The 72,089-nt window shown below is 42.2% G+C and overlaps 1 protein-coding gene across 2 annotated transcripts; it reads left to right on the plus strand.

The window, feature by feature from the left end:
* Positions 1-3,073: 3,073 nt before the first annotated feature.
* On the plus strand, positions 3,074-47,563 carry SETD7 (SET domain containing 7, histone lysine methyltransferase). 2 transcript variants are annotated; one of them, XM_004426482.3, is made up of 8 exons: positions 3,074-3,377; positions 11,485-11,614; positions 23,489-23,690; positions 27,457-27,646; positions 32,023-32,104; positions 34,397-34,514; positions 37,613-37,770; positions 41,788-47,563. In XM_004426482.3, exons 1-8 carry the CDS (start codon positions 3,338-3,340, stop codon positions 41,966-41,968), a joined length of 1,101 nt encoding a protein of 366 aa, XP_004426539.3. In that variant the 5' UTR covers positions 3,074-3,337; the 3' UTR covers positions 41,969-47,563. The 2 variants fall into 2 exon arrangements, with proteins under 2 accessions (XP_004426539.3, XP_087293722.1); XM_087437596.1 differs by lacking the exon at positions 41,788-47,563 and adding an exon at positions 41,029-41,781.
* The last annotated feature ends 24,526 nt before the right edge of the window (positions 47,564-72,089 follow it).

Here is a 72,089-nt window from a genome sequence, read left to right on the forward strand (position 1 = left end):
AGCCACTCCTTGGTGTGGGCATGGAAACAAGTCCCACCCCTGGCAGGGCCTGGCTGTTGGACGTCCTGTGCAGTCTCTTTCCTCTCTGTGAGGGCTGGTTCTGGCGCACTGAGATCTGCTGAGTTAGGAGCTGGCCATGCTGCTGCTGCTGCACATTGTGATTAAGAGCTTTATTGATTTTTCAAGCCCATGACCACATTGGTGGGGACAGAATACAACAGAGGAGGATGGCGGGAAGCCAAGTGGAAAGAGGGTTTATGAAATGAGCTCTCAATGAAGAAAACTGTGGGAAAGAATGCGATGGAAGCAGATTTGGGGCCAGTAGATGTGGGAAAGTAGAGCAACTCAAAAACGCTCTTCAGACTTTGCACTGAAGCAAAGCACTTTGCCAAAACGCAGGAAGAGGATCCCGTCTGTGAGAAAGACTCAGCACTGTTTATATAAAACAGAATATTCCTCTCTGCAAAAGCATCACTGACAAAGCTTATCCTTCATTCTGTACCAGGCACTGTGTTAGGTCCTGGGGCAATAAATAAGAATCAGCCAGTCTAGAGAAAGGGATGGGAAACATACACAACATGATTTGTAAAAATGCAAATGTATCTGAAGGGAGTCATAAAAACATTCTGCCTAAACTTTGGGCCCAGAGCCAGCAGGAATGAATGGTGGCAGAAGGGGGACAGGACTGTGTCCTGGCTGCTGCCTGCCTCATGTGCAAATCTGATGGAGGTTCTCAGGGAGCTTTCCCTCCTGTCACTGCCCATTCTGTCAGGAAGACCCTGGTCACTTCCCACTCCACTCCTTCAGGTCCAGAGGCCTGCTTCAGTGATGGGGGCTGTGTGCAGGGTTTTTTCTCATGGTAGCAAGTGCAAAGGCGGCACTTGACAGTTTGGGTGTACAGTACAGGCTGGGAAAACATCAGAGCACCAAGGGGATGGCTAGACATTCTCCTCTGATCCTAAAGATAGGGACAGGACACTTGTGACACAATTCCTCTTCCTGCCCCCAGGTACCCATTCACCATGAACTTGTGTCTCTGTGGTTCCAACTGTGTGTTTTGAGGGGAGATTTCTTCCAACCTCCCCTCCCCCTGCCTCAGCCCCCTTTGAATAAAGGAATAAATTCTTGTTGCTTCCTTTGGCTTTCAGCATCTTTTCTGCCCCAGAAAATAAACTGGAAACTGGGGAAGAAGATGGGTATCTGGTGTATTTGGTACGTCAGTGTAATGTGTAAGGGAAGAGATGATATGTTAAAAAAGAGAAAATAAGAAAAATTATCATATAACTCAAAACCAGTGAGTGATCATGCTCAGTACATGATGGCGTTTTCTTTTTTGTTTTGTTTTGTTTTTTTAACTCAGAGATAAAATCCTGTTTCTGTGGTTCACGTTTGAAAATGATGTTAACCTGAAGTGGCTCTTTGATCTTCCACTGCAGGAACACCTTCTCTGTGTAGCTTTGGAGGACTGCACTGGAGGACTTTAAAGAGGTTAAACTTAAGCCAGAAGACTTCAGAGGGGTGTAGCTGGGAGACCTCAGAGTGGTCTAGGCTAAGCTGGAGGGAACTTATGCCAATATAGCCTAAGCCTCTTATCTCCTGGAGGAGGAATTCGGGCTGGCAGGGGTGGCCTCCCAGGCCCCTCGGCAGGTGAGCAGCACCAGACCCGAAGTCTCCTACCTCCTGGTCCAGGGCCCTTCCCTGTCTTTCTAAAGCAGTCAAAAGGGGTTGAAATTCCTGGCAGTGTACGGGGCAAATGTCCTTAACATCATTCTCTTTTTCACAGAGGAAAACTGAATTTAAGAAGAAACTCAGAATACTCGGTGAAAAACACCTGGCATTTAAGCACAGAGCCAAAAGCAAGGCGTGGTCTCCCGGGGCTGGAAGCACTTTGAAATCCCCAAAGTCTCATTTCAGTTCAGAAAACAAAATGGAACAACTTTCTTTGCTCCCTCCTGCCCTCTCCCCCGTGCAGTAGCTGTTCTTGGCAGAGGCCCAGAGCAGCACCTGGTAATTCCACGGTACATTGTGTACATTTGCATCCATTTAACCAGCTATTTACGGCCGCCCTTTACCGTCACCTGTAAGAGGCAACGCCACAATGACACTAAGTGGCTAGGCTGGGAACCGGGTGCCTCGCGATTTCCTCCACTTGAAGAGCCCGATTCTGTGGAGTGGTTGGCACTCGGAGCAACAGGGAGACAGCTGGGGACATCACACGTACAGGGCGGGAGGCGCGAGGAGGCGCGCCAGACGGAGGGTCCTTCCTCGTTAGCTCCGCTCGGTGGCTCCTTTTCCGTTACCACCATAGCGAGCAGGAACCTGCCGGGCCTTCCGTGCCGCTTGTTTCCTGCCTGATAAAGAGCCCGCTGCCGTTTGGATTTGCTGAATTTCTGAATCACCCGAGACGCCCGGCGGTCCCGAGGAGGGTGGGGACGCGGCGCGCCAGGGTGGGAGCCGCACTCCGGCGGCATCGGGGCTGGAGGACACCCCCTTGAGTCTGGGAAACCTGCTCGCGGATGTGATGCGGCCCGGCGGGGACACCTGCGCTCCGGTGCGTGCCGCACTCGTGCAGCTCCGGGTGGCAAACGGGGTGAAGTGGGGGCGAGGGAGAGAGGAAGCTGAGGCGCCGGAGCGTCGGAGCCGCTTCCTGAGCTTCCCTTGCTCTTTGGAGGCTGTCCCGAGGGGGGCCGGCGGGCACCGCACGGCGGACTGCCAGGTTGCCCACGGCACAGTTGGAGGTCGGGAGTTCTGAGCCCCCCGAGCGCAGGTACCCCGCCACCCCAAGTGCCCGCGAGAAGCCCGCGGCGCCCAGGACCGCGTGGCGCGCTCGGAGCGCACCGAGCCGCGAAGCAGCAAAAGATAAACCCTGATGGGCCGGGGGCCGGGTGGCTGGCGCGCAGAGTCAGCGCGGACAGGGAGCGCCTTTCGTTTTAAGGAGCCTTACTTCTGGGAAGGGACAGGGAACTGTCAATCAGCGAGGGAGGGAGCGCACCGGCGCTGGGTGATGTCAGCGGATCAGCTGCTCCATAACAAAGAGGGGGTATTACAGGAGAAAGTTGCAGCGGCGGCGGCGGCCACGGCGGCACCCCGGAGCCTCGGAGGCGAGGGGCAAGTGGGCGAAAGGAGGGGGGACGGCTGCTGCCGCAGCAGCTGAAGGCCAAGGCATTGAAAGGGCTGTAGGGGGAGGCAGGGCGAGCCTGCCCCGACTGCTCCTCCTCTTCCTCCTCCTCCTCCAAACTCGCAGGGTTCAGCCCCAGCGCTCGCTCAGCCGCCAGGAGCACCCAGAGGGACGGGAGGCAGCCGCGCGGCCCCGAGCTGGGCAGGGTCCGCAGCCGCCATGGATAGCGACGACGAAATGGTGGAGGAGGCTGTGGAAGGTACAAGCATTTCTCTGGGGCCGGGGGAGGAGGCGCCGAGGGCTTGGAACGCGGAAGGAGTGGCGGGCTGCGACCCGCGCGGCGCCGGGCCCCGCGGTCGCCACTGTCCCCTGCGCGGGTGGCCCGTTGCCGGCTCGGCAGGGGCCAGTCTGCCACGGCCACGCCGCCGGGAGCGCGCACTGCGCGGCGAGGCGCAGGCCGGGAACGGGGCTCCGCCGGGCCGGAGCCCCCGGGAGGGCACGGCTGTTCCATCCCGCCTGGCCACCGCCTCCATTCGCCCTCGGAGTTGCGAAACCTGCCCCGCACTCTGGCCTTCCCCCTTTTGGGGATTGAAGGGGGGCGGTGCGCAGGAGGACAGCCCCCTGAGACCCGAGGTCTCTGCGGAGCAAACCCCCCGCCCGGTTTTGGCAACCCCGAGCCCCTGTCCGGCCGCCAGCCCTTTTCTTCCGCTCACCGCTGCGACCCGGGGTGACCGCGGCGGCGTTCGGGTCGGTTCCCCTGCGCAGTGCACAGGGCCGAACCTGGCACGTGGCAGCAGCGGCCCGAGCGGCCGCTCCTCCGAAAAGATGAAATCATTGCAGGGCACTGGACGAGACTCCCGACCCGGGGCTCGAACGCGCGCCGACCGGGAGGCGGGTGGCCCTCTCCTCTGCTGCCCCCGAGCGAACTCAGTCACACCGCCCCCTCCCCCTTCCTGCTTCCGAGCCCGGGCCGCCGCCACGCTGTGCAGGCGCGCCGCAAGCCCGGGCCGAAATTGCTGGGTGACACTTAACTTTCTGAATTCCATGCAGTTGGCTGCGGGTGATATCACCGCCTTGGTGTCGTGTTTCTCCGCCCCTTCTCTTCTAGCGCCCCTCCCCCGACTTTTCTCGCCACTTTGTTTTGCTGAGTTTCTCCACCTCTTTTTTTGCTAGTTCTAAAAAGCGAGGTGGGGACGTTATACAATCTCGTTGTTTGTGTCATGGGATGTTATGATTTTGTAACAGCGAATCCTGGAAGATACTCTTGAGCGTGTTTATTTATTTGATTCTACCTCAGACTACGTCGTGATGTTTTGCAGTGTTGTGTGGTATTATTCCAAAATATTTTAAACTAAGCATCTAAGTGAATAATTTTTAGCTTTTGGTTGAATCTGGTTTGTGTTTAATTGGTAGAAACAAATTCTCATAAATGGTAAAGGAAAACAAAGTGGCAACACTGTACAAATGCATAAGGATACATGGTCATTGCTACTGTGGGAGAAGAAATTAGTTGTTATGTTTTTATAAAACATAATTGACTCCTTTTGCAGTGCTCCTGGGGTCGGAGGATGAGATTAAGTGGAATAATATTTCTGAATTCTCTAAAAGGTATCCATTCTAATGTAACTATTAAAACATTTCTTTATCCAGCTTCAAAAAGTGTTTGTTGTTTTAATTTCACAATGTTGTGAACTCACAGAACTATTTATTTCTCTAATAAGTAAAGCCAATGTTGGGGTTTACTGGGGCCCAAAGACATTGTTTGAGTTGATCCATTGGAAGCCTTCTTATTATTTAAGTTATTGACTTCTTGTGCCTTCATGTTATGAAAGATAAATGAAAAATGCTCTTCTCAAATTGTTAGGGCTTGCTCTCATTCTTCAAAGTTTACTTTTACTTGTAAAAATGTCATGCAAACCTTTGATCATGGTCCCTGCTCCCCGCGTTAAACCACGTTCCCCTCTGAAGCTGTCTAGAAATATAAGCCCCAGTTGTCCATGGTCTCCAGGCTCGCTGCAGAATGTGAACAAGCAACTTGAGAAAATATATCAGTGTTGTTTTTGAGCTTGCCAATGGATAGAAACAGAGAAAGTTCTTTATATAAACAAGGAAAGTTCTGTTATATAGAGTGACCATATACGTTATTGCCCAAAATCAGAACATGCCTGAGAAGGAGAGGGGTCACTATGGATATTCATGCTGGGACAACTGGCATACGCCTTGAATGTTTGGGGCAATCCAGGACACGTGGTCACTCAGCTGTACCTACCAGTAAACGATTATAGTAACACAGACTTTTTAAGTCCTTAAAAGCTTCTAAGGCTCCAACTCACACAGTGTCTACAGTATGCATGAGTACTCACAGTAAACTGCACCAGTGGGCTTTTCTCCAGCCCTGCTTGGCCTTTTTAGTGCCGTCCGGAATAGTCTTTAGTTAACATCTAACACACGCATGGGGACTAGTTTAAAGCTAGTCTGAATATCCTGGTGTTTAAGTACCAACTAACCTACCTCTCTCCATAAACAAAGCCTCTGTTCTCAGTAATTTCATTGTCTGATCTATTGTTATCATTGCTGTAATTGTTTAGTTCTTATTTTGTACAGGCTCTGTGCTAAATGCCTCACACGCACATTACCCATTTAGTCTTAGGAGGTGGGTACTAATATTATCCTAATTTTGCAGAGGAGGGAACTGAGGCATGGAGAAGTTAAGAACTACTCCAGGGACACCCAGTGGGGAGTGGGAGACCGGTTTGGACCTCTAGAACCCCACCCCACTTTACCCAACTGTCTTCTTCCATTTTTCTTATTTTTTATTTTTAATGAGTCAGCCAAATATATGAAATACTTGGTAACTGAGTTTGGAAGCAGCAGTTAAGTATTATGTCAGTAGCACTCTTTATCAGTGGTAATTTTTTAGAGAGTTGGTTCTGATAGAGTTCAGTGACTTTCAGAAAAACACATCTAGGGAAAGAGAATTTAACTTACAGCCTCTGCAACAGACATCCTTTTTCTTCCTCTTTAGAAATTTACTCTAGGGAAGAAATTGGTCTCTTCAGGACTTGAGTTTAAGTGTCTTTTGTCACATCATATCCGTTTTGGTTCTCTGTCGGGGTGGAACTGTAGCTTGGGTGAAGTTGTAAACTCAGAGCGGATGAATCCCCGGCGGGGGCGGGGGCGGGGGCGGGGGAGGGGAGTGGCTGAGTACGTGTATTGGCTGTGCTCCTTAGGAAGGCAGCAAGCCCTGGGCCTCAGAGGGCCTGAAAATTCGGCCTGAGCTCCTGCCATAGATTTTTAAAAACACTTTGAGGCTCATTGGTTCAGTGGGGAGAGATGTTTAGCTTTGGGAACAGAAATATTTTATTACTGTATCTGTTTCTTTGTCTATCCATAGATACAAAGATGAATACAGTGTGTTTCCTAATATAATTTCAAATAAATCTATCATATCTAAACAGATGAATTACAGTAGTTGCGAGGAAATAAAAATTACTTCCAGCTTGGGGAAGGAGACAGGGAAAGTTTTCCCAGAAGAGGTGGCATGGAGTTGAGTTGAGAGGGGAACTTTGTGAGTAATGACATAGAGATACGGAATTATGCAGGCACATTCAGAGATGAATCATTCGGTTCTGCTGTAACACAGGACCCAGAAGGAGAAAAGTGGAGGGTAAGACAAGGAAAGGAGTCTGTGTCACAGGCTTCGTGCTGGAAGCCATGGGAAGCCGTGCGGCTCTTTAGAGCTGGGAATGGCAGCATTCGAGCTCTGCTCTGGGAAGATGAAGGCAGTAATGAGCAGGTGAGGCGATCACCTAGAAGGCTCTCTGCAATAGTTCAGATGTGTGGTTCTGAGGACAGGAAAAAAGAAAAGCCTGGAAACATATAGGAGATACTCAGGAAGAATCCTCAAAAAGGGAAACTATCAGAATCCCCAGAACTAAGGAGCCGGGATGAAAACAAGCATCTCAGTGTTCCACTGCCTCAACCCTCTCAAAATATCAAGAATATTTTTAACAGTCCCCCTAATATCTTATCCTGCCTGTCTCTAATAAGACTGCTCATGCTCTGTGCTTAGGAAAAATGCATGCTAAGTGTGCTGGTAGCACCCTGTCCGTGTGGATCACACATTAAAATTATGACCCTGACAATTGATAATTGAGCTCTTGCAAAGAATTACCCTCAAAAATCAAATTATGTTTTTAACAAGCAGTGTAAACGCATCATCACGAGGGCATGTTCTTTGCACTAAACAGAATAAGCTTGCCTTTTATTATTATTATTATTTTTAAGCAGTTCTATTCTACAAAACCAAGATCGTGTGTAAGGATCTCTTGTTCTGAGACACACACACACACACACACACACACACACACACCCCACTCTCAGATCTCCTGTGAGTAAGCCTGAGGCGGTAAGCAGCCTGGTGTCTGATCCAGAGGGAATTTCCTTTGCCGAGATGGACCATCACTGCCTGGAATACAGGCCTGGCTCTCATCAGGTTAAGGAAAAAGCTCAGAGGTAACTCAAGGGGAAAAATTTAACTGTCTATCTATTCAGTAGATAATGATTTTTAGAACAAAGTGAAAAAGTACACTTGTGAAACCTTTACACTTTTTTCCTTTTCTCTAACTTCTATAAATATTTAAAATCATGCTGTGGACAGATACACAGCACGTGAGCTGGGACAGCATTATCAACACAGAGCAGTCATTCAAGTGATTTGTCCTTGTTGTTGGGGCCTTGTGTCCAACCTCTGTTTAGTGGGAACTGGCCTGGAAGGCTGTTGGCTGAGTTGGCAGATTTTACAAATTGGCCTCAGTCAGAGCAAGGAGGACTAGTGTTTCTCTTTGAGTTAGGTAACACTTGGAAAGGATAGGAATTTGCAACCAGGATATGCTGTTGAAAATCCTGGTGGTTCTATGAGAATTATTTTAACTACAAAGGTTCTCCCGCTTCTCTCCCTGGGACCTGGGCACACCTGCCTCTTTAGAGGTACCTTCTTCCAGGGAAGAACGGGAGTTGCTTGTTTGCCCTTATCTAGAGAGAAAGGGAATTGGAAGACTTGGGGAAGGGGCTTTCAGCATTTGTTAGCACATTCAGAGTGGTTAATGTGTTTCTTGGGCAAGTCACAAAGTATTGGCTTCCTCGTCTATAACATTGGAACTTGGGAGATTGTTGTGAGGTTTAATTTAGATAAAAGGAAAGCACAGAACCCAGTGCCAGATGCATAGTAGGCACGCAAACTTTTTTCTTCTCTGTATATCAGTATCCCTCTCCAGTAAATTCACTATTCCTGACAAGACAAATATTATATAATCTTATTGTCCAAATGGCATTTGAACGAGAGTTGTACCAGAAGCTCTTCCAGCACGAATGTTGAAAAGAGATGTGAGGACATAGCAACCCAGTCTCTTCTCTTCCCTACAGTTCTTTCTTCGGAAAGTCTCTGTGTTATTGTTATTGTTTTGGTTGTGGCTGCTGTTTTAAAGTTCTACTGCTGGGACAACCACGCCAGGCTATTAAATATTCAGGGTGGAAATCTTGAATGATCACAACCCTCAATATCTAGCTCCAGTTAATGGGGCCTGTTAATTGATCACATCCTGTTAATTGATCACATTGTCCTCCTTTTGGAAGAAAACAAAACGAACAAGCCAACAAGGGGGCCCTGCTGTGCTCTGAGAGAAGGAGATTTTAGGATTTTCTCACAACAAGCAACCTAAGACCTTTGAAATGGAAAGGCAGTGTTGAGCAGCTCCTTCTACAAACACGACGTCACCAATGTCACCAGAGAAGCGGCCATCATTCAGCACCTCTTCTACATACACGACGTCACCAATGTCACCAGAGAAGCGGCCATCATTCAGCACCTCTTCTCTGTTCCTCTCTCTCTCTGGAGACTAAGAAGGTGGTGGAACCCGTCTTCACTGGCCTGTTGAAAGAGGCATTGAAACAAGTGTCCTTCCTGGAGCGGGGTTCATATTTTTGCTTTCATCTCAATTGGGATCAGTACTGTCCCTCAAGTGCTTTTAGTGTGCATTAGACACTTCCCGTTTTCCGTAATATCTAAATTCCGTTGCTGAGGGTGCACTTGCAGTGTTTTATTCAGACATAGGAGAGAACACTGTGACTGAGGGAAGGTGGAAATGAATTTACATCAGGTTTTTTTTTTCCCTTAGTGTTCATGTTAATCATAATATTTCTCTTGATCTAAAGTAGAATAAAAAATTTTATCAAACATTAACTTTTTGAAGTCTGAAATATGTGAACTGTCTCCCATGGGGAGAGCATTTTCAACAAATTAGTAAATACTTCAATATAAGGCTAAAATGATTATTCTGATATTTATACCTAAATCAAAAGTAGAATGCTAAATTCATAGGAATGTTAATAGCCAAATTTGATTTGGTCTCAACAACATTTCATAAAAGCTTTTAGCTATACACTGAGTGTCTTTTTTTTTTCATGAAAAGAAAAAAAGTAGATTTAACTTATTGCAATGAGAGAAACGTCAACATTAGATATTTGGAAAATAATTGTCCAAATTATTACATATGACTCAAGTGTCATTGAATTATGTCATGTACAGTTGATTTTTGAGCAAGAAGAAAGCAATTATGGCCTAGTTCCCTCCTAACCCCTAATTTCCTGGCCCTTGATAGAAAAAATTTGTGTTAAGAGGAAAGGAACCTTACCAATTGTGATTTATTTAAGTAGCCATGTTTTATTGTAATATAGTCTAGGTAACTCATTCTATACAGAGTCAGATGTAGCAATGAAACAGTGTATTTGTTCGTTGTTGTTTCATGTTTATGTAATCAAGGATATGAATAAAGAGCTTTTTTTGTTGTTCCTTATAGGAATGCTTCCTTTCCATCTCTTCTAAGGGATGATATTCTCTTATCACTTTAGAAAAAACCATTTTAGGAGATTAAAGCATTCATTGTGGTGATGTGGTTTGTGTTTTCTTTTATATCTGTGAGCCATCTGGAAGCCACATTTAAGTGTTTAATGTCCCTGCATTGCTCACAGTGTTTAATGCTTTTATACCTTTTCATCTGTGACCCAGGTCATTAACCCAGGAAAAAGCCAGTAGATTACCTACTGCCTTCCTTTTCACCCACCTCTGCAGAATCAGCTCACCAGAATGATTGGGGAGACACCAGTGAGGTGATTTCTGGGTTTTGTGAAATATGGAGACAGTAATAAAAAACCTAAACATTGACTGTAAACATAAATATTAGAAGATACCAATCTGTGATCCAGGAAGAACCAGCACTTTAAAGATCACAGTAGGGGCCGGCCCTGTGGCTTAGCGGTTAAGTGCAAGCACTCCGCTATTGGCGGCCGGGGTTCGGATCCCGGGCACGCACCGACGCGCTGCTTCTCCGGCCATGCTGAGGCCGTGTCCCACGTACAGCGACTAGAAGGATGTGCAGCTATGACATACAACTATCTACTGGGGCTTTGGGGGAAAAATAAATAAATAAAATTATTAATAAAAAATAAATAAATAAAGATCACAGTATAATACCTGCTGCTGTTGTTCAAAATCACTGCTTAAATGGCCACGTGGATACTTCTAGCTACTTTTAAAACACAAACCCTCTGAACACAGTGGTAGAGGGTATATGACAAAGTTATGACTAAACATTCAAAGCTGAAAGATTTTGTAAAATAAAGCAGTACATTCAAGTTTAAGCTTAAGTTCAAGCTTAGGACTCTTGAGGCCAGGTGTTAGTACGATGAGGCGCATAAATATTAGGGCAGTTTTAGAGACTGGCTATGTCCCTTGTTGTTTGAGTGACAAATAGCATTGAGTGTGGGGTTTTCAGAAGTTGCCTTGCTAGCAGTCTTCCACATCATACTGCAGAATGATATATAAAATCATGTTGTATACTTAGTTCTAGAATTAGATAAGTTATTGCAAAGACAATGTATCTGGCAATAGACTATGAAACGGTGCTATGTCGACCACATTTCTGTTAAGCATGAGAGTTTGGGGGCCTTAATTCCAAATATGACAGGTACTATGAGGGAAAGTACTTGGTAAATTGAAACATGCACTACAGATGTTATTACTGTAATAACTCTCAGTCCCCAGTAAAATGCATGCTTATCTTTGGTTCATATTCTGAAATGTGTCTAAGTCCCTCTATTGTGGACCCGTCCTTTCACAAAGTGTACATAACAGTCGGGTTGATAGTGCTGATGCAGGCGAGGTGAGAAGCCTTTGCGTTCACTCTCCCCTCGGGCAGGGAAGGGTGCTTTGGCTGCTCAGGGGACTTACTGGCAGCGCCTGAACGCTGACGCATCGGTGGGGGAGCGTTGAAGGTGTTAAGATTTGCCTTGTGGTTCCCTTTCTCCAGGGCACCTGGATGATGATGGATTACCGCATGGGTTCTGCACAGTCACCTACTCCTCCACCGACAGATTTGAGGGGAACTTTGTTCACGGAGAAAAGAATGGACGAGGGAAGTTCTTCTTCTTTGACGGCAGGTAGCACTCACAGTTTTGTTTTGTTTTGTTTGGTGTTGGGGGGAGGTTACCAAATTACTTTATTTGAAGGAATGATACAAAGGAAAGAATTTAAGTGGATGTTTTGGTACAACTTATAGACAAGGTAAAAGTAACCCCAACATGCATGCACTGCTTTGGGGACCAGGGAAGTCACCCCCGTGGTTATGGGGAAGGCTTAGGCTTAGCTAAAGGCTTAGCTCCATCATCACTGCCTCGTAAAGTGTTCTTGTCAAAGAGATGCTCTGCCATGCCAGATTCGGGGACCCCCATCTGGTACACCTGATCCTTTGATGGATTTCACTTGCTCATTCAGGTCATGAGTCTCAATGAAATCTTGCCACTGGGGACATTTTTGTCAGGGGCCAGTTTATGCAGTTCCAGTAGTGACTGATTCACGCTTTTTTCCAAGTGTCATGCACACTCCATTGCATTTAGCCCGCTCTCCCAGTCGTCACACTCTGGTTTCTTGATACCCTAAAGAAAGATTCGGCCGCTTCGTTGGTTCTGCAGCTTCATAATTTTCTCAGCATGTTGCTCTTTCCTCATGAGATGGGGTCAAGAAAATATTTAGCAAAGTTGTTCAAAGCCACAGCATCACAGTGCAAGCAGTAAGACACGGACAGGCAGATGGAAGAGGTGTACAGCTCCAGGCTCACGGCGTTCTCAATGCTTGTCTTTGGGATAACTGTGAGATACCTTAATGCTGATGTCAAAACTAGTATTTTCTATGTTCTACCTTTAGTTAAAATATTTTTCACAGCAGGGTTCTTTTTACTTTGCTTTTACCTCTTGTATGAGGAAGGTATGAGTCAGAAGCTTCTTACTCTCTTGAGATAGCTGGAAATGACTGTACAACTTCTCTCTTTCAAGAAAAGATGGAGTTGCACGAGCCCAGCTTTCCAACAATGACTTTTAAACCATGTCAACTTCAGAAATAGTGACCATGTGAATTTCTCAAGCATTTAGAGGAATTCAGAGCCATGGAAGGACCAGCTCTTTTCAGACCGCTTGATTGGGTAGTACAGAAATGGATTTAGCTAAAGCAGGTTATAGGATTCTGTGGGACATAGCACCACTTACTAAGCTCCCGACATTGGTAATAAGCCGAAGCTTCCTAAATCTTGGAATTCCTTTGGGAAAGGAAATGTCTAAGCTGGCAGTTGAAGGCTGATCACAGGGACTGGCTTGTGACCCAGCATCCTGTTTCTGTAGGTGGAGTGAGTTGTTTTTAAAGATATTAACAGTTCCTCAGGCTCTCAATGATCTGACATAAGGAGGGGTGAGGAAAGCAGTAAAAACCCATCACAGAACTTTTGTAAAATTTCCTTTTAGTTGTTAATTCCAACCTTCTCTTTCCCATTGCCTGCAATCCCATATCCCACCTTTTTTTTAGCAGAGCTTTGCTTATAAAATGTACATTTTAAATGGTCAGCTATGTTACTTCCTTTCTTTCGCTCTCCTGGGAATGCCTGGTGGGTCCCTGAGTCACGTAGAGTCCTCCTTCAAGATTTGGTGTCAGTGCTTTCTCCTCTCCTGATCCCTTTAGCCTGCCCAGAGGGACACTTCCTGCCTCATTGCTATAGCAGTTAGAGCTCTTTTCTGGAAGGTGTTACTTTTTACCGCATGCTGCAATTATTATTTTAATCATTCAACAAGTGTGTGTATACACACACACATACACACACTCGTAAATGTCTTGTTTCCCCTATAGGGCAAAGGTTTCCTTGAGGGCAGAGTCTGTGTGTGTTTCATCTATTATGCTTCATAGCACTTTCTCTTAATTTGATACTAAAAAAAAAACACTCTTGCTGAAAGAGAGAGTAGAATTCACCCAGAACACCCACTCATACACACACACACACACACACACTCATGCTTTAAATCTAGTAGTTTGATGATCATACCCAGTAATTGATTGACTCTGGGAAAACAGTCCGGCAGGTTTGGTTGAATTTCATGTTGGTTACTTGCTTACTTCACAACCTGAGACACAGAGTATTGATGGGCTAGAGTTAGCTTCTGAACCAGCGTGCCAAGAATAGCTGCATGTTAGCTCCGTCCGAGATACTGATCCCCTCAGCCCTCGGGTGCTGAGTGGGGCCTGACACTCCACGAGCACCTCCCTCCTTCTGTCAAGCTAGTCACTTCTGGCTCCAAGCAGCTTCATCCAGTTACCCCAGGGTATCATACAAATGCAGTCATTTCCATGTGTTCATGACATGAAAAAGCTTGAAGCTCTAGGTCAGGCTGAAGCACTAAGCCAATAACTGTCTATGGGATAGAAATAAATTGATATAATTTTTTTATCTTTTTGAGGCACCAATTCACTAGGTTTTATACCTACCACTCAAACATCTGTAGAGACTTAGGTCAAATAGTAGACTCAAAAAATGATGGTATTAGTGAGCACCTTGAGACGTTAACTTTGTTCACCTTCTTCAGATGGATGGGGACTAATACCTTGAGAGGAGAAGGTCAGTATCCTTGCAAAATGACATGTGATGAAGCCATGTGGTGACAGGTTCTCGTCACCTTTTTTCTTAAGCCCAGTGCTGATCATGTTATGAGACATCTGCTAAAAGGATTGCTGTAAAAATTAGTGAGATATTCTTAGGACTGAAAAAAAGGCCATGGCATCTTTAAGGTCTTTCTAAGGGGGATGCAAGATTTGGTCATGAAGAAGTCAGTTGTTTCTACATGAAGAATACACCTTAATTTACATGTAAATAAATTAGTTTAAATGACTAATTTACATGTAAATTACACTTAAATTAAGAATGCATGTTAATGTACATTTGTCTATTAATTTTTCTCTCTATTACCACTCCCAGTTTTTAAGGTCTGATATGTTTAGGTAAAATAAAGTGGGAACTCTATGCCTTTATTGCCAGTCAAGAGGCGTTGGTCTGGAAAAATTTCCCCAAGAAAGGCTGAGATCAAGGTTTTGAAATAGGTGAGGAAACAAAAAGTTTCTGTTAGAGTTTAAGAAAGTTGTTCAAACCTGTAGTGCTGGCTTATCTTCCCAGCAAAGGGTGTGTTTGCAATTGCGGGAAGCTGTGTTTGGAAAATCATAAAGTATGTTGACATAAGATTTGGCCTGATGCATACTAATCTTATATAAAACCTGAACCCAAGTATGTGATTTTTTTTTTTAAACCACTTTATTGAGGTATGATTCACATACAAAAAGCTGTACATATTTAGTGTATACAACCCGATGAGTTTGGAGTTAAGGATACGTCCATCACCACAATCTATGCCATTAATTAGGTGTGTGATGTATGAGAAGGTTTCAAACAAATATGAATTTGTATCAAGAAAATTCTAGAATCAGTTTTTCCCTTATCGCAGAATATGATAAACCTGAATACTAATTTTAAATATTCAGATCACCAGGAAAAATGGCCCTGTTAAATTTTTTAACCAAGTCCCTCTATAGAAGCAGAATATTTTATTTTTAAATTACATTATGTGGCAAATGCTTGGTAGAATTAAAAAACTTCAAGAAATACAGAAATGTAAAAAGTGAATGTGCTCCCAGTTTTTTGCCCTCGCCCTCATGTCACAGAGGTAACCACTGTTGGCTGAGAATTTAAGTATGTTAATTAGATATATTCAAGGTAAAATTAGGAAATAGCTATCTATTTCTAAATCTCTAAATTAAGTTTCAATAGCCAAAATGTACGTGGTTTACCTTTTTACTATTGTCTCAACTTCAGAATGTTTGCTAGCTTTTAGATTTTAATCAACAGTTTTTCCTTCGCTATATGACAAAATGTAGAATAGAAGAGCTAAGTTACTACAACCAGCTTATTAAGTCCGAAACCTAAAGTCAGACCACTCATTCTTTACCAGATAGTTTATGCCACAAATGAGGAATGAATGTGAAAATCGACCTTGTTTTGAAAATTGTCTTTTCAAGCAGCTGTTTTCCATTCTTCCCCTTTTTTATTTTTATTTTTATTTTTATTTTTATTTTTTTGGTGAGGAAGATTGGCCTTGAGTTAACACCTCTTGCCAATCTTCCTCTTTTTGCTTGAGAAAGATTGTCCCTGAGCTAACATCTGTGCCCATCTTCCTCTATTTTGTATGTGGGACACCACCACAGCATGGCTCAATGAGCAGTGTGTAGGTTCGTGCTCAGGATCCAAACCCACGAACCTGGGCTGCCAAAGCGGAGCCCGTGAACTTAACCACTATGCCACCGGGTTGGCCCTTCCCTTTTTTTTAAAAAAAAGAAGAAAATTGTCTTAAGAGTAGGGAATTGGGACTTCTTAACACCTGCTCTAGTCTGAGATAAAAGTGTCTATGTATCCAGGAGAAAGGAATCTTGAGGCTTTGTTGGTGTGGCTCTGGAGTCAATCTGGCATCAGTGGATTCACTGGAATACTGTGGGGTATTATGAAAATGTTTATTAGGCAAAATACTTTGATATACATGTCTCTAATTTTTATACTAATCCCCGATTCTGGATGTTATTTTTAATGTATTTTGTTCCTTAATTAGTCTCATTTCAACCAAGATTTATAGATGTAAAGACAATTTAGCAGGACTTCTCGAAATCCTAGAACGGTAACAAGAAAGAAGTATTTCAATACAGATTGGCTTTGGGCTGTGTAATATTAGGGAATCACGTGGTTTTTAGCCTGATTATTAGACAGAGATGAGTTACTTCATTCAGTTTTTTTTTTTTATATTGTTGTTGCTTCTCCTTGACATGCCAATTAGATTTCAAAGTATTATTTCCTACTCCATGACTTCATTCTCCTGTGCCCAGTTCATTTTCTGAGGTTGATTTGCTGTATTAATATGTCCAGCTAAGAGAGCTCCTTACAAGTTATCATTGGCCAAATAACCTAAGTGAGGCTGCCTATCTGATTAGCCACTGAGAAAGGCTGACATTTTCCAGGTGACAAGTCCATGCAGAATCCCTTGTGTTTGGTTTTTAGAAAGTGCTTGGTCACATTTCAGAGAAATTGGAATTGGAATGGACTCCTGAAGTCATATATTCTAACCTCCCACACAAGGCAAAAGTCCCTTCTATGTTCCTGACAGTCATCCAGGTTTTGTTGGAACCAGGCTCAACAAATACATTCATTTGTATTCTAATGAACACTTCTGATTAAGGTAAAAATTTTGTGACGTACAAGAAGAGTATCCTTTCCTTTCCACAGGGAGAGGAAAAGAGAAGGATAACTTTGAGTACCTATCATTTGTTCAACACTGGACACGTTGCCTTCATAACAATCTGTGAAGTAGTTTTATAATTCTGTTTTACATATGAAGAAACTAAGGCACAAAGTAGTTAAAGAACTTGCCCAAAGTCACCTAGTTACTAAGGGGTAGAGCTGAGATTCAACCCAAGGTGAGTTCAATTCCAGAGCCTCCCATCTTTTCATTACATCTACTACCCACCTCTAACTAGAAACAAAGAAATACCTATGATATTGACTGCCTTTATTCTATGCTTTAATTTTACTTGAAGTCACTCATTAGCTGTAATTGTGAAAAGTTTAGAGGAGTCCTAGGGTGAATTCAGTTACTTTCTCGTAGGAGCTTGAACAACTTAGTAGGAGCTTGGCAGATTGATGGAAGGTTTTCCTGAGGAATTAACTGAGAGGAGCCCTGTTCTAGAGAGTTGCCCTCTTTGTCTTTTGTAAAATGGAGATAATTGTATCTACTTCTCCGAGTTGTGGAGACTGTCGGGGGAAGAGAGAGAATCTCCCTCTGCCCTTTCCCTTAAGGTTCTTCTGGCTGGCCAAATAATCAACAAGACAGGTTAGCAGGAGAAAATAATACCAAGTTTAATAACATGTATACATGAGAGAAAGCAGGGACACTGCGTTTCTCAACACAATAGCACAAATTCTCGTCTTAAATACCATGTTCAGCCAATGACAAAGGAGGATTTTGGGGGTGGGGGGAGTCAGTTACAGGAGATTACCATTAAAGCACAATAAACAAGAGTAAGGTTATTATGCAGCCCAAAGCCTCACCTTCCACATTGATAAGTCTCTAGAAATGAGCTCATCCCCCCTCTTCCCAATACAGAGAGGGAGATACCTTTACAAATGGAGATTTCCCTTATAAACGTAAATGATTGTCTGGCAGCTCTTCGCAGGGTCATCCAGAGAATGTGGCCAGAGAGACAGAACTTCTGATAAGAGGGGCTTGTTGGTGCCTTTCCTATTGTAACATTTACCCTACATTATCTTTACAGCCATCATGATAGATCTGTTCCAGGAAGGAGCTAGCATGTCAAATTCTTTAGGCAGTTAGTGGGGGAGGTCAAATGTCCCTAGAGAAAACAACCAAGGTAAAGAGAGAGATTTCAGGGTGGCCAAATCTTGATCTCCCACAAGACTGAATGAGAAAACCTGTAAAGACGTTGTAGGGTGGAGGGGACCTGGTCGGCGCTCACAGGGAAGCATGGATTTTTTTTTCTGTTGCTCTGTATCTACACTTGTTTCCAGTTTTATTAAGATGTTATTGACATAACATATGTAAGTTTAAGGTGTACAATGTGATGATTTGATATACGTATATACTGAGAAATGATTACCACAATAAGGTTAGTTAACACCTCCATCCCCTCACATAATTACCATTTTTGTGTGTGTGGTGGTAATATTTAAGATCTACTCTCTTAACAACTTTCAAGTATATAATACAGTATTGTTAATTATAATTACCATGCTGTACATTGGATGCCCAGAACTTATTTATCTTATAGCTGGAAGTTTGTATGCTTTGACCAATATCTCCCCATTTCCCCCATTCCCCAATCCCTGGCAACCACTCTGCTCTCTATCCTACTCTCTGTTTCTCTGAGTTAGGCTTCTTTAGATTCCACGTATAAGTGAGGACATACAATATTTGTCTTTCTCTCCGACTTATTTCACTTAGCGTAATGCCCTCAAGGTCAACAATGGATGATGATGATGATGATCTTTTATCATTATTGTTGTTATTATTATTAGTTGATAACAATGGCTAGCAGAGTTTTCTTAGGGTTTGTTTTTAGAGAGCAAAACTAAATTTCACTAATTGTTCCTCAACTATTTTACTGTTGTCTTGAGCCTTTGTAATAATCAGATCCTACAGACTCATACTCCTTCTATTAAAGGATAAAAGACTTTGAAAATAGCGCAGTATGTTACATGGAAGCATTATAGTGCTCCTTCCAGCTTGCTTATCGCACCTTGGAAGAAGTGGAAGCTTCTGGTTGGATACAGCCTTTGCAGATGGTTTGGGTTTGTTGTTGATGTTCTTCTTTTCTTAGTTTTCAATATTTTAAGAGATAATGTATATTGTCATATAAAGGAATTTCTAAAACAATGTTTTAATACTAAGAGTCACAATTTAATTTGGTTAGAGATGGGAATTTAAAGTAGAATTATGAATTATTTTAAATTTCCCTCTTGGTTCTTATTTTACTATACCTGACGAAAGGAAAGGAACAGAGTTTATGCCTCGTGAGGTGGAAAGCCCCAAACCTTGTAGACCCCAAAACTATGAAGGAAAAGCCAAAGATGTCAAGTCTCCTAAGAACACTTTTGTGTATTCAAATAGTAAAGAGAATTTTTAAATGAAAATACAGTAATATTTGAATACAATGCAGATGTATCAGTCCAGCTAAACAGTTATAAAAATTCTCTCTTTCTTTGTAAGTTAGATTTCCTAATTTAATTTATTACTGGAGGTTTAAGTACAAGAGCTTTGATAAAACAGGTGAAAATGGGTCCATGTGTATATGCAGAGAAAGAAATTTAATTAAAATTGATGTTTTAATTTCCTCTACATTTTCCAGTTATTTGATTCAGCTGCTGTTGCCAGAAAAATCAAACAATTGAAAGACTATTTTTTTAGTTTCTTAACATACTGAAGAATCTGCCAAGACATTGAAAGGGACTTTAAAAAAAATGAGTCAAGAACAGTGTGTATAGTGTGATCCTATTTTTGTTAAAACAACAAAAGGTGGGAAAATGCATAATATATAAATGGAAAAAAGTCTTAAATGATATATGCCAAATTGTGTAAGAGTACTGGGAATTTCTACTTTCTACGTCTTCATGGTGCTTGATTTCTTTTTTGTTTGTTTGTTTGTTTTACAATGAATACATATTAGCTTTTTCTCTTAAAGAAGCATTTATTCTATCCTTCCCCCATTCGGTGGGTCACTTGTAAATTATTCCAGACAGAGAGGAATCTTTCTTGCTTGTTTTTTCAGATTTAAAACAGTTTTGTAAATTTCTTTAACTATCTATTCCAGTGTCTCATAACTCTTTCTTTGATGTTGTTGTTTTAAGCCCAGTTTCTCAGTAGAAAGCTCACCATCATATGCATGAATACGCATTTTAATAATAATAGCTATTATTTATCAAGCAATCACTGTATGTCAGACCATCTTCTAAGCATTTGATGTATATTAACCCATTTAATCCTTGTAGCAACCCTATTGGTAGCTCCACTTTACAAGTGAAGAAAGAAAGCATAGAGAGTTTAAGAAATTTTCCTAACTTGCAGACTGTATGCACATATATTTCATATGAAGAAAACTCCCTGCACTTGAATAACATTGTTGACATTGTTACATTCCCTCTCAATCTTCTCAAAGCAAAATTATCCCAGTTCCCATTTCCGTTCTTTCGTTTAGAAAATACCACTTGAAGATATGCTATGTTTATATGTGAGGGCAGGGATACATAGATGAATAATACCTAATTTGTTCCTATAAAGGGCTTATAATCCAGTTAAAGAAATAGGACACATAAGTTGATCATCGATAAAGACATGGAAAGTCCTGTAATAGTCCATAACTAGGCTCCGATGAGGGTGGGGTAAACTTTGTGGGAAGTAGGGCTCCGTGTGGAGGATGGGTAGGCTCTGGTTAGGCCAGTGATGAGCAGACTTCCTCTAAAACACAACTCTCAATCCAGTTTCAGCAGGAAAGATTAGACAGCCACTTCGTTGTAGCAACTTCTCAAATATGACCAGATATTAACACTTTAGTGGCTACAAAATAGTGCCATCTTCTCATATTTTATTTCTTTTCTGAATAGAAAAATACCAGAGGTTTGAGAATATTCATTATTATCCCAAAGTTATTTTTGTTTTGATGAAAAAAAAAGAAAATGTGACCCATAACTTTTTTTCCTGAATGTGTCCTCAGGGTTTAAAAGTTTGGTTCTATATGCTTTAAGGGAAGAAGCAAGGAACATATAGCCTGGAAGCTAAGATATGTAGAGGTGTGCTTGGGGCCAATGAATAAACCAATGTGAACAGAGGATTCTGGAGTAGAAGTCAACAGACTTTTTCTGTATAGAGTGAGGTAGTAAATATTTTAGGCTTTGGGGGCCACATACCGTCTCTGTTGCAACTGTTCAACTCTGCTGTTGTAATTTGAAAGCAGCCATAGAGGATATGGAAAGGAATGTGCATGGCTGTCTTCCAGTAAAACTGTATTTACAAAAACAGGCAGCAGGCCACGGTTTGCCAACCTCCTCTAGAAGAGGAAACAGAAAGAAAGGTAACGCCTTTAACACCAGACCGAGAAGCTTTTATTTTATTTCCTCAGTGACAGAGGATTTCAAAACCTGTCATTTCTATTGCCCTGGAGAACCCAGTTCATGTGATAACATGCCCCTTTTGTCATCAGATTCCAAGCTACCATAAAAATTTGCCGAGAAAGCTAAGCTGTTTCCTCAGGCAGGTGCTGAAAAATAATGCAGTAAGTTTTGCTCTCCAGTGCCCTAAGAATTTGCTTTTGTGTATCTGACGTCACTTGGGCTAAGAGGAAATAGTTTGTTCTTAGTATTATGATGCTAATAAGGATGGGCTCCATTGTAAGGGAGTGTGGGACAACCTACTGGGTATGGTTAGAGGGGAACATGTGCAAGTCCATATTACTGTTTAACTGAATCACAAGACCCCTGCCTTGTAGATTTGATCATAAACCTGAGAAATATTGGCAGATTAGACTGTCAGGGGATAATTCTACCCAAACACGCACAGTAACCCTTTGAAAGCTGCTGAGAATCCAAAGTCATTATGTCTCCAGATTTAGCAAATAAAAATCCAGGGCACCCGGTTAAAATGGTATTTCAGATAAACAACAAACAATATTTTAGTATAACTATCTCCCATTCAATATTTGGGACATACGTATACTAAAAATATGTTGTTTATCTGAAATTCAAACTTAACCAAGCATCCTGTATTTTATCTGGCAATCTAAAAATGAAGATAGAAGATTAAGTAGTTTTTTGCAGTATATATTGCATCATTATCTCAGTTGATTAGTTATCCTCCATCAAGGTTGTTCTCTTTTTTTTTCATTGTGGGTCTAATATGAGTCTAATGACAGTCGAATCTCATTAATTCCGACCTCAGAGATTTAGAATTTTGATTATTTATGCAAGGGCTATGCTAAAATACACTTTATTCTCTTCATGAATTTACTAAACCTATTTGTCACTGATGGTACAAACAAAACTGAGAGAACTATTTATCTCCTTGGGAAACTAGGAATACTGTAATTACAGTGTAATCAGAGGCTGTCGTTATTTAGACCGTGCTTTTCATCTAATAGTTACAGATCATTCTGTCATTCATTAAAGAAAGACAGGACTTGACCAGGAAGTGTCATGTGCAGCCACCTCGGTCCTCTTGGCCCCCTTTGCGTCTCACCTGTCCCCAGTATGCAGTGTGAGCTTGCCACTCTCTCCTGTTTGAATGTGTTTGTTTTGTTCATGATGCTTTCTAGAACTTCACACAGTGCTTGCTCCTTGGAAGGCACCCGATACACGTTTGTTAGTTGAATTAATGAATGAATATTATCTGCACATGTTAAAATAATAAAACTGTCTGTGTTGCTAAACATCTTACATCTTAAATTTAAAAAATAATTTGAGGTGGTCTCCCCAAATTTCAGTATATAAATGGAATTTTTGGTAAAGTTAGTTTCATTGCATAATAACCTTTGCGAGGCAGACACTGAAATCATGTTATTGAAATTCCAAAAGTGTTTTATGAGGAGAGAGAGATAGAGAGATATTTGTAAAGTCACCATGAGCACTGCTGTGAGCTTCCTTCTGTTCTAGGATTATGGGTTGCAAACTTTATCAGGCTGCTAATGATATTAGCAAGGTGTCGCCTGCAGTCTTCCTTACTTGCCCCTTTGCCATGATCATGTACACACACACACACACACACACACACACACACTTAAATAAATCCCCACATATCTTCCAAAGAGATAGAAGGGGATTCTTTTGATAGGATATCAATTATGGCTGTCACCGATAAATAATACGTTAATGACTTAAAACAAATCTCTAGACATTTACACATTCTATACCACATTTGTATTATTAGAAACCACTGTATTATTAGAAACCACTATATACAAGCCATCTGAAAGACCCTTGAGAACTACTAGTGAATTCTGGACCACTCTTGGGGGAAATTAAGCGTGAGTGGTTTATATATGGAAAGGGTAACACCAGCATTTCTGTTGCCCTGTATTGTTTGGCATCTAGCCTTGGAAACATACTCAGATGAGGCTTGTTCTCAGTTTCCACTTGTGGCTTCTTCCATCTCTATCTCCTCCAGCAGAGAAAAAGGATTAATGGGAACCAGGAGATGAGGAATTAAATCTCCCTCCCTATTTCTAATTCTACCCATACCTCAGGAGTATTTTCCCTAGCAATCTAGGAGAATTCAGGAAGATGCACTGAATGCAGGTGAGCGTTGAAACAGAGTTGAGTATGCAGTTCCTCGGATATGATCCTTTCCAGTAAGAGACTTGAGTCGTGGTCTGACTGTGCCCTTTTTTTCCTACTTCTCTCATAGCACCCTGGAGGGATATTACGTGGACGATGCCCTGCAGGGCCAGGGAGTTTACACGTATGAGGACGGGGGCGTTCTCCAGGGCACGTATGTGGACGGAGAGCTGAATGGGCCAGCCCAGGAATACGACACAGATGGGAGACTGATCTTCAAGGGGCAATATAAGGACAACATTCGGCATGGAGTGTGCTGGATATATTACCCAGTAAGCCTTGTGACTTCATTGTGCTGGAAAGGAACATGTTTTAAGACAATGCTTTGACTCGTCACAATAAAGAGCAAAATGGATTCTCTGTGTTAGAAAATGTGAAGCTATGAAACTTGAGGGTCATGGTAGCTGAAAGCAATAGTTTATGAGCTGTGCCCTCTCACTGCTCTTCCTTATTGACTTAGATTGTTGGTCCTTCCATCTACTATGAATTCCTTTTCAATGTTTTGGAAAGGAATGATTAATCATGAATAAAACAAATTGGGACAAATTGGTTTTACAGTGCCCCTCATAAAGACAAAAATCTATTGCTTTTTTAAAATATTCCTTTGGTATATAGAAAGAGATGGTGGAATATTTCATTGTTGCAATTAATTTTATTCTGTTTCTCATACATAGGAACTACTCCAACAATTTCCTTTTTTTAGACTTACTACACTGTTGTTACTTATTTTTACAATCCTACTCCCTACTTTATAGGGTGCTTCATGGTTTATATTCCTTAAATTAGGGTGATTAAAATTAACTTGCCTTTGAGTATTTGATAACATTTTATGATATTTCTGTAGCTTATTAGAGCAAAAAGATGTGGCAAAACCCGTGGTTGGGAGTTAATGCTCTAATTTTTGTTTGCGTTTCAAATAGCCCATCTGTTGTTAGTGAATTTCCAGAAAATGTTTCAGAAAATAGACCCAAGGAAATATTTTATTTTGTCCAGAGCTTAAGTCAAAATACATTTTTTCTTACTCTGAACCCTATCTTCTTATGATTAAAAAGTATTAACAAAAACAAAGCATCTGTTACATGTATAACAAGAAAAGTAGTCCCAGCTAAATCTACTTACACATTATTGTTCTTAAAAAATTAGTTATTCTCTAGGAATAGGGCATAAGAAAAAAACATTGTAAAAGTTTTTTAAATAATTACTAAAACATTTACACATCCTCTTGGTAGGCTCTGCAATAGATCAGAAGTCCTTGCAGTTGCTGCCCATAAGGCAAGCGGGAAGAGGGGAGTGGTGGAGGTCCTTGCCAGTTAGGAAGACTGAAGCTTTCGTTGCTTCATGAGTAGGCACCTTGAGCATCTTGATGCCCAGTGAGGGGGAGCTGCCGATATGACAGTGAATCTTGAAGTCAGGCAAAGTGGAACTCTCTGCATGAGGATGGGTGTAGGAAAGAGGCAAAATACGGATTACCAGATTCTCCCACTACCTGTCATTTTACTTGTGACTATAATCAAAGTCCCTAGAGGAGACCAAAGATGCACTGAGGTGAGTGGATCCACATCACTCAATATAGTTGCATTTTGAAACCTAAAAGTGCAGCTACATTTTAGCCATTAGCCTTAATTATTATCTTATTAAATACCAAGAGAAGACCCTGCCTTAGGAGGGAAGCACTGGGGAGTTATAAGCTTTCAAAATTAACTTGGTTGATAACACTTGCTCTTATATATGGTATCTGTTGGTAGTTGAGGGGGTCATCATACCCCTCTGCTCTCTGGATTCAAAATCAACGAAGAAATAGACATAGGTGTCAGAGGTCAAGATGTCAGTTTTATTATGGCAGTGTTGGATTGGAGATGTGGTGTGGGCTTCTACTCTGTCCCCTCTGAACTGAACAGATGGACCAGCTGCAAACAGAGCAGCTAGAAAGAGGCAGGTTTCCTCTGGGGGAGTAAGGCCTGCCTGGGGCACTTCCCCAAGGAGAGAACAGGAATGGAGAGGGCAACAGGTGCAGCCTGCGGCACTGCCAGTTCCCAGGACCCAGAAGAGGGTGAGCAAAAATTTGGCAGGACACGTGAGGGCAGCAGGCTTTCCCCTGTTATCCCCCACCCAGGAGAGAGATGAGAGTCGGTGGGTGTCAGACCCTGCTTCTCACTAATCACATGAATGATTCCTGCTCTCACCAGGAGGAGCCACTGAGCAGAGGAAAGAAAGCATCAGTTTCTTCCCTAAACTCCCTGACACAGCAGACAAGGAAGTTTTAGTGACATGGGGTCAAAACAGGAACAAAGAGAGGAAAAAATAATGATTCTCCCTACAGTACGTCTAAGCTCATTCTAAGGACAGTTTCTTTCTTTCAGAATTTTACCTTGGAACAGTGATGTAAAGTTTTTAATTAAAAATACATAACTCCTTTTGGAAATAAAGAAGAATCTCTGCTTTATCATTCTAACAAATAAATTCACTTGCCCCCAAAACCAGAATTTTAAAGTATTTAAGGGGAAAAATATGAGACCCTAGAAAGACAGAATAAATAGCAATGTTGATGGCTTATATTAGTTACGGCATGTAAGAAGCACAAATGCTCTCACCCCCTTCAGTTCAATAATCGCGGAAAGCCTGAAGGCAGATCTTGCAGAAAGTATCATCCCCATTTGTGCTGGGTTATTAAGAATTAACTCGGGGAGGAGAAAGAGCAATAATACATCCCTAATGCACTTTCTATCCGTGAAAAATGCTTCCAAGAATTTTTCTTTCTGTGGAAGTGCTGTGATTCGTTTTTTAATTTATAACCTTTTTTCTTCAAAGAGCATTAAGACTACGATGAACTGTAGAAATCACGTACCTGATGTTATTTATTCCTGCTGTCTCTCAGTAAGCAGCTTTTGGGATCACTCAGAAGTCATCCTACTTCACTGACTTGGAGTAGCTGCTCCTAGAACCTTTGAGTTGGGGGATAACCAAGCTTTTAGAAGGTGTCATGGCATTACTATTGTTACATCAAACCCACAAATGTCTTAGATTTTCAAAGTTATACCATAAGCATCTTCTGGATGGGAAAAAAAAAAAAAAAAGAAACATCTCTTGCACCCTACATTAGATTATTTCTTATTTATTAGATTGTTTTTTGGTATCCCAATTGAATTCAAAAAGTATTTCTGGATTACCTACTGTGTCCCTAGCACTTACCAGGATACTGAATTCTATGAGAGCCTCTGCCCTAAAGCATTTAATGACCCTTAGGAATGAAGTAAATGACAGAGTTAATAAATGACAGAGTTAAACAGGAAGCACAGCTGGCTCCTCTCCTGGAAGGAGGCAAGTGGGAGCAGTAAATAAAGACGAATGAGAAGAAAGAAGGGATGGAAAAGGGAGTAGAATTTAGTTGATCTTTTTTCACTTTTCCTTCTGACTCCAAAAAAAGTGATGGTATAGGATTCTCAGAAAGACAGTGTCCAGAAGTCCTTTTGTTTATCTCTTAGAAAATGCAGACAACTCTCTTTACTCGTGTACGCTAAATTAATTCTTAAGTACATTTGAACTGAAGATTTTCTTAATAGACTAGAAATCCAAAATTCAACGTTGAGAAGTGAGATGGTATGAATAGTAGACTGTCTTGTTACAGATCTTCATCACATTTATAGTGGCCCAAAGTAACACTTAGTTACATTTCCTTTAAATGTAAATTTTTACATTTTTAAATTTGTAACTAATATTACAAATATAACATATTTGTTTCCTAGATAGCAAACCAAGTTACTTGTCCGGGGTTATAAAGTGCACCTCAGTCTCTGACTCTCTAAGTCAGGCTTATATGCACCCTATGCTTATAACTTGTAGCAGTTTATCTGTATGGGGCTGGATGGGGAGATGGGCATCATATTTTTCTCACTCGTGTGAAAAGCTCTGAGTTCTTAAACTGTTATGATCCATAATAGTTCTTTAACAATGGGAGTGCATAAGAGAAATCTCTTGAACTCATGCCGTACAGATAAATACTATATATAATATTTTCTGGGTTTTGGCTTCTCCCATCAGGATGGAGGCAGCCTTGTAGGAGAAGTAAATGAAGATGGGGAGATGACTGGAGAGAAGATAGCCTATGTGTACCCTGATGAGAGGACTGCTCTTTATGGAAAATTCATTGATGGAGAGATGATTGAAGGAAAACTGGCTACCCTTATATCTACTGAAGAAGGAAGGCCTCACTTTGAACTGATGCCTGGAAGTAAGTTGAATCTGCTTCAGCTGAGTTGCTTTATTCCCAAAGCAGGTTGTCAGGGCTTATTTGAGAGACGTTAATTTCTTTGTCTGGTCTACTTTAATGGTGTATTAATCAGCTTTGCTGCATAACAGACGTCTCAACACCTCAATGGATTACAACAGCAAAGATGGATCTGCTGACCAGATGTACTCCAGCTGGTCTAGGCTGGGCTAGGCTGGACTTGAGGCTTCTAGTCAGGTTTGAGTCTGCTCTATATGTCTTAATTCTGGAGTCCAGTTTGAAGGGACAGTAGCAACCTGGGTCAAGATTTTGTCAAGTGGCACAGGAGGCCAGAGCATGGGCAGACACCTATGATGTCTCTTAAAGCCTCAGCTTGAAAGTGACACAATGTCACTTTTGCCCACTTTTCATTGGTCAAAGCAAGTCACATGGCCAAGCCAAACATCAGTGAGACAGGGAAATATACACCATGCACTTTAGTGGCAGATGCTGAGAAGCCACATGACAAGGGCATAGCTATATAATTCTAAAACAGGGAAGGAATAAAACAATGACAGTGGTAATTCAATCAATTTCAAACATTATATCTCACAAAAAACTGAAGTACAATTTCATGATATTCAAGAATCAAATTAGGTGTATCTCCAAGTTGGTATGAATTGTAAAGCTGATTCAGCATGAGCTCTGATTGGGAAAGGTAAATGCATATTGGCATGCCTGGCCTCTTGAGAACCTAGCATCTTCATGGAGTACGCACTCGATACATGGCTGAGCCCATTGGAATCCATATTAGAAAAATGTCCTTGGGCCGGCCCCGTGGCTTAGGGGTTAAGTGCGCGTGCTCCACTGCTGGCGGCCCGGGTTCGGATCCCGGGCGCGCACCGATGTACCGCTTCTCCGGCCATGCTGAGGCCGTGTCCCACATACAGCAACTAGAAGGATGTGCAGCTATGACATACAACTATCTACTGGGGCTTTGGGGTGAAAAAAATAAATAAATAAAATCTTTAAAAAAAAAAAAAAGAAAAATGTCCTATTTCCTTTTAGAAGTACAGTATAGCACACTAAACATTTTTTTCTTATTATTAAATTATTTATTGTAGAAAATATGGAAAACATACAAGGAAAAAAGTCAAGATTTTATATTTTGTGTGGCACAGGATGAGAAAGCTATTTGAATTGGCTGAGTCCTTGAAAACAATATATGCAGGTATTTCCAATCCAAGTTAAGATATAAGGAGAAGAGTAGAAAAGATAATAAATCTAGGCATTAATAGACCTAAATAATATTTAGCTATTTGTGATCTGAAGGAGACTTTCCAAAGGATGGTTGTCCAAAAACAGGAAATCGAGCACTTTACATTTAGGTCCAACTTGGGTTTTAAATGTCTCAGTTTTTGTTTTTTTAAGTTAAAAATTGAGGCAGTCTAAATGCAATGTGGGATTCTAGATTGGATCCTGGAACAGAAAAAGGACATTAGCGGAAAAACTGGTGAAATCTGAATAAAGTCTGTAGTTTAGTTAAAAGCAATGTAGCTATGAGAAACGTAGGAAGCTAACATTAGGAGAAACAGTGAGGGGTATTGGGAACTCTCTGTACTATCTTTGCAACTTTTCTGTAAATTTAAAATCATTCCAAAATGAAAAGTTTTTTGTTTTCTTTTTAAGTGAAACAGTAATCTTTGAACTTCAGACTCTAATATCTGTGCCCTTCACTCATGTTCTGAGAGGAGACAGTGTTATAATGTTTAGAAAGGAGGAGACTAGGCCAGGGGAAGATCCTAATTGGTGATGCAAATTTTAAAACTTCAGAAGTGGCAGCGTTTTTAGTGGCAAGAGCCTTGAACTTAAGAGTCACCTAATTTGAGTCTCAACTCCAACATTGACTGTATTATGGTCTTGGGCAAGTTATTTATCCTTTCAGAACCTGTTTCTTTGTTATAAATTACGGATATTGGCATCTACCGTAAAACATAATGAAAGTCATTGTTGCTATTACATTCTTCATGGTGTAAGTAAGAAACACATTTTGGGAAGTGAGAGTGAGCATTCTCAGGGGAATGATTGTTTTCCTTAGAATTCCTGGTTGCAAATAACAAACACCCTTTTCAAACTAATTTAAGGCAAAAAAAAAGGGGAGGAGGATTTATTGGCAAGCGTCTGGCAGGCCTGTTATTTTAAGGATACGTTGAACAATTTGGGTCTCAAAAGGGTCAGGAACCATGACTGCTTTGGGGGACTCGGAAGAAACCATGCACAGATCTTTACTGTTCTACTGCTTTCGTTTCTCTTCCCCGCTGCCTCTTCAGTTATAATTATTGAACTGCCGACTAGCCGATAGATCAGGTCTCACCGGGTCGTTTGGCCATCGTGTCCAGTGGTTGGGGGAGGAGGAGGAGAACAGAATGCCAATATCTCACATAAACTGCTCCAGACCTGCCCTCCCTGACCTCTCCCACCACACTCTTTCTCTCTCTGCTTCTGTAACCACAAACTGCTTCTAGTTCTCCACTGACTTCATGCTGATTTTCTCATTATGTCTCCGGCTGGGATTTCTCCTCATCTCTTCACCTCTCCACACGGGAATTCCTTTCCCTGGCTAATTCCTATTCCATCTTAAAGGCTTGGCTCACCTCTTAGAATTAATGTTTGTCGAGTGAATGAATGAATTCTAGTCAAATGTCATAGTATAAACTATAGAGGAGAGGAGGAAAAGTAAAGGAGGCCTTCTCTTTGCCTGAAGCATGAGCCTGTTCAGGGAGTGGAGGAAGAGGACAGCATGCACTGGAAGAGGCGGCATCAACTCCCTGAGAGCAGGAAGAGATGTTACTCCTGTATCTGCAAAGTCCCTAACACAGTGCCTTACGTGTAGTTGGCACTGAGCACACTTGTGAGGAAAGTTTTGGCCTCAGGAAAGGACATGGAAGTTCATAGGAGAATTTCTGCACAGGAGAACATGTATTCCACAGAAAAGTTTTGTTAAAAAGTGTGGGGTTTTTTTCTTTTTCAAACTAACTTCTTTAATGGATTGTGTTGGTCCGTTACCAGTGTGCTCTCAGATGTGTTCCTCAGCCTCTCCCTGCCCTGCTTTTACTGCAGGGGGCTTCTGCCCCTTGCAGGCTGCATTTTCCAGGCTCTGTGCATCTGGCTTCTGTCTGGGTTTGGCCACAGGAAAGCGGTAGCCCAGGACACGAAGAGGAAGGGAGCACGGAGAAGCCCTGCCTCTCTGTCCAGCAGCGTCTCCAGCAGCAACCTGTCTCCTGATTCCATCTCCCACCAGGAAGGTCCCCCATGGTTCTGCTTCCCTGAGCTGCCTAGCTCTGGAGCTCCAGAAACGCCACCTCTGCCTTTGTCCCTCTGGCTTAGAGTTGTGGCTTACTGCTTTTGCCAGTTTCTAGGCTCCTTGCTGCCCTGTTTGGTTTCTCACCTCTTCCATCATCTGTGTAACCAATTCCCTGAATTAAATTCTCTTTCTTTGAAATACTCAAACGCTCTGTTTCCTGGTTAGACACTGACTGATCTGGATTGTTGTCTCACTTTTAGTCTGAGACATTAATTTGGGTTTTGATTGTATAAAAAAAAACAGAAAGAGGACCTGGTAACCATTGGTAACTGCTAAGGAATTACTTAATGGAATTATTTGTGATGCCTTAGTGCCTAAAATAATTTACTTTGCAGGAGTAAACCCTCCAGTTCCAAAACTTATTTCTTGACTTATTAGCCTTTGGAGCATCACATGTCTTCCTTGTGCTCTGGGAGGATTCTCTAAGGCTAATCCTTTGCAGAGAACCAATGTTAATTCTAGGACAGTTGTATACCTTAGTTTCTGGAATAAATTACTAATTGGCTTCTGAACCACCTTAATAGGAATAAGATGACTTTATTAATGCTTTATCAAAAGCAGTTCTGTTCTCCTTAATTCTCGTGAGGCTGAATGTTTATTTTTAGTGAAGGAGACAATTGCCAGGGCTGAGTGGTTGGATTCTACAGACTGTGTCTAGTATGAAGAAAACCACAAGAAAATTTTAAAACCGTTATCCAATCTGATCTGACCAGAGAGATCTCAAAATTTCATGACAAAGCATTTCTTGATTAAAAATTTTAATTACACAAGCATCTTTTAAACCGTTTGAAAAAATAAAATTCAAAAGCAAAGATGGACTTTTAAGGGATACTTCTGATGACTATTCATTAAAATAAAACTCAAGAGGAAAGCCAAAAGCTATCCATTTCTATTGAAGAATTTCATTCTAGTTGGTATAACTTGAAGAACTTTTTTTTTGTTTGTTAATTCTTTCTGGTCCCATGGGTAGAGAGAAATGTTTTAAATGCCCTTCCCTAACTTTGTACCTGGACTGAGGTTTTCATTTTCTTTTTAGGTTCGGTGTACCACTTTGATAAGTCGACTTCATCTTGCATTTCTACCAATGCTCTTCTTCCAGATCCTTATGAATCCGAGAGGTAATTTTTTCCTTGTGGTTTCAATGGCACTGTTTATGTGAGGTTGAATAACCCTAGTGGTGGGAACTAATGCTCCTCTGTGGCTCTCTGCTCAAGCTGAGTTCCTGAGCAGAAAAAAATACTCATATATTCTGAGGAAAAGTGTTTTCATTCTCATATAGAATCTGTCCCTGTAAGAGAGTTTCTCCACCCATAAAGCACAGAACAGTCCATGTGTCAGTCCTAGAATGAGGCCTCCGTATAGAGAGAGCAGTCAGGCCAGGCAGTCAGCTATGCCCTGTCCAAGTGTCCCCTTTCTTGGGGCTCTGGTGCCATAGTTTCTGCTGCAGTCACATACTGGCCCCTGGGGGAGCATTTGACACTCCTTGAAGCTCTAGACTCAGCAGGGACCAGGATGCCTCCTTTTCTACTTAGCCCAGCTGAGGGGGTCTGGAACACAAGGTAATTTCTTTATTCACTAAAGGGGGACAGGAAGGAAACAAAGAAAATATAAGAAGCATAACAACATGTCAGCTTATAAATCACAAGTTTCTGATTCTATAAGCTCACTCCCAGAGTGTCAAGTCCTGTTCCCTTTCATCTAAACTCTTGCTCTTGACGCTCCGTTTGGTTTTCTCTGGTACCCTGTCTGGGATTCGCATTCCCTAGTAACTGGCCTGTTGATGAGCAAGAGCGCCATCTGCAGCTGGTTTTCTCTCTGCCTCACTCTTTGTAAGCATAACTTCCATTCAGTTTCTGTTCTGTTCCCCTCTGAGAAAAGGCCTCTTCCCTGGTTTAACTAACAGGGCTGACACCACAATGTCACAACGAATGAATGGCCTCTTTCTTGATGTGAAGCTGTGGTCCATTTACAACGGGAAGGGTTTGGCCTTTTGTTAGCCCCAAAACACAACAGTACCATGACCGTATGTATCAGTCTTCTTTTGTGACTGTCCTTGTGATGATGCTGCATTACGATATCCTCAAAACTATCAGTGATTTATGAAAGCAAACATTTTATTTTATGCTCGTGGTTCTGTAGGTTGGCTGAGGTTCAGCCACTTTTGACTGGACTCAACTCGGCTCAGCTGCACTAGGCTGGACTCCAGGTTTCAAGTTGGGTTCAGGTCTGTTGCACATGTCTTCATTCCAAGACTCAGGCTAAAGGAGCAACAGCCCCCTGGGGCATCTTCTTGTGGAGATGAATGGAAACTCAAGGAAGCTGGCAGAAACTTGCCATGCTTCTTTACACCTGAGATCTAGCATTCAGTCACTTCTGCCAACATTCTAGTAGTAACGCAGATCATAGGGCCAAGCCCAAAGTCAGCCAGGCAGGGCTATATTCTCTCCATAATCTGAAGAAACCACCAGAAGCTCACATGGCCGAGTGGCAAGATGTGTAATTCTATCACAGGGAGAGAGTAAAGAGTTGGAAGCAGTAATTCAGTCTTCCAGTCCATAAAATAAGCATAAGATCTATGTAACAAAAGTTACAGATGACCAGTTACACCAGAGTCATTACGTCACAGTGCCCGGAGAACTGAAGTAGTTGTTGATGGAGCAGGTTCTCTCGTCTTAAATTCAGTTTCGTAATCATGAGGGCTGCTTTTTTATAAACCAATGGTTGGCAAATGTTTTCTGTAAAGGGCCACATAGTAAATATTTTAGGGTTTATGGGTCTCTATTGCAACTACTCAACTCTGCCTTTGTAACATAGCAATAGACAATACTAAACAAATAGGTGTGGCTGTGTTCCAATAGAACTTTATTTACAAGAATGAGCAGCAGCCCTATTTGGCCCTCGGGCCCTAGTTAGCTGACCCATTATAAACTCCTTTGTTGGGAAGTGCTTATTGGATATATTTTATTAACTATTTGTCACTCTTTCATGTAAAGATTAATCTTGGGGCTTAATTTAAACAGTCTTTCTCTCCTATTTGGCATTGATAAACTTGGGTATAGCTTTAGCTCTGGAAAATGGTTTACTTGTCCAGGAAAACAGAAATTGTCATTAACTAAAAACATAAAATTTTTTTAAAAACCTTATCTCAAGCACTGAGTTACTTTATGAATATATAACAATAATCTCCTTATTAGAGAGCAATTTTAAACCCCACTCTTAAAGGAGACATTAAGTACCAGTTCTTCAATTTCCAATGCCAAAATATTGTAGTTTAACTTTTTCTTCCTTCCTCATTAGATTATTATGTACTGATATTTTGGATTCAGTAGCCATAATGATATTTTGGTGGTTGATAGATGGAGTGACATATCGAACTAAAAAAAAATTATTTGACCCTTTTTTCTACTTAGAGTTTATGTTGCTGAATCTCTCATCTCCAGTGCTGGAGAAGGACTGTTTGCAAAGGTAGCAGTGGGACCTAATACTGTTATGTCTTTTTATAATGGAGTCCGAATTACACACCAAGAGGTGAGTGGAGTTGAAGTGGAAAATCAACTGGATTGCTTAAAGGGCTTTGTTTCAAACTCCCTTAATTTTCTCATTTGTCCCTTTACTTTAATACTCACTAGAAACGTAAAGGATCAAACAGCTTGGCTTTTGGTAAAATTGCTTGGACATTGTCTTATAGCAGGCTTCGGACTGCTGTAGCAAAAATATCGTAGACAGGGTGGCTTGTAAACAACAGAAATTTATTCCTCACAGTTCTGCAGGCTGGGAAGACCATGATCAAGGTGTCAGCAGACTCGGTATCTGGTGAGGCCCACTTCCTGGGTCATAGACAACCCTCTTTGTGCTCTAACCTCACATGGCAGGAAGGGTGAGAGAGCTCTCTGGAGCCTCTTTTAGCAGGGCACTAATCCCATTCATGAGGGCTCTGCCTGCCCTCATGACCAAGCACCTCCCAGAGGCCTCACCTCCACATACCATAACACTGGGGATGTTTCAACATATGAATTTGGGGGAACACATTCAGTCTATAGCAGATATTTTCCTCCTTATTTTGAGCTGTAGTATGATTTTTTTTAAGTTCCACAGCTTTTTTATAGAAGGTGAGATGGTGCTGGTAATGACAGAGTAACTGCTTTGTAATAGACTATACCCAGTGTCTGAAAAACTGAGGTCCAATCGGGCTGTCAGTAATTAATTTATGATCTCGGGCAGGGTGCTTTATAGGAAGGCGCCTTACTTCTGTTCATGCAAAAGCCGTACAGTAGTCAACATCTTGCCAGGAAATGTTCTATTGCCAAAAAAATTAAAAATAAAAAGTTAAAGAGTTGAATCACCTCTTGTCTTTAAGACACAATCTTTGGTATATTTGCCAGATTTCATATGTTTTTTGTTTTTGTTTCTTCACTTCACACTTAACTTCCTTAAGCGTCTGCTTAAGGGCAAAAAGTTTGATGCTCTTAGCGCGGCTGGTGTTCTCCGTCCTGGTCTCACTGTATCAGATGTATGGGACTGAAGCTTATCGCTCATATTCCACATTCATGTCTTCACTTTTTCACTTATTCCTGTAGAATATAAAGGGGCAAATGCCATGAAATAATCAAGTTATTGCACCTTCAGAGCAGTCGCACAGGCAAAGATGTCAGGGCACTCAAACTGAGCTGTGGTCCGGCACACAGTGTCCCCTTGTGATGGCCAGACCTCGATATCGACAATCCAGAAAGTCCAAGAAACTCAGCATATGAAAGGTGTCTCGGGATATTGATATATAGTTTATCTATTCAAACATTTTACAGATAAGGAAACTGAAGCCCAGAGAGGTTAAGCCATTTGCCCAAGGTCACAAATACAGTAACTAGCAGAGTCCAGACAGGGTTCCAAATAGCAGAATCTGGCTCTGTACTGAAACTCACTATGCCGTACTGTGTAAATGAATGAGGAACCTTCCTTGCCCTCATGAAATTTAGATTCTGTTGGGGAGATAAGAAAAATACACAAGTAGTGACCACATAAATTAGATGGTACCAAGTGCCATATATCTGTGTCCCATGACAGGTCTGGGATATTAAGATCCATAAGGATTTCTTTCACTTATGTCACTGCTGTATCCCCTGCACCTAGAACAGAGCCTGACAGTGAATATCTGTTGAATGAATATCAGATACAAATAAAAGCATAATTGTAATTTATTTATTTATTGGTGAGGAAGATTAGTGCTGAGCTAACATCTGTCACCAATCCTCCTCCTTTTGCTGAGCAAGATTGGCCCTGGACTAACATCCGTGCCCATCTTCCTCTGCTGTATATGTGGGATGCCACCACAGCACAGCTTGATGAGTGGTGCGTAGGTCTGCGCCCGGGATCCAAACCGGCAAACCCCGGGCCACCAAAGGGGAGCATGCAAACTTAACCGCTATGCCACCAGGCCAGCCCCATATAAGTGTAATTTAGAGATGGGAGAGATATTATACCTCTGAGAGTCAACAGTTTTGTATGAAAATTTGATCCTGTTTGCTCCAAAAGGCTCTTCTGGCGTCGACAGATCCTGGGGTGTGTTGGCTGGGAGTGGGTTGGAGAGGGGAAGTCTGTTGGTTGCACTGCAGATAGTGAGTCCTGTTGTAGATAAGAAAGCACACAGGTAATCGGTGACGCTGTCTGCTGGTCAGGTTGGTTGCCCCCCTATAGCAAAGGTGGAGGACTTTCCTGGAGTGTGGTTTTTCATTCCTTTATTTCTGGTTCCATTTGATGTTCTTACTTTCATTTTTCTTTTGCCTCATCTTTCTCACTATAGGGGTTCAAGATCAAAGAAAAAGATATGACCACAAGAGGCAGCAGCTCACAACAAGCTTTATAGATACTGGGTGGTGCTTGGACAGGGTTGCATGAGAGGGGATGTCCTCCCAGCATGAGACTATTCAGAGGCTTATGGCCCGGGGGCCACCATCCAGAGGGGAGGAGGGCAGGGAACTCGTGGGAAAGAGAGGGATCAGAGAGGGGGCTGACATGTCTAGGTGACGTGTAGCATGGTGAGGAGTCTCTGGGACGGAGAGCTCCAGACAACGGCTACAGTCTGAGGTCTCTATGGTCCTGGGTTTATCTTATCTATTGTTAGCAGATGTGGTGTGAGGTTTCATGAGGTATGCCATGACAGCAGACCCTAAATGGCTAAAACTCTGCTTTGTTTGCTATTTACAAAACAATTGGATGTGTAAAAATTTGAGTTCGGTGCTGGTGGGCTTTTGAGGTAACAGGTCTCAGCCTACAGTGAAGAAATAAACAACCTAGGAACCAATACATAGAGGCCATCTTTGGCTCATTTATATAACACTTGCCTACTTTTAATTCAAGATATCTGGGTATATTTTTGTGTGTTTTTGTAAGGGATTTTAAATCCTTTTTTTCATATAAGATAGAAGAAAATCAAGAAATAGTCAGTTGAGCTGCCTGGTGCTGCCCATATATGCCTTTTACGCCATCAATGTGCAGAGGGATGTGTTAGGCTCTTTTCATGTATATGGCACTCAAACTGTGAAGTTTAAGAACTGAGTTAATATCCCTGATGGCCTTTGAACTCTTGGGAGAAAAGTCCTCTTTAATGTTCACTTTCTTGTTTTCTGCAGGTCGATAGCAGGGACTGGGCCCTGAACGGGAACACCCTCTCCCTCGATGAAGAAACGGTCATTGACGTGCCTGAGCCCTACAACCATGTAACCAAGTACTGTGCCTCCTTGGGACACAAGGCAAATCACTCCTTCACTCCAAACTGCGTCTACGATATGTAAGTATGACACCGAGCCACCAGGCGGATCTACGCCTCAGGGCCCTGAGACTGAGGAGGGCATGTCCAGGGTGTTATCCTCCCCAGATGGAGGCCCCTCCCGCAGAATAGCCGAGGTCCTCTCCCTGGGGCCTTGCTGTTATGACTTGAAATTCAGAATCTAAACAGCCTCACTCTTTGGCCTTGGCAGGCTAGGAAATGGAAAAGTGCTTCGAAGAGTAGAAATGCTGTGGAAATACTATACTTAGTGGTCGCTGTTTTATTGCAGCTTTTTGACCTTCATTTGCCTCATTCTGGAAAATTAAGGATAGCTATTTGAAGTAATAGTGAAAATTGAAATTACTCTGCACAGTGGAGATTAGGGAACCCTTTTATGATGTGAAAGGAAGGAGGAAAATAAAATCCTAAGTCTAGAGCATGAGGTCTCAGTATTGGAAAAGACCCTAAAATCAAAGAGTCCCTATTACTTGACAATAAAGAGGAAGAAAATACTGACACGTGCTACCACATGGATGAGCCTTGAAAACCTTATGCTAAGTGCAAGAAGCCAGTCACAAAAGACCACACAGTGTATGATTCCATTTATATAACTTGTCCACTATAGACAAATCCATACAGACAGAACATAGATCAGTGGTTGCCTAGAGCTGGGGGGAGTGGGGTAAATGAGGGTTGATGGCTAATGAATATGAGGCTTCTTCTGAGGGTGATGAAAGGTTCTAAAATTTGATAGTGGTGATGGTTGCACAACTAAAACCACTAATTGTACACTTTAAGTGGATGAATTTTATGATATGTGGATTATATCTAAACAAAGCTATTATTTTTAAAAAATCAAATAATCTTATCACCCTCTCGGGCTTTGAGCCTCTCCTTCCAACTGCTCATTGAACCTCTTCTTGGAAACTTCCATTGATGAGGAGCTTACTATTATCCACAAAGGTGGCTCTCTGGACAAACTGAAATAGATATTATGGAATTAGCTTTTGGGCTCTGATGTTTAGAAAGTTCTTTCTGTTGAGCCCGAATGGGTTTCACTGTAACATCCAGCCCTTGGCCCTAATTATCTCCCTTTATTTCTTGTGCACTGTGTCAATCTCTCTTCCACATAGTAGCCTTACAAAAATATTTTAGTAGTTTTCAAGTGCCCCCTGAATGTTCTCTTCCCAAAGTCAAGCATCTCTGACTATTCCTTAAAGGATACAGTTGGGATTCTTTGTACTATCGTCACTGCTCTCTTTAGCTCAGCCTGAGAATGCCAGTTCTTCCTGGGAGCCTGGGAGCTGTGTGCAGCCTTCTCTGCTCAGCTATAGCTTGCAGTCCCTCAGTCCTCTAGGTTGGTAACATAAGCAGGATTAGGTCATGTGCATTTAGTCTGTAGGAAAATTGCCAGGATTTGAATGTCCCTTCTTGCATCCCTGAGATGGCTTAAAAATTGTTCTGGCAGTGACTTGCTCTCCTTGGCAGCCAGTAACAATTACTGAAGCTACAACTTCTGTTTAAAGGGCGGGTAGAAATGGCAAAGGACATGTGTCATGTGAAATGAAACTGACACTATTATTAATTCCAAGGCTTTCATGGCCAATGTGAATGAGGCCAAAGCATCATTCCAAGCTTCACACAGCTTAACAACAACCCTTTAAAGCAGTGGTAACTAACAATAATAAATGCTACTTAGACAACTCTTTTTAAAACAAAGGAGTTCTGTGATTTCATTGCAAGGGTGTGATTTTTCTCACCAAAAAGAAGAGAGCACAGGAGACAAGAGAAGGAACCAATTGTGCAAAATCAAGTCCTTGTGCTCTTCAGGGGTTTTTCCAAGCCCAGTGTGACCAATTAATTATTTGGGGTAGTGGGAAGACTACCTGAATAATAATCAAATATAAAATTTAGATACTAGTTCATGGTATTCATTTGTTCCTAAAATCGTTAGTATTGTTATGCACACTTTCACATAAACAAAACAACCCTTCTGTAAGCTGTTTGAACTGTAGTACAAAATGCCAAATGGACAAATAGACAAGAATTACTTTCCCAGCTGGAAATATAGGTAACATGTCGACAAGGGACCAAACCATTTGTTGCAGAGGTTTGGTTTGACAGCTGATCATGCAGTTAACATTTACTGAGCTCTTGCTCTAGGTCAGTGCTGTGCTAAAGACTTCTCAAGCATTATCTCATTTACTTCTCCCGGTATCTCTGGGCAACTAGTATGGCTATCCCAGATCATAGGCAGGAAGCACAGGTCTCTCAGTCAAAGTAGTTAAATGCTCCTAACCGTTGTACCTTAGTGCCAGCTTGAAGATCAACACTGAAATGGAGTTCTTTCTTTTCAGTCTGTCCATTTTCTACTCTCTGAAAATAACGACAATAAGGAAAATGAAAATGCGAGAGGCTTATAAGAGAAGTCTTAGGCTTCTCACGGGATGTTTTCAGTGTACCAGAAAATTAACTAGAGCTCCATTTCAGGAGTATTATTTTTTAATGAAATATTTTAATTTAGAGACAAAGAGTTGTGATTTTAATAAGCAATTCCTAAATGCCTGGTCCAGGGATCCTCTCTGTGATGGAGGACAGTCTGAGAATTCTGTGCACATGCACACTCCCATACACACACACACGCATGCACACACACGCACGCACACGTCATAACTAATATTAGTCGTCCTCACTTTGTGCCAGGCACTGTGTGAGGTGCTTTATATATGTGACTCTATTTTGTCACTGCAAAGACTCTTGTAGGATAAAGTTTACTAGTAGTATCATGATTTTGCAGATGAGGAAAGTGAGATTCAGACATACTGAGGTAAGTTTTCCAAGAGGAGGCAGTAAGAATGTGTGGACCCGGGACTCACACCAAAGTCTTCTGACCCCAAGTCAAGTGTACTTTCCAGGAAACATGAGACCCAGTAAGGTGGACATTGAGGCCCCCTTGGAATGAGGGTGAAGTTGTTTCTTTTTACCCCACATAAAAGATGTACCTAAACCTCAGACACACTCCTTTCCCACCACCAATGGAGGGAACTGGCTACGTGCTCACTCTCATACCCCACATGCCAATCTAACTTAGGGCCTGGAAGATTCTCCTTGGTGTCTCAAGCCCTTTGTTCAAAATGTGACTATAAATGACTGAGATTGATTTGACCAGATGCATTAAAAATAAAGCTAAGTTCTTTCTGGCCATGCCTTACATCTTGGGTTTCTGCAGCTGTTAGGTGAACTAAGTCTATTACTTATTTATCTCCTGTTCTCCTGCAGGGAGCCGTGCAGGTGAACTGGGTTGGGAGCCTTTGGCAGAGGAACGTAGTCATAGCGTTAGCCCAGCCCCTCGTTCCAAGAGGAGTCGTTACATGATGAGTTGCTGCTTACTTCACAGAAGGCTTCACAGGGAAATATTAAAGAAACAGGTTGGCAGAGAGGTCCAAACTTCTATCTTGGAAAGAAACCTTCATCTACTTTTATGCTAGAAAATAATACTTCCTCTATATGTATAGGGTGGAATACAGAAGTTTTTTGCTTTTGCGAATCCACAGGGCTCTTTCTTACAACTCCAAAAGTGTTCTGGAAAAGCCTTTCCCCCGAGGTCTAGCCAGGTAATCTGATGCTACAGACCAGATGAGCTGAAATGCTGACAGGCTGCACTGGATCTGATTTCTCATTAAGGACAGATTGTTGTTGTTGACCATGATCGTTGGTCTATAAATACAGAGTGCCAAATATGCTCAAAAAGGAAGATAGAGCAGTGCTTTTAAAACTTTAATGTGCGTATGAATCACCTGGGGGTGTTGTTAAAATGCAGATTCCAATTCAGCAGGTCTGGGGTGGGGCTGAGATTCTCCACAGCACTAGCACGCTCCCTGGTGGAGCGGATGCTGTCTGAGCTGTGGACCCCACCATGAGGACCTCGGTGGGGTCCAGGGAAGAGCGCAGGGGTGATTCCTGCATCAGCCCCTCCTAGCCTTTGCTTCTAACCTCCTGGTCTGGACCAGGAATGACTGTGCGCATCTTGATATCTAGGTTTGTCCACCCCCGTTTTGGGCCCATCAAATGCATCCGCACCCTCCGAGCTGTGGAGGTCGATGAGGAGCTCACTGTTGCCTACGGCTATGACCACAGCCCCCCGGGGAAGAGTGGGCCTGAAGCTCCCGAGTGGTACCAGGTGGAGCTGAAGGCCTTCCAGGCCACCCAGCAGAAGTGAAAGGCCTGGCTCTCGGCTTCAGACACCTGGAATAGAAACTTGGATCTATGCACTACGTTTATCCGACAACGGGACAACCAGGGACTGCTCATGCTGTGACATCACATCCTCTCACTCTGCAACGACTTTCTCGCATACTAACTAGGTTTGACTGTATTACTCATACCAGATTTAAAATTAGCTAGCCTTGCAACAACGTCCTACTGAGAGGTATTGTCGAGCACTTGACATAAGACAGCGTGATGTTCTTGGGTGGTTCAAGTCTAAATCTGTACCACGTTCAGAGATGCCAAATGATTAGGCTGAAAAAGGGAAAGGGGATTTTTCAGTCATTTTTAGTCAGTGGTTTTTCCATGATGTTTTTTCCTACGGCCAATGCAAACTGTTCTCACACTTGCATACGTGCCGTATGGAGGCTGGAGAATTACTACATTTTTATTCTCTAAATGTAGTATAATTTGCCTTTTAACCTTTGATCTGTATCTTGCAATAGAATGGCTTTGTTTTTTCCCTAGCAAACAGAACCCCACTTTTTAAGCCATTTCACCCCTCTGTCCTATTCTCTTAGATATCTTTCACAAGAGAAAACTTCCAAATGAATTTTGTGTCTGTGCCAGTGTGTAGGTCTCTCTGGCTCTTTCTATCTCATTGTTTCATTATTATGTCCTAATATAAAGAACTGGCTCGTAGGGCCGGGGTATTATTATAGAATTATTATTCTCGCATGTAAACAAAGATATCTTTGCTTTAAGATGTGAGAAGAAATGAATTTACTTTGTTTGCATTAAGTTATGGAAGAGTTGTAATATATACTTTAAGAAAGAAAAGAGGGAAATTAGTATTTCTAAGCAGTAACTGTGGCAATTTTGCAATATCTACGATAGTGCTAGTAATTTTTTCTCCTCAAGTACACATTAAATGTACATAAGATAGAGCAGTCTGGCTTGTGGCCCAGTGCATTGAATTCAAAAGTCAAATAGCAAACTTGCTTTCTGACACAGAATTCAAACGTTGATTTTTTTTAATCGCTACTATTAGGAGAGACATACTGGTCACTAGGTACAAATCAAACCTTAATGCTAAAACTCGTAACCATTGTAATTTCAAAACACTTACCTGCTTCAAAGCGTTGTGAATTAAGAATAACATCTGTATAGTTTAAAAGCAACGATATCAATAGCATTCCAGCCATTTTGCAAGCCATATGTGTAATCACAACTGCAGAAATAAGGAGAAAACCCCTGTTTTTTAGTTTAGCTAATTAGGTATGTAACATAACTGGGATTGCTCTGAATGAATTCTGAGAGTTTTGGGTTTTTGTAAGCGCCCTCACCACATGCCATAGCTGTGTCTTCTTTCGATGCCTCAATGAGGCAGCTGGGAAGCCTGGAGAGCAGCAGTTGCTCCGACCTGCCAACTGTCCATGGTGGCACCTGTTGCCTGAGCCAGTTTGGTCTTGAAAGCTAAAACCTTCCAAGCTATAGCCAATAGTGAGCTCTGGCTGAGTAGAGAAGGCTTGCTGGGAGTGGGAGAAGAGTAAAGAAACAGACAGAAGGAAGTTTGCTGTTTCTTGTCAGTTACACATGCTCTTAGGAAGAATTTAACAGAAGTGCTTGATCCAGGGCTGCTCACTACTTTCAGTTCAGGCGGCTCTTGGGCACACAGAACTGAGCCCTCAAGACAGTGACAGAAGTGGCCCTTCCCTCTTTGCAAGGCGAGGCTTCCAGGAGCTTCCCTCTCCCCAGCAGAGCAGGAGCACACGGCCCGTGCATGCGATGCATGCGGTGCAGCTAGGTGGCAGTGGTTTCAGGGAGACAAGCTGATGGTTCACACGTGAGAAGTTGTCAGGGTTGCCAGAAAGATCTCCCACAAATGGAACTGAATAGAGTTTTAGATTATATGGCACCAGGATAGGATCGCTTCTATTCTGTAGAAAGAGACCGTTCTGTAAACTGTGACAGATGGGCAGAGTCTTGGGACTTGTGTTCTGATAGGTGCTTTAATTCAAATGCTCCCAAAGTGAGTGACTATCTTCAGGAGAAAGATGGCTTTAATTAACCCCAGTCCGTTGGGTGGTGGGAACCAGGTCCAGGAGCGAGGTCAGTGAGAGGGCGGCACAGATCATGCCTCCAGAGCAGCTACGCTCTGAATGGTTTCATTTCTGAGGGCGATATTGCTCTGGTGGAGGCTGCAGTGGGGTATAATCTCTGTCCTAATGGGCTACTCTAATTACCCCATTCAAATGGAATTTTTTTTAAGAGTTGTAAGTAGTGATTAACCAACTAATCCATTTTTCAGTTAGGTGTTGAATGATAACACTCTGAGTTTAAAACCCAGCTGCGTATGTGACCTTCAGACAAATCAGAGAAAAGAATACACCCAAGTTGAGCATCTCTGTGTTTCTGCCTCCCTCTTCCTGCGTCTTCTGGCTCTTCTTTCTCCTGCCCTGTGTCCTTCCTCTTTCTCTCTCATCTGTGAGAACACCTGGGTGTCTGCATGTAACGACACCCCCATCTGATCTCTCCAGCTCGGTTGCCCTCTCTCTCTCCATATTGGGAGCTCCTCTCCTCTCTAGCTAGTCCCTCTGGCTGTGTGTACCCTTTGGACCCTCTGTGTGTACCTCTCTCCATTTACCCTGTGTCCATGTCTGGCTCTGTTACTCCTGCTTCCACCCCACCCCCTGCCACACACACACATTTGCAAATGTAAAGCTTTGTCACAGGGTGGAATCAGAGGGGAGCTTGAAACTCACTGTGTTCTGTAGGTAGGTAAAGTCGTCGAGGGGGTTGAGGTTCCATAAGGAATTAACTTGTGAGGAAGTAAGGGTTTGTTCCTTGTTTGAGCCAAAGTCTGAGGGGGAAAGCCTCAGGATGTATTTTTCTACTGAATCTTTACATCCGCTGTGGAAGGAAATATGTCAGGAAGCAGCTGAATCTGGTAGTTTCATCAGCATCATAATCACAACAGAAATGTGGAAGATTCCATGTGGTGGGGAAGAAAGAAATAACTATGTTCTCCCCAAAAAACGGCTGATGTCTGTGAGTGAGCGTGATGCCATGGTCTCAAGGAGATTCACTCAGAGCTGTCTCAGTTCAACTCCTGCATGACTAGATCCTTCCTTAGCAGCTTTTCTATGATGAAATATTATCTTGTGTTAGACTTAGGAATGGGAACTAATCTGTAGGAGTATGTCCCCAAATGGACATTTGAATGGACTAACAAAAACAACTGTAAGGACTGAATTTCTGACATAAAGGAATGATGAGATTAAAAGCAACAGTCAAGGAAGACTTGAGTTTTGTAGTACCTATTCTTATTTTAACCTGCTTCATCCCTGGTCTGCCTGAGAAATGAAGAAGGAAATTCGTTTTTCAAGACCTCTTTGAACCTGTCTGGGTCTGTAGTTAAAACTCATTTGCCCTCTAGGGGTTCTTCACACTTGAAAAATTGCTTCCTTGTCACACAACCTGACAGTGGAGGCCAAGTGTAACCATTTACAACATTTAATTGTAACCGGTAAAATTGCAGTAACTGTGAACAGTGAATTAAAGGGTTGTCTTCTCAGTGAGACAGTATGTGGCACTTTAGTAACTTTCCTTTCATATATAAAATTTTAAATCACTCACTGCAAAATGCATTTAAGATCTTCCAAGAAGGTTTGGTTTTCTGATTTGCTTTGTTTTAAAGCAGTTGCCTCGAGTTTCTGTCTTACGAGTAGTGATTTAGATCCAGACATCTTTTGTTTTAGAAAAACAAGCAAAACTGTGTTGCAAGACCGATAATTTGTAATGTTTATTTGCCACAGATCAAAGGTTCACAAACTATATTAAATTTACATCTACTTGAGGTACCTTGATAGATTGTTTTTTCTTTGATCTTTCCCTTCAGGAATTTGGAGCCTCGGTGTCACTTTTTTATTTTAAAAATACTAAATTTTAATAGTTTTATTTTGCCAAATGTGTGCATACATATTCAAAGCAATGAAACTATTTCAAGCCATACAACCACAGGGGTCTAAACCCTTTTCACAAAATTTTAATGTGTTTGTATGTACATAGATGTTTGTATGAAATATTTTCATGGTAGAACGAATATATTTAAATGAAGTTGAATTATTCCAGTGCTATTTAAACAAATTACAAAATTTTTGGTGAGAATTATCTGAGTCTATTGAGATATAATGCAGATCAATTTTGATTTTTAAAAATCAAAAGCCTACAAATAACTCTGACTCATGGCAACTTCCCTGTGTTGTTGCATCTGACGTGGAGAGAGCTGTAGGCTGCCCCAGTGCCTCAGCCGCTCCCTGGTGTAAGTTAGGTGCTCATGGAGGTGTGTCCACCTTTCCGTGACATCGCTCTGGGCCTTGGAGGGCCTGTGAGTGAATCAAAGGCATTAGAGACACCGGTGCAGTTATCCGGAGCACAATTTCTTTGCAGGGCAGCAGAATCAGAAGCCAGATATGGCCGTGTGAACCTCGGAACTGGGTTTTCTGGCCACCATCAACCGCCACCCTTACTGCCTAGTCACACATGTCAGGGAGGCTGCCCTCAGTGGAGTTGGGGTTCAGACCCCGGGGTGGGACTTCACAGTTTTGCCAGCGGTCCCCACCTCCTGACCTCCACCTCGCAGAGAGGAAGGAGGAGGGAGCAGCTGGCAAGGGGCCCATTTCTCAGCACAGTACATTTCCTGTCTCAGCTCTGGGAGACTATGCACCTAAGCACCAAACTTCCAACCAGAGAGAGACGTCCTCGGATAACGCAAATCCTTGCTTCCTCTGTCTGTGACTTTACACACTGTTGTTAGAAGTCGTTTTAATATCAAGACCAATCACATCCCTAGGACATACCTCCCAACTCTCCTGACTCTTACGTTATTAGAACACTCCTTTATAATGATATTCAACTTGAGTGGGTTTTTTTTTTTCTGCTTGGGTCCTGGATATAATGAAATGATAAATATTATGACAAATTTTCACTGTGTATACTAGCAATATGTACACACATGCCAATGTATCTTAACATATCGACTTGGTTACATTTTGGGTTACTATAATTAATCTCGATTCATGTATTGAGAAACTACAGGGATACATAATGCCTGCTTATCATAGTAGAAATTAGGTTCATGGTTCTGAGCTCCCTACTTCAAAAGTTTTTCCTCCTGGGTTTTCTATGTTCTCTTTCTATCCTGAAATGCATCTATTAGGTTGTGAGGTATGTTTAAAGATTGGAAGCCAGGGGTACACTTTCAGCGTGTATTGCAACCAAAAGTTAACCCCATCACAGTTAACGAGCATCTTTGATTGGTCTTTTGTGGAATTTGAACTAAATCTATGAGCCTTATTCAATATCTGTAATTCTATGATTTTTTTAAATTATGGGAAATTAATGAAAGATGTTTACATGAATAATGTTTGCCCTTACTGTGTTATGAATGAGTTTTTTGTAGTGTGTCTGGGTGCATGTGCAAGAGAGTTGGAAAAATGTTTCTGAAACAAAACTTGACAAATATTTGTAATGAAAAGTAAATTTAAAGATTGCTATAATTGCGCTATAGAAACAATGCAAGTATTAAACAAAATATACAATCGTCTGTTCGTGTCTTCCTTTTGTCGTCAAGGGCAGAAAGAAAGTAACATTTCTCTTATGATGTGTTTACCTGTATATTTAAATTACCAAACAAACTTTACATTTTAAGTTGTTTAAAAATATTCTTAGGGGCTGCCCCAGTGGTGCAGTGGATAAGTTTGCGCACTCCACTTCGGCAGCCCAGGGTTCGCGGGTTGGGATCCCAAGTGTGGACCTACACACCGCTCATCAAGCCGTGCTGTGGTGGCATCCACATATAAAGTGGAGGAGGATTGACACAGATGTTAGCTCAGCAACAATCTTCCGCAAGCAAAAAGAGGAAGATTGGCAACAGAGGAGGGGTATAGAAAGATTAGGCGCTTTCTGTATATTTGGTATGACTCCACATACATCCATGAATGCAGAAAAATTAGCAACATCAACCAAAAGTGTCTGACTATATAAATGTTAAGAGTATTGAATGTAAATAAGATGCTCAAGAAAAATATCTGGAGAATGGGAAACTTAAGCTCATAATTTAAAGGAGATATAGGAACTTTGTTAGATGTTATAGATTTTGGTGGTCTTAGGGCAGCTTTGAGCAGGGGAACCCAGGATTCCTTATTCCTACCCAAGTCACAGTCAACATTCCTGCACTCTCCCCTACAGCATTCCCAAAGCACAAAAGCCAATGACACAGAGGGTAAAAATAGTACTTCGCTATTAGCTGGGCCTTCTGCCCAGGGCCCCAAAGCAGTGAGTTCTAGTAAGTTGGGCCGTGTGACATGAGGCACAGCAAGACATCAAACTGAAGCAAGCCATGAGACTTCCTGCTTTACTTTACCTCCCTCAGTGGCCCGATCCCGGACCTTATCACACTTCTTTCCATTGAAGGAAGTAAATGGAAGCAAGTGAGATGGCTAAGTCCAAACTGGGGCTGTATCAGCTTCACTACTTGGATGAAGACACATCCATATGCTGGATCTCTAAGGCAGAGTTTTACCCACTAACACCCAATATTAATATTCTTCCTCCTTGGAGGAGAAGCAGGTGTGAGATTAAAATTTTAATACAACCTGGGGTAAGTCTAAGAAGCTAAACTCTCAAAAGTGAAGGATCAGGCAACTTCTCGTGGGTTAAGATTGGTGGTTCTCAAGGATTGTAGCATAAGGTAATGTGAGGAAGATTGAAACCAAATTATTTTAGTCTCAGTAATCATCCCGCATATACTTCTTATGAAATATCTGCCTTTGGATTTTAATGTTTCAGACTATGCAGTCTGCTAGTTCATATTGGACTTGAAATTATTTCAGTGGTCATCTCTAGAATTAGATAACAGTCATTCAGGAAGATTTTATGCTGTAGTAGACGTTTAGTTTCAACTCAGCTTCTGACTGAATTGGGGTTGTTCAATAAGAAAGTTCCATCCCAAAAGTATTTTAGAAAACAACTGTTGCCTTTCATATAAAAAGATAATGCTGGGCTAACCCCAGTGGCCTAGTGGTTAAGTTCAGCACACTCTGCTTTGGTGGCCCAGGTTCAGTTCCCGGGTACAGACCAACACCCCTTGTCTATCAGTGACCATGCTGTGGTGGTGGCTCACACACAAAAAGAGGAAGATTGGCAGTGGATGTTAGCTCAGGGTGAATCTTCCTTGGCAAAAAAAAAAAAAAAGATAATGCTAACTCCCATGCAACATACTGGTATGTGTTGTTCTTAAAGTTTTGTTTCTTTGTGAAAACCAAAGCCATGGTTTTGAATTTAGAGCTTCACTTCTTGTAGTGTACACAGAAAAGATTAATGGATCTATCTAGATTGCTACCAAATTTTTACTTCTGCCAGTACCAGAATGCTTCCAGCTTCAAAAAACATAAAAACCCAATTCAATATAGCTCAAGCAATAAAGAAGATTTACTCCCTCACATAACAAGAAGGGTTGAGTGACCTGAGAGTTGGTTAATTTAGCAACTCAACCAGGTTCCTTCTATATTTCTGCTCTGCAATTCTCAGTTTGTCAGGTTTGCTCTCTGGGGCTGGCTCACCTCACAGTTACAAAACAGCTGCCACAGTTCCAGACATCATGGCCAGATTTGGCAATATCCAGTCAGTAAAAAGGAAAGTCTCTTTTAGGGTCTATAACACTGAGGAAATCTAAACCAATCACTTGCAAGGGCCATGGGGACACCATGATTATTTGAGTGAAGGATGTGGCGTATGGAGAAGGGTGAATGGCCTGAACAAAGCTGGGGTTCTCTCAGCGAGGAAGAAGGGAGAAATGACAGTTGGGCTGCTACCCACAGTGTCTGCCTCATCTGCATCACAGGTTTTATTTTATTTGCTTCAGAGAAGAAAGGAGGTTAGTCTCTTCAAATAAATAAATGGATTTTTTTTAATTAATTCAAATCAATTTAGAGAATTCTCCAGTGGTGGGTGTGGGAGAGGTTCTACAAAGATACCTTTATGTAGCGTTTACAAGGCTGTTTTAAGTGTTATAGATTATGCATTTATATCTCAGCGATATGATACAGGTACTGTTATTGTCACCAAGCAATGGGCTCGCTCTGCTCACTGTGATCTGAGCCAATTTATCACAAGTTAGAGATTAAGAAAGGAAGCATTTATTCGAGTAGCCAGCATAATCAGAAGATGGCAGACTAATGTCTCAAAAAAAAAAAAAAACCATCTTAGAGAATTACAGAAACCTGAGGCAGTTACATAGGGAAAATGGGCAGTGAGGAGGGGCCCAGGGATGTAGGTCTCCAGGAGTGACAGACTCCAGGCATCACATTGTTCCATTCTTCTGTCAGCTGTGATGGATACCTTGCAGGTGTGTTTCCTGCCTGAGGTCAGCCTGTTCCTGGATAGAAACTCACAGAACAAAGTTTTAAGTTATCAAGCTATACAGGATTACCTATGTAAGTAGAGGCCATAAATCAGAAGAGCATGTGAATTATTTTAGATACGTGCAGAGCAGTGAGTAGTCACACAGGAGGGGCTGGGGTCATTTATAGTTCCAAGATGGCATTACTTATGTTTCTAAGTACTTATGTTTCTAATGTTGATTACATTATCACCCCATTTTACAGAAGGAGAAACTGAGGGATAGAGATGTCAAGTAACTTGCAATTAGGTAACTCAGTCACAGAAATAACTAGCAAGTGGTGGAGGCAAAGTCTGAAGCCAGGAGGCTGGCTCCAGGCTGCTGTCTTAACCACACTTATGGGAGCTCCTCTCTCCTCCTGCCCTTCACTCCTTCACACTCTCTACCTGTTAAGGCCAACTGTTAATATCCTTAGTCTTCCTTTCCCTTGATCATTCACTTAGCCAACCAATCAACTGATCTCCCAGACCACGCTCCCTCCTTGGTCCAATCCGTGCGATACCCAAACTCACTGCCTGTACTTTTCTTCTCATCACTTTCTGCCCTGACTCAGAACTTCCACAACCTCTGCCTGGATTTCAGTCAGAGCTTCTCCATCCATCTTATTTCTCATTCTTCGCCTCCACTGCAGGAATCTTCCTCATTGGTGAGGTTTCACTGTTTCTGCCTCTCCAGGGAGGCACCGGGGAGGGTTGTGCGGTGGAGAGGACCAGGGTGCTGGAGTCAGACTGGTTTTAATCAGCTTTGCTACTGTGCAGGTGACACTGGTCTTCAGATTGCACTCTAGCAAATGTGGATGAAACCTGCCGCCCATGGTTGCATTGGGATTGAGAAGACTGAGTGTTCGCATCCCTGCTCCCTCCCTCTTCCTTATCCTCTCCAGCCACTCTCATCTTCCTGTCTTTAGAAATGCCAGCTTGCTCCCTCTCTTCTCAGACCATGCGTGTCTTCCCCCAGATCCACATGGCTCCCTCCCTCACCTGCTTCAAGTCTTCGCTGAAATGAAGCCTACTGGACCACCCCACTTAAATTGCAACATCCTCCTCCTCCCAGCATCCCCAAACCACTCTACCCTCCTTTCTTTTTCTCCATACCGTGTACCACCTTCTAACTTACCATATAATTTAGTTATCTGTTATGTTTCTTTATTGTCTTTTTCCTCCCTCTAGACTGTCATCTCCAGGTGGGCATGAATTTTAGTCTTTTTCATTCACTGATGGATCCTTAACCTCTGGCACATAGTAGGCACTCAATAAATTGAATGAATGAATGAGTGAATGAGTGGGAGTCAGTAGATTGTAGTGGTTAAGAGAACTTTGGTAATCATCTTAGGTTGAAATCCCAGCTCTGCCATTTCCCAATTGTGTGACATAAATTCTTTATGCTTCAGTTTCCTTATTTGTAAAATTACACTAATAATGATACCTAAACAAAAAAGATTGAGTGGTTGACCCATGGAGCAGGCTCCCTAACTCTGATCCTTCTATTGTGAAATACCACCTCTCCAGGCATAACTAAAGCCTGCCTTCTTCTAAGAAGTCCCCGATGAAGATGCCGTGCTCTGGGAAGCTGGCCTGACTCTTCATGTCCTCCCCTCACTGGTCCCCCTTCTCTGCACCCCATGGATGTCAACAGGCCATGCCAATTTGCCTATACACTGCAAATTCTCAGTTGCTTAATGAGTGGAACATCTAGCTGGTATAGGGGAGGAGGACAATTTCCTCTACCCTCTAGGTCCTTCTGGGTGGTCTAAGAATTAAATTGACATGAGACAGAGTAACAGGAGAAAATCAAAGTTTAATAACATGAACACATGGGAGAAACCTGGGAAAACTGAGTAACTCGCCAAAATGGCTGAAGACACCACCTTAAATACCATCTTCAGCTAAAGACAAAGGAGGATGTTGGGGGTAGTGGTTTGGGACTTCAGAGGGGAGGAAGGCAATTCACACAGAAATGGAAAAGCAAATGTTTAGTAAACAAATGTTTGCTGGGCCATCTATAGACAATCTGATCTGGGAAAGAACTTTGATAAAAATAGGTTGAGCAAGGTTACTCCCAGTCTACCAATACCCAGAGTTATCTATGATGATGGCTTGTCCTGGGGACAGGTCTTCTATCTTAAATTCTTTTAGACAGTTAGGGGGAAGGTCAAAGTTTCCTTCAGTCTTTTGTCCTTAAAAACAATTAAGCCAAAGAGACACATTTTGGGATGGCCAATTCTGATCCCCTACACTGGCCTCCTCCTTAGATGACAGGCTTTTGGGGAACAACAAGTGTATCTTACTGGATGCATACAAAGCATTCTCCAACTATTTGACATGAGGATGACTGAGCTAGAGTGTCTTTTTTTTTAAATCGTATTCTCAGTTTGTTCATTCATTTGACACATATTTCTTAAGCTTTACCACCAGGCAGTCATTCTTTTAGGACATTAGCAAATCAGCAGTGAACAAGAACAAAGTCCCCGCCTTGTGGAGCTTACATTTTCATGGGGACACTGGTCATAAACAAGTGTTGGGGAAGAGGGAGAATCCCTCTCCGCCCTTTCTCTTAAGGTTCTTATCTCTGGCCAAATAATTAAAAAGACAGGTTAGCAGGAGAAAATAATACCAAGTTTAATAACATGTATACATGGGAGAAACCAGGGAAACTGAGTTTCTCAACAAAACGGCAGAGATTCTCATCTTAAATACTATCTTCAGCTAAAGACAAAGGAGGATGTTGGGGGTGGGGGGTTTGGGATTTCAGAGGGGAAGAAGACAACTCACATGGAGAGGGAAATGTAAATGTTTGTCAGACAATTCTTTACAGGGCCACCTATAGAGAATGTGGCTGGAGAGACAGAAATCACAGTAATCAAGAGTATGTAGATTTAAGTCCTCTCATTCTGTACTGATAAGAGTTTCTACAGATAAGGCTATCTCTCCCCCTCTTCCCAGAACACAGAGAGAGATACCTTTACAAATGTAAATATTTGGTAAACAGAACTTTGAAAAGAATGGGCTTAGGGAGGACCCTGCCAGTCTGTCCATACCCAGCGTTAAATTCCTTTAGGCCGTTAGTGGGTGAGGTCAAATGTCCATCAGAGAAAATAACCAAGGCAAAGAGACATATTTCAGGGTGGCCAATTTTGATCTCCCACACAAGCAAGGGAACAGCTTTTTGTGTCAGGTAAGTGCTATGGGACAAGGGAGGGACATAAGGAGTGTTGGGAGAGGGGCACAGGGGCAAGATCACTGAAGAAGGGAGAGCACAAACGGGGGGCTCTGGGAAAGGGGCTGCAAGAAGCCAAGCGCTGAGGTGGGAGCGGGCTCGGAGTGTCCAAGAACAGCAGGGAGGCCAGGGCAGCTGGCAGGGAGAGAGGATTGGGTGATGTACACAGAGGGGCAGCAGGGAATCCAATTCTGCAGGGGTCCCCAATTCCATTTTAAGGACTGTGTGTTTAACTTGGAGTTTGATGGGAAGTCAACCAACGATGTAAAATATTTTTGTTTGTTTTTAAAAACAAACCAGCTTTGTCCAACTTAGTTTACTGCAAGTTCCAAAAACACTTTTGAAATTGTAATTGCTATTAGCCCCTTCTTTGGAGGGCTCTCAACAGAAGAGTGGTAAGACCTGCCTTCCTTGTGTAACTGGATCACTCTAGCTGTTAAGAGGTGGAGCATAGACTGGAGTTGGGGTGGGGGAGCCAGGTGGAAGCAGGAAGTATAAGATGATGGTGGGTGGGACAAAAGGGGTGATGGTGATGAGAAGTGGCTGAATTTTGGATATACCATAAAGGCAGAGACAATAGAATTTGCTTAGAGGTGGAATTAGTTATTTTTACTTTTTTATTGTATTTTATTTTATTTTATTTTTTGAGGAAAATTAGCCCTGAGATAACATCTGTTGCCAATCCTCCTCTTTTTTGCTGAGGAAGATTGGCCCAGGGCTAACATCCATGCCCATCTTTGTCTACTTTATATGGGACACCACCACAGTGTGGCTTTGATAAGGGGTGTGTAGGTCTGTGCCCAGGATCTGAACCTGCGAACACCAGGCCACCGAATCAGAGCATGGGAACTTAACCACTATGCCACCGGGCCGGCCCCTAGGTATTTTTAAATGTTGATTTTATTATTATTCAGGCATGGTGAGGCCACCAGATTAGGAGACAAGTGCCATTGAAAAAACAGTTCATTACGCACAGTTCCCAAGACGACAGGGCACACCACGCCACAGGTGGGGCGCCCAGGGAAGCAGCAGGGTTGGTCAGGAGGCAGAGGGAGCCAGGGAAAAATATGGGTGAGAGCCTTTACTGTGGTTTCTCGGGGAAGGAATGGGCGAGGCAATACAAGAAGGTTTAGGATTGGCTTGTTTGACTAATTTCAACAGGCTGTGGGGTGTAGGGGCTGCCCTTAGTTGTCTGGTACCTTGCCCTGGGGTGATAATGGCCTGAAGTACAGATGGTCGCCAACTTACAACTGATTGACTTAATGATTTTTTGACTTTACAATGGTGCAAAAACGATACGCATTCAGTAGAAACCATACTTCAAATTTTGAATTTTGATCTTTTCCTGGGCTAGCAATGTGTGAGACGATACTCTTGATGCTGGGCAGCAGCAGTGAGCCACAGCTCCCAGTCAGCCATGTGACCACGAGGGTAAACAACCGATATACTTACAACCATCTGTCCCCATACAACCATTCTGTTTTTCGCTTTCAGTACAGCATTCAATAAATTATGAGATATTCAACATTTTATTATAAAATAGACTTTGTGTTAGATGATTTTCCCTAACTGTAGGCTAATGTAAGTGTTCTGAGCACCTTTAAGGTAGGCTAGGCTAAGCTATGATGTTTGGTAGGTTAGGTGTATTAAACGCATTTTCAGCTTATGATATTTTCAACTTACTACGGGTTTATTGGGAGATAGCCCCATCCTAAGTTGAGGAAGATCTGTATAAGAGCTGTGTAAAGAAGCTGGTTGCAGTGTGAGCTCTGGATTGGTTGGTTTGCATACAAAGGGCACAAGTTGTTTGCTATCTCTAGGAATTAGTAGCCCAGGGTCAGCAGTGCCCCAGATGATAGAGCATCAGAATAAAAAAACATGCTTAACGAGTCATATATATGGTGATGGACAAACAAAAATGTACAACCCAAAATTTCACAATGTTAGAAACCATTAAAACATCAAAAAAAAAAAAAAACATGCTTAATACATTAGGAAGTAAGGAATCAAGGCCAACTCTGATTTTTGGTCTGAGCAACTAAAAGAATGGAGTAATTCCTTGTGAAAATGGTTTCTGTCACCACTGCTAATACTGATGGTCTTACCCTAAATCACCTACACTCTCCCAGTTTTTGTTTGTTTCCAAAACAACCCATTAATTTCTTCCCGGTCCAGCTCCCTCTTGTGGTGAGGACTGGTTCTCATACTGTTTCTTTTTTTTTTTTTTTTTAAAGATTTTGTTTATTTTATTTTTTCCCCCCAAAGCCCCAGTGGATAGTTGTGTGTCGTAGCTGCACATCCTTCTAGTTGCTGTATGTGGGACTCGGCCTCAGGATGAACGGAGAAGTGGTGCCTCGATGCGCACCCGGGATCCAAACCCGGACCACTAGCATCGCAGCGCGCACACTTAACCACCAAGCCACAGGGCCGGCCCTATCTCATACTGTTTCTGACACAAGCTAGAAAGTAAAAAGAACTTTAGGATAATTTAGTATATTTTAAAAACAAATATGAAAACTGGGTGGATGTTTATCCCTGTCATCAGGTTGAACTTTATTTATTTATTTTTTATTTTTTTGTTGTTGTTGTTGAGGAAGATTGGCCCTGAGCTAACATCCGTTGCCAATCCTCCTCTTTTTGCTGAGGAAGATTGGCCCTGGGTTAACATCCATGCCCATCTTCGTCTACTTTATATGGGACGCCACCACAGCATGGCTTGACAAGCAGTGTGTAGGTCCTCGCCCGGGATCTGAACCTGCAAAACTCGGGCTGCTGAATTGGAGTGTGCGAACTTAACCACTATGCCACCAGGCCAGCCCCAGGTTGAACTTTAAATAGGCAAATGAAGACATCCAGGGCTTTTTTATTTTTTACTTTTTTTTAAGAGAGTAGATCTTTTTTTTTTTTGCAGGGGAAGATTCACCCTAAGCTAACATCTGTTGCCAATCTTCCTCCCTTTTTCTTCCTTTCCCCCTACAAAGCCCCAGTTCATAGTTGTGTATAGTTGTAAGTTCTTCTGGTTCTTCTGTGTGAGCCACCGCCACAGCATGGCTACTGACAGACAAGTGATGTGGTTCCTTGCCCAGGAACCGAACCCCAACCGCTGAAACAGAGCAAGCCAAACTTTAACCACTAGGCCATCAAGGCTGGCTCTTCTTTATTTTTTAAATAAACTCAAATTTCAACGGGCTTATAGCACTTTTGGAGGCTGCAGTAAACTAAGTTGAACAAAGCTTATCTGGTAAAACAAACAAAAGCATTTCTATGTCATATAGCTCTTTAAATCTCTATCTGGCTAGAGCACAGTTTTCTACAAAACGTGGGTTATGAGTTCATTAGTCCTAAATTAATCCAATCTTGTACTTCCCTGACCTATCACTTTTTTTGTTTGTTTGTTTTAATGAGTCAGCCATGGTGTGGTGAAAGAGTCATGGATCACCAGAGGAAGTTACCCTCTAGTTAACCGTATGCAAAAACTATGCAGAATCAAATGGAAGTGTGGAGATATTTTCACCAGCGTACAGCCCCTGAGTTTCTTCTAGATTCTAGAATCTAGTTCCTAGCTGGGGCAGAGGAATGTGGTTTCTCCAAAGCAAGGAAATCTTAAGTAGCTTGAAATAAAAAACAGAGTCATATTCAAGCTTATCATGTGAGCGGGATTAACACTGAGGGGACTTGTGTCCATCTCATTCCTACTGACATTGGTCCCTAAAAGGAAAATAATTTATCCCAATAAAATGGAGATATTAGAGAAATTTCTTGCAATTTCCTTACATAGTAGAGCTATTCAAAATATAGCACTTGGCCTGTGTGTGTCTATGTGCTTGTGTGTATGTGTATGTGCGTGTGTGTGTGTGTCTGTACAGGAACACCACTTATCTGGGTAAGACTCACAGCACCCACAGCTATGTGGAACAAAATCCAAAAGCAAATGACTTCAGAGCAGCCAATAGAACGAATTTCAAAGTTCATGCACTTTGCCCTGTAGAACTACCCTGACACAGCCGCCGTGGAACGTCAGATCCCAGCCTCAGAGCCTCAGACCCGGTGAGATGTGAGAGCCGGCAAGAGAGAGAAGAGAGGGAATTAGAAGAATGTGGCTGGTTTTCTAAAAGTCTCTTTTCCAGCTTTTCAGCACCACAGCTTGAAACCGACGTACCTTAACAATCTCCGACATTCTTGGCCAGTGCTTCTCCTTCAGCAGGCGGAATCTCCTGGGCATTTGTTAACTGGGCAGATTCTTGGACCCCGTTCCCAGAGATCCTGCTTGTGGATCACGTCCCCACTGTAGAACACAGGAAACCTGGCATGTCTGCTTTACAGTGCAGTCTAGTATGTGATCCTCAGAATGATATTCCTGAGTAATTAAGAAAAGATAAAAATAAGTGGAACGTACTCTGCCAAATGATAATGGTAATTGTTGTCAGAACATAGGCTTCCCCCAAGAACTCAAAACTCGCTCCCTGGGAGCGGTGTTCATATCAGAGCAGAGATAGCTAAAGTCACCAGAGAAAGAGAAAAATGGCTCTCAAACCAGCAGGACTTAATTTGATAAAATATCTTAAAAAGCAATCAGGATGCTGAGCATTTTCTTCAAATTCCAGTACAGGAGGTGGGGGAACCGGATGGGGATGTAAACAAAACCAGACTGTCTGTGTGTGGCTAATGATTGAAGCTAGGCGATGGATATATGGGGCTTATTATCTTATACTGTATGTTTTTATAGGTTTCAAAATCTCCATAATAAACAGCTATAGAAAAAAGAAAATTTTAAAAAGAAAAAGTTATTAACTATAAACATATCAAAAAACAAATGTCATGGAGGCAAACATTACCAGTCCTAATTCTGTCCAAGTAATTACCTTCCTTGAATTTCCGGGGCCCATTGGTAAGCTAACCTCTATTGTGAAATGCATCTATCAGATAGCATTTAAACGTTACATGTCCATAAGTGAAAACTTCCCTCGTTCTAATTCCTTGCTCACAAAGCAATCCTCTGATTGTCAATCTGCCCTCAGGGAGAAAATACTCGATCATGCTAGCACAGCTCCTCAGCCCATGTGACACTCGTATTCTTCATTATTTGTGACCAAACTAGGATTCTGGTTTTGATTCTGGGCTTATGAGTTTGATTAATGCCTGTGTCCTGAAGGGTGGAGCTATTCATAATGTGCAGACAAAATATCCAGGTTCTGAGTCTATAAAGACCAGGAAAAGCACTAAGCCAAGGAAAATTTCCCAAGATAATGAATGTCTCCTGATGGAACCTCTGGGAAGAAGCCAGCCAGGTGAATAAACACCTCATCCAGCTGGTAGCTGCTCTCCTTAATCTATTGAATGTTTACTCTACAGCAAGCACTGTACGAGGTACTTTCCATTAGTTATCTCACCTAATTTTCACAATAGAAGACATCGTGGTATGTACTTATACACATACCTATGTATGTTATGTACTTACGTTGAATACTTACTGATATAAGCTATAATGCCATGTTCTGGCTACAATGCCATGTGAATACATGTATGTAATGATTATTAAGCATTATTTTTCTAAGTAGAATTTCATTGACATTCTCCATCTCATCACAAAGAATTGTAAAGAGTTTACCATTTAAGATAATATCACTAGTAAATCCACTTAACAGGCACTTGCAAACCCATATTGTCACAATCCACTGAAAGTGAAAGAACAGTGAGGGTCCTGCTGTTAACCTCTCCACAGTGTAGACTGTAGGATCGGGATACCTGGATTCCACATGTGTAAGGCATGTGCCTGGTCTGACATCCAGCGTCCATTTGTGTATCAAATATTAGCAATGCTGAACTTCTATGTCTATATCATCTATATTCATACAAACACAATATTCTGATGTCCTTCCCATATTCCAATGGATTGTCTTCCACATTTCCTCAGGTGCACGCTCTCCACCTTATCATACTGTCTGGTGGAACAATATTTCCTAGCATACCAGAAGACACTATTTATTATTTTATTTTTTCTTCTCATTTTTTTAGAAGGCTTCTTTCCATTCCAAAGTCTGGTCCGATAACCTGTCATCCCCCTAGTGCCTGTTCAGCCGTGTTAATTGCTCAGCTACACTGGACATTGAACACAGAGTTGGGAGAATGGTTCACCAGTAGACACACCAGGACACGTGCGACTGGGATCAGCCTTTTGCAGGGCCCAGAATAATGAAAGGTAGTGAGAAGAGCACATTCCATTTGAGGTAAAAAGATGGGGACTCAAGCCCTATGAGCTTTGTGCTCTTTAACACAGCATCCCTCTGTAAACGAGTCCAATAAAAATCTCCCCGCCCATTTCACAGGCTTGTGAGAATAATGCAGATGACCCCAGTGCAGAAACTGGATTGGCTTTCAGAAGCCATTTTTCCTCTTGCCCTTCCTGTGTCATTTCAAGAATCCTTTGCAGGGGCCGGCCCCGTGGCATAGTAGTTAAGTTCGTGCGCTCCGTTTCGGCTGCCCAGGGTTCACGGGTTCGGATCCTGGGCACGCACGGATGCACCAATTGTCACGCCATGCTGTGGCGGCGTCTCATATAAAGTAGAGGAAGATGGGCACAGAAGTTAGCTCAGGGCCAATCTTCCTCGGCAAAAAAGAGGAGGATTAGCATTAGATGTTAGCTCAGAGCTGATCTCCCTCACAAAAAAAAAAAAGAGGGCCGGCCCGGTGGCGCAAGCGGTTAAGTGCACGCGCTCCGCTGCGGCGGCCCGGGGTTCGCTGGTTCGGATCCCGGGCGCGCACCGACGCACTGCTTGGCAAGCCATGCTGTGGCGGTGTCCCATATAAAGTGGAGGAAGATGGGCACGCATGTTAGCCCAGGGCCGTCTTCCTCAGCAAAAAAAAAAAAAAAAGAGGAGGATTGGCGGATGTTAGCACAGGGCTGATCTCCTCACAAAAAAAAAAAAAAAGAAAGAAAAGAATCCCTTGAGGCTAGGGCTGGCCACCTGACCCAGTTCTGGCCAATGAGATGTCACGAGGAAGGCAGGCTGTCACTGAGTGGAGCCTCTGGGAAAGCTATGTTAAAAGAAAGACACTCCATAGGCATGCTGCCTTCTTCTCTCGCTCTCCAATCCACTTTTCACACAGCAACCAGAGTGATCTTTTAAAAGAGTAAAGCAGATCATGCCATTGCCCTATTGCAACCCTTCAATGGTCTCCCATTGCAGTTAGAATAAAATCCAAATTATTTAAAATGGTCTGCGGGCCGGCTCCGTGGCTTAGCGGTTAAGTTCGCGCGCTCTGATGCTGGCGGCCCGGGTTCGGATCCCGGGCGCGCCCCGAGGCACCACATCTCCGTCCAACCCGAGGCCGAGTCCCGCGTACAGCAACTAGAAGGATGTGAACCCACGACATACAACTATCTACTGGGGCTTGGGGGGGAAAAAATGAATAAATAAAATCTTTAAAAAAAAATAAAATAAAATGGCCTGGCTCCCTCTCCCTCTCCAGTATCACTCAGTTCATTCTCCCCCACTCACTGTGCTCCAGCCAGACCTTCTGTTACTCAAACTTGCCAAGCATTTTCCTGGCTCCAAGCCTTTATACCTGCTGATTCCTCTGCCCAGTGCTCTCTTCCAGCTTTTTGCATGGCTTACTGTCTCTCAACAGTCAGCTCTTAACTCATACAGTCCGTGTTAGAGATGCCTTGTCTGACCATTCCATCTTAGAAGGCCCCCTCAGTTTACCCTCTAACTCATCACCCAATTTGTCTCATTGTCATCCTTTATCCCAATCCACAGTTATTTTGTGTATTTGTTTACTTAGTTGTTTGTCTTCTATCACTAGCATATAAACATCACTGGGGTACAGCCTTTGTCTTTTTTGTTTATTGCTATATCCTTAGCCCCTCACATTGTGCCTGAAACATACAAGACACGCATTCAATATTTGCTGAATAAATGAATGGGTCTTCCCTATGGATCTCCATCTTGTAGTCATCACTTCTTCATCAAAGGAAAGGAGAGGCTAAACAAGAGTTCATAGTGGGAATAACAAGTGCTTAACACAGGACATGTATGATGGCTGGATGACTTCCAGGAAGGGATAATGAGGGGAACCAACTTCGTAGCCAAAAAAAGTAAAGGAGCAATTGTGATTGGCTGAGAACAGAATGCAATGGGAAATGCCGTGTTGCCCTCATCGCCCAACAGCTATTTGGATTGCCATGGCTATAGACACCTGAGGGAGTCTTGGGAGAAGATGTTTGGAAGTGAGGGTGACCCAGACAGTCATGGTGAAATGCTTGCTTCAGCAAACTCAGCATCACATGCCAGGGCTGAGGCAGATCTCATCGTCCATTTAAATTCCCATTTCTCTTTACTTCCTCTCCTCACAGGCCTCCTCTGTTCAAACCAACTGCTCTGATTCATCTCCCTGTGGTTCCCCATATTGGATAAATTTCAACCCAAAGATAAGGCAGCAACGATTTCTGGGAAAAGTAGGGCCTGCCAAGTTAGACAAGCCTTGCTCAATCCCTTTCTAGCAATATTATTTTAGAAAAGTTACTTAACTTCTCTAAGAGAAGCAGTAATACCTACTGCAGAGGGGTTTTTGTGAAGATTAAATGAGGTAATGTATAAAGCACCTGGCCCCAGTATGGAGATGAGAAATAAAGTCATAACTTTAAAACAAGCAGGGTGGGCTTGGAGAGAATTTAATGAGGAAGGGGGTGGGGGGAGGTGTGATATTGTGGTTTATAGCAAGAAATATATATTTGGTCTTCATTCTTAGTTCCTGGATCACAGCTCCCAAAACCCTTGGAATTTCCTAAGTGATAAGGGCAAAGGGAGCAGCTTTTGTTGTAATATTTGATCTTTTATCCTTGGTTCCTGAAACAGCTTCAGAGCAATAAAGGTGAAATGGGTGTCTTGTTATTAAGAACAAGCCCCCTTCAACCACACCTCGTTATGTCAAGGAGATGACTTTTGGAAAGCCCCTAAGTAACCTAAGGATGGAGGCTGGTTGCCAGCAGAACCAACCATGTGATTAGAGGGTTGGAACTTTCAGTCCTCTCCCTTGACCTCCAGGGAGGAGAGAGGGCCTGGAGATTGAGTTTAATCACCAATGGCCAATGATTTAGTCAATTATGTCTATGTAATGAAGCCTCCATAAAAATCCCTGAACTATGGGTGTGGAGAGCTTCAAGGTTGGTGAACCAGAACATATCCACATGCCTGAAGGGTGGTCCACCCTAAACTCCACAGGGACAGAAGCTCCTATTTTCTGGACACTTCCAGATCTCGTCCTATGTATCTCTTCATCCAGGTGTTCATTTGTATCCTTTAATATCCTTTGTAATAAACTTGTAATTTAGTGAGTAAACCGGTTTTCCTGAGTTCTGTGAGCCACTCTAGCAAAGGAGGGGGTTGTGGGAACCTCCAATTTATAGCCAGTGGGTCAGAAGCACAGATGACAACCTGGACTTGTTATTGGCATCTGAAGTGAGGGCAGTCTTGTGGGACCGAACTCTTAACCTGTGGGATCTGACACTATCTCTAGGTAGCTAGTATTAGAATTGGGTTAAATTTGTGGGATAACCCAGTCAGTATCTACTGAGAATTGGGGAATTGCTTGGCAGTGTCAGAAAACGCACATTGGAAAATGTTTCTATGAGAAACCTACAGCAGACCTCATATTTAACAGTGAAATATCAAAAGCATTCTCTTTGAGATCAAGAACAAGACATGAGTGTCAGCTGTCACCTCTCCTATTTAATATTGTGTTGGACGTCTTAGCCAGTGCAATAAAACAAGGTAAGGTAAAAAATGTATAGAAATTGGAAATAATGAGAAAAGTTCTCATTTGCAAGTGATTGATTATTTATGTAGAACACCAAAAAGAACCTACAAGTAAACAATTAGAATCAATAAATGTTTCACTTGATTCCTAGATAAAACCAATATACAAAAATCAGTTGTATTTCCATATATCAGCTACAAGCAATTAGAAAATGAAAACCTGTAAAGATATGTTTAAAAAGGAACAAAAAAATAAAGTTCTTAGATATTAACCAAATCAAGTCCTCTAAGAAGAAAATTATAAAACTTTACTGAAAGACATTAAAGAAAACTTACATAAATGGAAAGATTTACCATATTCTTGAGCAGGAAGACTCAACATTGTTAAGATATCAATTCCTCTAAACTGACTGATAAATTCAAAGCATCCCAATTAAAATCTTGACAGTATTTTTCATAGAATTTGACAAGTTGAATCAGGATGTGTAGTATCAATCTTGTTGTTGTTAGTGCTGTCTAATTGATTCTGGCTCCTAGCAAGCCTATGTACAGCAGAGCAGAACCCTGCCCGGTCTTTTCCACTGCTATTCATAGAGTTTTCATGGCCTGATTCTTTCAGAAGTGGGTGGCCAGGTTCTTCTTCCTAGTCTGTCTTAGTCTGGAAGCTCTGCTGAAACCTGTCCACCGTGAGTGACCCGGCTGGTATTTGAAATACCAGTGGTATAGCTTTCAGCATCACAGCAACACGCAGCCACCACAGTCTGACAACTGACAGACAGGTGTCATACTGTTCCTGACCAGGAAACAAACCTGGGCCAAGGTGATGAGAGTGCCGAATCTTAACTACTAGACCGCCAGGCTGGCTAGTATCAATCTAGGAACAGACAAATAGACCAATGAAATAAAACAGCCCGGAAACAAACCCATGCTCATATGGTGCCTTTATTGATAATAAATTGGTCACTACAGATCAGTAGGGAGAGGGTGGGCCACATAATAAATGGTGTCAGAACAATTAGATACTCATATGGAAAAAAATACAAAATTGGATCCTCACCTCATACTATATGAAAATCAATTCTAGGTGGATTAAAGACTTCAATATGAAAAACACAACTATAAAACATTTGGAATAACATGGATGGAGCATCTCTTTTTACTTCAGGGTAAGAAAAATTTTCTTAAATGAGAGACAAAAACACACACCATAAATAAAATGATTGATAGATTCAGCTGTGTTAAAATTAAGAACACCTGTTCCTTGAAAGACACTATAAAAAGAGTGAAAAGACAATCCATAAACAGGGAGAAGATATTTGCCTTGCATATAATGGGCAAAGGAGTCATCTCCAGAATATATTAAGAATCCTACAAACCAATAAGAAAAAGACAACCCAATACAACACTAGGCAAAAGACATGACCAGAATTTCATAAAAAATGAAGCACACTTAGCAAATAAACATATGAAAAGTTGCTCATTACTAAACAGGAAAATTAAAACCATTAGAGTCCATTTTACTCTCACCAGATAAACAAAAAAAAAAAATTTAGCTGGGGGCCAGCCCAGTGGCGTAGTGGTTAAGTTCACAGGCTCTGCTTCGGTGACCCGGAGTTCTTAGTTTCGCATCCCGGGTGCGGACCTACACACCATATATCAAGCCATGCTATGGCAGCCATCCTACATATAAAAAAGTAGAGGAAGATGGGCACGATGTTAGCCCAGGGCCAATCTTCCTCAGTGAAAAGAGGAGAATTGGCAGCAGGTGTTAGCTCAGGGCTAGACTTCCTCACCAAAAAAAAAAAAAAAAAAAGTTTAGTTGGGCAGTATCAAGTGTTGTTAAGTCCTACTTCAGGGCCTTTGCATATGCCTTCTCCCCTGTGTCTTGAATATTCTTTCTTCAAATCTTCCTACATCACTTCATTCAGATCTGGTTCGGATATAACTATTCCAAGAGGCTTTTCCTGACCATGCTATCCAAATAATGCTCCTCCAGCCTCCATCATTCTTCATCCTCTTAACCTGTTTTATTATTGTCTTCATTCCACATTTGTTCTCTCTCTGTATATGTGTATGTATATGTATGCATAAATACACACACACATATATGTTATCATTGTGCAGAACCTTTTGAAAGCAGGTGGCTGACATGCTGAGTGATTTTCAAGTGGCAAACACCTAGGGGAAGAGGATGATTTTGTAGGAAACAAATGACATTCAAATATAAAACACTGACCGCAAAGATGTGGAAACTATTATCCATAATCAAGGCTACTATGAGCAGAATAAATGAAACTAATTCCTCCTCCTCTCCACCATATAGTTCTTATTATTTTGCTGGACATTCTGAAAGCAAGTTGCTGACATGCCAACACTGCACCCCTAAAAGCTTCCATATGTATCTCCTAAGATTCTCCCACTTCACCTCAATACCGTTAACACAACTGACCATTTCCTAACACCATCCAGCACGCAGTCTGTATTCAAATTTCCAAGCACTCCTGCTTTTGGAGGTCTCACTCCACATCAGATCAAATATATTAAAATGTACCCACAGTACTGGTTTTCTGAAAATTTTTTAAAATAATTTAGCTACAAGTAAAACATTCAATTTGTAATAAGTTTCTCAGCAAGCATGGGTGACAGCCCTTTTAAAGGGAAATAATCTAACCTACTAATTGTTTCGAATATAATTACTATTTTTGTGAATATTAACATTTTATCAATTAATAACGTCAGCACAATTTTTAGTTTGTAGACATTTAATTAAATGTTTCTTAATTTTGTTTTATTTCATATTTTGGGGTCAATCCTTGTTTTTTGTTCAGGTCTCAAAAATGTTCAAAGGTCTTCAGAAAGTTCCTTGGTCCTAGGCACGGTGCAGAAGCTGCCTGATGGATAAAGAGAACTGGCTGGGGGCAGGAGATACGAGAGGGTGACTCAGCGTGCGCCTCCAAAATAGAAACCGTCTTAAGCCCAGAACCTCCCCCTCCCTGGGCTGCCACTGCCCAAGTTCCAAAAACTGGCTGAAGTGAGAAGTTCTGAGGCTCAGAGGGGAAGAAAGGGGAAGAGAGAAAAGCTTCTTTCAGAAGACGTCGGTTTTCTGCATGTGCGGCCGGCGTTAATGGATCACCTCTAAGGGAAATAGCCTTTAAGACAGTAACAAGAAGTAATCTGAGCAACCCTCTGCGCCGGTCAAAAACTCCAGATTGGGGCACACAGTTTGGAAGACTTCAGTGGCTTTTTATCTGTCTGGTTTCTGCTGTGGAGGAACCTGAAGTTGAGAGTATATTAGAATTCAATTCATAAGGCCAAAAAAGATTCTGCCTGTAGGAAATTTGAGGATGATGGCTCCCATAAGACAAAATATAATAGAAAGAAGAAAAGTTTGTATTAGAAACCACTTTGTCAACTGCAGAAGAAGGAAGTCCTACTTAACACTTCTAAGAGGATTTCATTAGTATAAGTGAATTAATAATAACTGTCTTAAGGCATAAAAGGGGGCAAGTATTATTATTGACCCCGTTTAGCAGATGGAGAAACTGAGGCTGAGAGAGTTGTAACATGTCTTGTAGGGGTCTTGCCGAGATTCGGCTGGAAGACCTGGACCTCGCTTGCTATTATGATACAAGAGAAAATGATGAGGAATTCAGTATTTTCAGTTAATTGTCTTGTTAAAGTTAAGAAATGCTGCTTTGTTTTGTTAAGCTTAGCAAAGGAGTTAAAAGCAAAGTGACTTCATTTTTACTTTCACGTAACAAAACTCCCAGAAGATTCACGTTGTCAGCAAAGTCTTTATGCAATGTTGCCATAGCATCTTCATGCTGGGCATGAATTGCTCATTTTCATGAAGCATGACGCAACCATCATATCAGGGATTTTTTCCCTCTTGAAAGCCCTTGGAGCCAAATTGTTAAAGAATCAAGAGGAATCACTTAAGGACGTGAGTGATTTTCAAATGGTGAACACTTTGGGAAAAGAGGGTGATTGTGGAGGAAACAAATGACATTCAAATACTAGATACTGACTGTGAAGATGTGGAGATTATTATACATAATCAAGGCTACTATAAGCAGAATTAATGAAAGTAGTTCCTCCTCCTTCCCACGCTAATATTCCAGGGAGGAATGGAGCAAGGGGAGGATGCTTAGCATGCATCCTCAAGCGGTGGCTCCTGCCTCCACCTCTTCCCACACAGTAAAGAGGCACTTAGCCGCAAAGCCTTGAAGCTGAAGATACCCCAGCCATCTGCTAAGGCTGCTTTACAGACCGCTGACAGAAGTGTTTACCTCAGTAGTCTTCAAACTCTTTAGACCATACACCCTTATCACAAAGTGTGAGCCAGCACTTCCAATGCACGTTCATCGGTTCATCTAAAATTATAATCACAAACCATACTGATAACATTAAGTAGATTAAGAAACATACACAAAATAGAAATTTAAAGGATGAGGTGAAATAAAGAATATTTTTAAATAATTGTTTTATTTCTTTTCACTTAGTCCTAAAAAGCCTTTTTATTCTCTCTCTTGCACACACACAGAGGCCTATTTTGCTGATAATATTTTTCAGTGGAAGTGGTGGAATTAAATATGCTTCGTTATTTTGAAAATCTTGATTTAACAGTTCATGATAAAGCAAGCCGAAGGTCTGTTTCTAAATCTAGTTTGCATCTAATGACTATCAAAGACAAAAAAAAAAACTCACAAAGATCCTTGGGCCCAAATATAAGAAGAACATCATCGACCAGGTTTATTGAACCCTGACGCCGAATTTTCAATTCTACCCACCAGTTGTGCAAAGGTTTTTACTGGAATTCATTTGTTATATTTCCATCTCCCCATTTCGTTCTTGCAAACTAACTGGGTGTTGCATTTATATTTTTAACAAATGGATCCATAGTCTATTGTAAGTCTTAGTCTAGAAGATTTTTAAACAGAATGGAAAATTCTAGCTTTTAAAATGTTCAGATAGGAGAGTTTTTATAAGTGACACAGACTTTAGAAACAAAAGCACATCAGGTGGAAATATTTCTAAACATCCACCAGGAAGAGAGAGATTAAGTGTGTTTGTTTTTCTAGAAATAACTAATAAGTATGAAATACATTCCTTAGTGTGAAACACATTCCAGACACTTGTATTACAGAAATGGTCAACAATTTGAACCATGTCTCTTTGTGAAAGAAAAATGTGTAGCACATCTTTCAGTTTGATAAGTCTTTTCATTACTCTGCCATGAGATAACCAGTGAATCACCTGAGTGGCATAAAACATTTTCATGGTCACCCCTGTGATGGTTTTTTTAAAATGTACACAAGATTTTCAACATGCCTCCATGCACTGGGGGAGCTTATGTCTCCTCCCCTGAAATGCAGGCAGGTTTTTGCAATCGCCATTCTAGATGAATAGTGCGGGACTTCTGAGCTAAGTTAGAAAAAGTCCTGGGCTTCTGCAGGTTTGTCTTGTGCCACTTACTCTGGGTGTCTTCAGCCACCATATAAAAAGTCTGTCTACCTTGTGGACACCATGTGGAGATACCAGAGAGAGAGAGATGCCAGAGGAGGGCCTGCTGTTTCAGCCCAGCTGTTTGAGCGTTCCTCTCCCAGCTTTAGAGGGACCCCGGCCAGAACGGCCCAGCTGAAGAGCTCTCACATGTCTGACCCACCATAACAGTGAGAGACAGTAAATGATTGTTGTTTTATCTAAGTTTGGGGGAAATTTGTTATGCAACAATAGATACTACACATATATTAATCCATTTAGTTCTCACAATAACCCTCTGAGTTACTGTCAGCCCCGTTTTAAAAATGAAGGGACATTGAAGCATTGAGAGGTTTCGCTGTTAGAACATCTGGGATTCAATGCCCACGTAGCTGGACCTCAGAATCTATGTGTGGCGCCCTCGGCCTCTTGGAAAGAAGAGGACAAGCGAAAGGATCAAAGGCAGCAGAAGCGATAGATCCAGGTGGGAGACTAGATGTGGGAGATGAGGGAAAGGGAAGCTCAAATCAAACCTGGAGGTTTTGAGGAAACTCAGAAAGAAAAATAAGTTTAGGGAGGAGGATTATGAGTTTGGATTTTGACATGTTTATTTGGGTGTGTCACTGGGTACCTTAAAAGGAAGATGGCTCACAGGAATTCAGGTGCAAAGTCAAGGTCCTGGAAGTGAGTTTGAGAATCAAGTGCCTTCTGAAGAAGAGATCACAAGAGGGAAGGAAGTTCAGCCAGAAGAGAAGAGGAAGCAGGGCAAAGCCTAGGGAGTGCCTCCTTGTCTAGTTTATGACACACGTGACCTCATACGATTAAGTTCCCTATGTTTTCAGAATTTAAAAATATGTGCTATATAGCGTCTGTGGATGTACAATGGAATTATAGACTCCAAGAAGCAGGCAACATCTACTAATCTTACATTTGCATAAGAAGTTTATAAAAATACAACAAATCACCAAATCAGTGAGGATCCCTATAGTTCACACTTCAGAAATGCATGAAAACAGAGGCATGCCGTATTTCCCTGCAAAAAGCGTTCACAGGCGTAAGCTGGCATCACTTTCTGTGGCAGATGCTATGACTGGCTCACTCGATGCCTCCATCCTGCTCTACTGTGCTCTCCTGTTGCAGAGCCTGGAATGTTAAAAACTGCAATTCCCAGAGTTCTTTGCAGCTTGAGTTCGGGACGTGGTCTAGGTTCTGCTCAGCAGGCTTGCCATTTGGGAAGGGAGGAAATGCGCAGTAAGAGGGTGACAAGGAGAATGGCCCTTCTTGCCAGCACGATGTTGGAAGGCTTCAGCTCTTCTGGGGTGGCTCTGGGGATATTTTGGTGTCAGGTCCTGAGTGTCACAGGTGCTGAGGAGAGGTCGTGTGCAGTGGATTTTCTACCACAAGGCCTGGGCATTTCTCCTGGCTGCTGTTGTTCCTGTCTTGGTAGCATCCAAATCTTTGCCCCAGATCTTCTGGGAGATTCCATAAGCTGCCTAAAACCCTCTAAAAAGTCCTGTCCATCTTAAACAAGCTAGAAGAAACCTCTAATCTATACCAATTCCATATCGGACTTTACACAAATATTGTTTTACATTCAGTGGTAAAATTTTATACCATTAATTTTATTATAGATTGACAAATTTTAACAATTTGAAGCTAGATATACTTTCCTGGGATAACTTAGGTGAGGAAGTAGTTAACCCCAAATAACATTGGCTTAAACTAGATAGAAGTCTTCTACTTGACTCTCACTCAATAGTCCTGGCATAAGCAGTCCAGGGATACAAAAGTAGCTACACAGTGTCTGGGACCCAGGGTCCTTCTATTTTGTTGCTCTGCCACTCCTAGGATGTTGCCTGGGAATGGTGTCTGCATGGCTCACACATTTTCCACTAAATTCCTGAAAAGGTATGGCAGGTTTAGAAGATGATAGAATGGTACTAACTCAAGCTCTCCAAGAAAGTTCCTCCCCATGAAGGACTAGTGCACCAGGGCAGCATGTGGCCGCCAAGTTGGCTCCCTGCCTACATAGGCACAGTTCCTAGAGTGGGTGAGTGCAATCTTTGTTCAAAAGGCTTAATCCCAATGTCCCCAAGTCTCCTTCACTTTTTCACCTAAAGTGTTCTTCCAGTCAGGATTGAGTTCAGCTACATGTAACCAAATCCTCCCACAAGTGGGGATTATTTTTCTCACCAGAAGTCATGAGGTAAGCAGCCTGAGCTGGTGTGGTGGCTATAGGACGTCATTCTCCAGACCATTTTGTAAGGACAAGACATCCATACCAACTCTCCCCTGCCTTTCACATGCCAGACAGGAACAAAAATGAAGGAAGCAAACCGGGGAAAGGGCAGTCTTCTTTACAGGAAAGCAAAATTCCCTAGAAATCCCTGGCAGGCATCTGCTTCCATCTTGTTCCCCAGATCTCTGCGACATATGGCCACACCTAGTTGTAAAGGAGGCTAGGATTATTTAGTGGACTACATGGCCATGCCAAACAAAATCAGTGTTCTGTTAGTAAAGAAGGAGGAAGAGGGGCCTTATGAGTTGACTTGTGGCCCCCAAAAAGATATGTTGGAGTCGTAACCCCCAGTACCTCAGGATGCGATAGGGTCTTTACAGAGGTAATCAAGTTAAAATAAGGTCGTTAGGGTAGGCCGTAATCCAATATGACTGGTATTCTTATAAAAAGGTGAAATTTGGACACACAGACAGACATGCTTAGAAGGAAGATGATATGAAGATACAAGAAGACAGCCATCTACACGTCAAGGAACGCCCGAGGCTACAAAGCCAGGAGAGAAGCCTGAAATAGATTCTCTGTCACAGCCCTCAGAAAAAACCACCTCTGCTGACACCTTGATTTCAGACTTCTGGCCTCCAGAACTGTGAGACAATGAATTTCTGTTGTTTAAGCCACCTAGTTTGTGGTATTTTGTTATGGCAGTCCTGGGACACTAATACAGAACCAAAGGCAAAAATTGGATAGGCGACTTGCAGTCTCTGACACATGGGTTTTTAACAAAAATATTTTAGGGCCGGCCCTGTGGCGTAGCAGTTAAGTGTGTGCCCTCCGCTGCTGGTGGCCCCGGTTCGGATCCCAGGCGCGCACCGATGCACCACTTGTCAGGCTATCCTGTGGCAGTGTTCCATATAAAGTGGAGGAAGATGAGCAGGGATGTTAGCCCAGGGCCAGTCTTCCTCAGCAAAAAGAGGAG

The sequence above is a fragment of the Ceratotherium simum genome, chromosome 12, assembly GCF_057802395.1.
Source record: "Ceratotherium simum simum isolate JZ-2026a chromosome 12, ASM5780239v1, whole genome shotgun sequence".
NCBI classification, from domain to species: Eukaryota; Metazoa; Chordata; class Mammalia; order Perissodactyla; family Rhinocerotidae; genus Ceratotherium; species Ceratotherium simum.

What these genes read in the sequence shown, in the direction of transcription:
- SETD7 (XM_004426482.3), top strand. Translation starts at nt 3,338, where the DNA reads ATGGATAGCGACGACGAAATGGTGGAGGAGGCTGTGGAAG. An exon ending in GATCCTTATGAATCCGAGAG is followed by an intron (nt 32,105 to 34,396) that starts GTAATTTTTTCC and finishes TTTTCTACTTAG; the next exon opens with AGTTTATGTTGCTGAATCTC. An exon ending in TCCGAATTACACACCAAGAG is followed by an intron (nt 34,515 to 37,612) that starts GTGAGTGGAGTT and finishes TGTTTTCTGCAG; the next exon opens with GTCGATAGCAGGGACTGGGC.